The sequence below is a fragment of the Punica granatum genome, chromosome 8 (genome assembly GCF_007655135.1).
Source record: "Punica granatum isolate Tunisia-2019 chromosome 8, ASM765513v2, whole genome shotgun sequence".
Taxonomy (NCBI): domain Eukaryota; kingdom Viridiplantae; phylum Streptophyta; class Magnoliopsida; order Myrtales; family Lythraceae; genus Punica; species Punica granatum.
The window spans coordinates 18,074,252-18,146,340 of record NC_045134.1 but is presented as its reverse complement, the minus strand read 5'-3'; the positions used below and the strand labels follow the sequence as shown (position 1 = coordinate 18,146,340).

Below are 72,089 nucleotides of genomic sequence, written 5' to 3'. Positions count from 1 at the left end.
TGAATGTATATGTTGCATATGTATATAGTAGCAGGTGTAATATATTTCTTCCTTTGGATTCATAAATTGGCTATGTGTAATTTCAAATATATATATATATATATATATATATATACCTTCTTTTTGGTGGAATTAATACAGGACACACTTTTACATGCTTACATGCGATTTTTAGAAAATTAAGTACTGAAATTATTCTCAATGTTTTCGTGTATTTTGTATCATCAAGTATTAACTATAATATATAAAAACTAAAGAACAACGTCGTGAAATCGCTACTTATTCAAAAATATAGGACCGTCATCTCCTCATTCAAATAACTTTTGATCACTGTTGTTATATAAATTATACTACATTTTTCTTTATGTTCAATTTATCATATATTTATTCAAGTTCCACGTTGTTTGTATTGTATTGAAGAAATCAAGGACCAATTTACTTCGAGAAAATTTTCATTAAAATATGGAAAACTATAAATTATGTGTTTACTTACCTAAATGAAAGAGCACTTTTTAAGGAAAAGTTGAATTTTGTGATTTCTCAAATTCAAAGCAATTTGAGAACTACTTTTAGTGATTTTTAATTCTCTTCTCTCTTTAATTGGATATAGAAAAGTTTGCCATAACTATTTTTCCTTTTTAATTAAATAAATTATCTTTCCTTTAACCGGAAAGTTTATAATAACCGTGCTCTTTTTATTAACTATTTAGGGTTTTTATTTCATTATATTAAGTGCACGTGCCTCCCTTGTAATAAAAAAAGTTTATAATAACTATTATACAATTATTCAAGTCTCAAAACTCAATTTTAAGTTTGTAAAGATGATTTCTTAATTCCTATTTCAAACCTACAATAAAAAGTGTGGGGTTAATCCCATATCATAATTTCATAAATGCCCCTACCCTCAATGAAAACATTGTCGTTTGCTTGCTGCCGTTCGCTTCTCTCGCCTGCATTCCTCCATCTTCTTCTCCTTCTACTTACGACTCCTTGTCTTGCCCGATTTCATGCCTCGTCTCTCACTATCCCACTCCCCCCACCCACCCCCCCCCCCCCCCCCCCCCCCAATGTGGCTTCCACCCATTGTGTCTCTTGCCGCCCCTTTAGGCTCGCTTCTCCTCTGACAACCGCCTACTGCGGCATCTCCCCAGTGGATGGGCTTTCAACGAGTCTCCAATCCTTGCTTGGCCCATGGCAGTAATTACATCCTTCCTCCGTTTCCATGGCCCTCTTCCCTTGGACTTCCCTTGTACGTTCATTCACTTCCCATTTTGGCCTAGTGGATGCCTACAAAGTGTTCTGCGAACATCTCTGACGGTTTGGTTACTACCACTCACACTTGCAAACAACAGATCGTCTCGTCTCACCCAGCCAACCACCCATGTTAGCCCCTCATTTATGGTAGCTCCCGTTTTCTACTCGAAATCATATCGCTTCATGCAAGACATCCGATTTCTTCAATATATGCTGAATATTATATCAAAGTCTTGGACTATTATGATGTTGATGACTATCCGGTTCATTTTCTTCGAAAGGGAAGACGGCTTACTATGGGTTCTTATTCGACCTAAGGTTAGTGTGCAATTGTGATTATGAAGTTATAAATTGTTCAGTTCTGATTGATTGATAAATTACAAGTGAAATTATGTCATACTTCTCACTGCTAAAGACACGAATCAAGATAATGACTTTGAGATTTCTTGGGGACCTATTGAATGGTTATAAGTCGCTAGCAAATTATTCTTTATTCACTTTGGGAGTTAGATTATTCGAGAACTACTATTCCTGAAGTGAGGTACAACAGTCTTTCAAATGTATGTAAAGATTTGCACCAGTCATAATGTTTCTATTACCAAATAATATTTGATGGTTTTCGCAAAACCCCATACTTTAGGAATGGGATCCATTGCATTTGCATCTCTAGTGCTTGTCGGTCCATATAAAAGTTATTGAGATTCTCAATTGTCATGTCAGGAATGCTCAGTCCCATTTTTTTGTAACTTTCTTTTTTAATCTTTTATAATCACCCTAAAAAGGATGATACCAATTGATAAGAAATTCCCTATTTATGTATGTTGAAAGAGGTGTTGACAGAAGCGAGGCATTTAGCAAGACTATTTGTGAGATGCACCTTGGGAATCACTTTGCTCTTGATGATGTCTCAAGCCTCAATTCATAGTATGCCGGTATAAGTTCCAAATGCATCATATATTGATCAATTGCTGCATGATCTTTTGAAAATGCTGAGATATCAATTGATGAACGCTAGAGATTTCATGCCAGTTCCTATCTTGGACAGTTTTAGCTGTTTCTTGTGCAACGAAAACTAAGTTTGAGATTCCTAAGCATAGAGAAAAACAAAGTTCAAGATTGCTAAGCATAACGGAAACTAAGTTTGAGATTACTAAGCATATTCACAAGCCATTTTCTGGTGTGAAGCTTTAGCCATTTTCATTAGCATTAGGATCCATTGCATTTTTATCCCTGGTGCTTGTAAGGCCATATAAAAGTTATTGACATTCAGAATCACTCAGTTGTCATGTCAGGAATGCTCAACCTCATGTTTTTGGAACCTTTTTTTATTATATTTTTCAGTTATCCTAAAAGGCTTATACTAATTGATAAGAATTCTCTAGTTATGTATGCTGAAAGAGGTCTTGATAGAAAGCAATGAAGGACCACGCTACTGAATGGATGCGAAGCATTTGGCAGGACTTTTCCATGAGATGAACTTCGGGATTTGCCCTTGATGATGTCTCAAGCATCAACTCAGAGTATGCACTGTATAAGTTAGGAGTGCAACTTATGTCGATCAATTATTCTATGATCTTTTCATATTACCAATATATCAATGAGTAAATAAGCAATTTCGTCCCTGACTTTCGAGGTTTACATCAATTTGGTTCTCGAGTTTTGAGCTGCTACATCAATTTGGTCATCGTTAAATCAATTTAGTCCCTTACTGGTGCATGGACATTGGGTAGTGCGACGATTGCATCAATTAGGCGGTTATGTGGTATAGGTGCATCGATCAGGTCCCAATCAACCATCAGTTTGGTTCCCTGTCACATCAATAAGGTCCTTAGGCATCATGCCATTAAGTATGAATGGTGACGGTGTTAAATGCTGAAAATTGTTACATCAATTTGGTCATCTTGCTACATCCATTTAGTCATTGTGTTATTTTTTAACAAATTGAACTCCCGCCTTCCTTCCTCATTTCCCCTACTGAACAAGGCCATCTTGGGCTACTAGAGGATAAATTTGTTACAGGTGGATTGAAGCATGAAGTTAATTGAATGAAAATACTAACCAAAATAAAATGGAATTATCAAAATGAATATATTAATAAATAGACAAATGTTTATAAGAGAGCGTACATGTTACTTTGCCTAAGTAGCTACACAAAGAGATAGATAGAGGCAATATCTTTGGCCATCTAACATGTATTCAACATGCAGTGTTTCCTAAAAGACATTAACCAACCCAAAATGATGTTACCAAACTAAGATCAACCAACCCAAAATGGTGCTAATATGCTCTCATGTTGGAACAAATATAACTAAACCAAATTTTGTTTCCAATGATTATTCCTAAAATGTGGTAGATCAGCTTATTTGATCTTCAGTTCACTTAAGAGGAGGTCCCATAGGGCGAAAATATGTTGTAAACCCAGCAGTAGTTCTCGAACTTGCAGCTTGCATGGTGTGTGTTATGACCGGAGTGTAAGGAGGCCTCACTAGAGGGGCTGTCATTGGTTGGAAAAAGGACCCGTCAGCAAATGTGCCCATTTGAAGAGCCTATACATGATATTAAAGAGAGTCCATTTAGTTAGCAACATTTAGAAAAATTCGAATGTACAAATGAAAGCAAAAGTAACTGTAATGGCAATGCTGCATATGGGTGATACTGAGATGGTTGGGGTGGAGCAGATTTTTGTGATATTTCATTTGTTCCAGTGTAACTTCCATACTCTCATTCCTTCCCACTCGAACATTCACATTATCTATTTCACTTGACCCAAAACCACTGGAAGCACCACTTAAAGTAAAAGAACCATGCATTATGTCTTTTTTCCCCTTAGATGCTGGTTTTCCACTGCATCTTCTCTTGATGTGCCCCATTTCTTCTCACCTGCCACACCTTGGATCATTCAACTTTCTCTTTAACTTGTAAGGGTTAGCCTTATCCTCTAAAGCCTTTTTTCGCTGCTTCTTAGGTCTTCCATGTTGTTTCTTAATCTTTAGAGGAAGGATAGGATCGTGAGGAGTCCTCTCTCAGTAATCTTAGCCAGTGGTAGGATGTATGAAGGGATCATAAGCTTTTTGTATCGTGTATTTCCTCAAGAGAAGATTGACAAACTCTTATGCCCTCTGGCTGTTGTACAAAATGGCAGCAATGACATGCTTGCATGGTATGCCAGTCAAGTCCCACACTCGATAAGGACAAGTTTGCTCCATCATATCAATCACACACGTGGGCATATTACCTCAAACTGTGCCATGTCAGAATCCCCTGACCACAATCCCCTGACCACAATGGAACCCAACCATTAGATTTCTTCTTGTGTTTCTCCAACCTTGCCTGAATTTTGGGGCAAAGAAATCCATTGTATCTGGCCAATAAAGTCTGGCATCTTATCTTCTTCCTTGTCATATACTCCCTTAAACCAAATTGAGTATAGGTTTACCTCTGACTTTCAACAGTTCTTTTTTGAACTGCTCACACATATTGCTTGTTAGTACATCATTTTTACAGTCAGTATCAAAAGTTGCCTTGTCCATCTGTTTGCATCAATTTTTCTTAGATATTGTGCAGCTGTTGGATTGATCATTCCAACAGCATTCATGCACAGCTTGAACCTTTATGGAGTTATTGCTTTGACACAATTCCATAATGCTCTCCTCAATTCGCCACCATTAAACTTATAGTTCTTGCTCAGGTTTGTCTGGATATTTCTTCTGCAAAATTTGTGGAGTGCACTATCACAGACTCCAACCCATACAATGTTCAAAAACATTTATTTCATGACTATTTTAAATGATCTAATCTTTGATACAATAATCTAATACACAACGACTACTTAATGTGTCACATAGTGTATCATTGAATTCACATTTTACATGTCAGAGATGAAAGTGTATTTCTTCTGTATTGGATCTCCCACATCTTCTATGAGGTTCTAAAGAAACTATTATTAGCTTTTTGTGCACTCCACTTCTACTACTGCATATGCAATGACAAAGAATGAATTGTTTCCATCCTGACATGTCTACATAGCAAGTGTTTGACTTCTTCATTCACACTTACCAAGTAAAGTTTGCATGATGCAATGGTTTTCAGGGCCACCAAGTTGGCTAAAAAAAAGTGTGATGGTGAAGAAAAGGAGTAGTATGCAAGGCGGAAAGATTATGCACATGAGCTATTCAGATCCAACTCCGGTTCAAATGTATTCTTGCAAGTCCAACCAGAGACACATGAGTTTCAAAGGATATACATTTGCTTAGAAGCATGTAAGAGAGGCTTCCTAAAAGGGTGTAGACCCATCATTGGGTTAGATGGATGTTTCCTAAAGGGTTATTATGGTCGGCAACTTCTTTTTATAGTAAGCCAGGATGGAAATAACTCCTTTTTTTTATCACTGCATATGCAGTAGTGGAAGTGAAAGTGTACAGAAAGCTGGAAATGGTTTCTTGAGAACCTCGTAGCAGATGTGAGAGATCCAATACAGAAAAAATACACTTTTATATCTGACATGCAAAAGGTGAGTTCAATGATACACTATATGACACATTAAGTAATCCCTGTGTATTAGATTGTTGCATCACTTACATCCTTTAAAATAGTCATGAAATAAGTGTTTTTTAATATTGCAGGGTTTGGATGTTGCCATGAGAGAAGTCTGTGATAGTGCACCCCACAGATTTTGCAACAGGCATATCTGGGCAAACTTGGGCAAGAACTATAAGTGTAATTGTGGTAAATTGAGGAGAGCATTCTAGAATTATGCCAAAGCAATAATCCCACAAATGTTCAAATTATGCATGGATGCTCTTGGAAGGATCAACTCAATAGCTGCACAATATTTAAGCAAAATTTATGCAAATAAATGGACAATGTCAGCTTTTAATACTGACTATAAGAACAATGTACTAACAAGCAATATGTGTGAGCAGTTCAACAAGAACTGTTGAAAGTCTGGGGTAAACTTATACTCAACTTGGTTGAAGGTGTGAGAGAATGTATCACAAGGAAGAAGATAAGATGCCAGACTCTATTAGCTAGATACAATGGATTTCTTTGCCACAAAGTTCAGGCAAGGTTGGAGGAACACAAGAAGAGATCTAATGGTTGGGTTCCATTGTGGTCAGGGGATCCTCACGTGGCACGGGTTGAGGTAACATGCCCACCATACTCTAAGTGTGTTGTTAATATGAGAGAACAGACTTGCTCTTGTCGAGTGTGGGACTTGATTGGCATACCATGCAAGCATGTCATTGCTGCCAAACTGTACAACAGCCAAAGGACAAAGGAGTTTCTCAATCCTCTCTTAAAGAAAGTGGTGACACAGAAAGCTTATAAACCCTTCATACATCCTACCACTGGCCAAGACTACTGGGAGGACTTCTCATGACCCTATCATTCCTCCAAGATTAAGAAATAACCAGAAAGGCCCAAGAAGCAAAGGAAGAAGGCTATAGAGGATAAGGCTAACCTTCACAAATTAAAGATAAAGTTGAATGATCTAAGGTGTGGCAAGTGTGGAGAAATGGGGCACATCAAGAGAAGATGCAGTGGACACCCAACACCTAAGAGGAAAAAGGACATAATGCATGGTGTTTCTACTTCAAGTGGTGCTCCTAGTTGTTTTGGGTCAGCTAAAGTAGACAATGTGAATGTACAAGTGGGAAGGAATGAGAGTATGAAAGCTACACCAGAACAAATGAATATATCACAAGAATTTGCTTCACCCCAACCATCATAGCCAACTCAGTATCACCCATTTGTAGCATAGCCATTATAGGTACTTTTGCTTTCACTTGTACATTTGCATTTTTCTAAATGCTGCCAACTGACAGGTCATTTTTCCAACCAATGAGACCCCTTACACTCACATCACAACACACAGCATGGAAGCAATAAGTTTTGGAACGCTACTAGGTTGACATCATATTTCCACCCAATGGGACCTCATCCTATGTGAAGTGAAGATCGAAGAAGCTGATACACCATATTTTGGGAACAATCAATGGAAATAAAACTTAATTTAGTTATGTTTGTTCCAACATGATAGCATATTAATTTTGGGTTGATTGATCTTAGTTTGGCAGCATCATTTTGCGTTGGTTAATGTCTTTTAGAAAACGCTGCGCATGTTGGATACATGTTAGATTACCAAAGATATTGCCTTTGTCTATCTCTTTGTGTAGCTACTTTGGAAAAGTAATGTATATACTCTCTTGGAAACACTTGTCTCTATTTATTAATATATTCATTTTGGTAATTTCATTTTATTTTGGCAAGTATTTCATTAAGTTAACTTCATGATTCAATTCATATGCAACGAATTTATCATCCAGTAGCCCAATATGGCTTTGTTCAGTAGGTGAAAGGAAGAAGAAAGGTGGGAGTTCAATTTGATAAAAAAAAAATAGTGCTAGGACTAAATTGATGCAGCAAGAGTACCAAATTGATGTAAGAATTTCTAGCATTTAACACCATCAGCATTCATACTTAACAGCAGGATGCCTAAGGACCTTATTAATGTGGCAGGAGTCCAAACTAATGGTTCATTGGGACCTAATCGATGCACCTATACCACACTAATTGATGCAACCATCGCATTACCTGATGTTCATGCATCGGTGAGGGTCTAAATTGTGTAATAAGGACCAAATTGATATAGCATATCAAAACTCGAGGGCCAAATTGATGTAACGTGAGGGACTAAATTGATGGAAACCTCGAAAGTTAGGAACGAAATTGCATATTTACTCTTTGATACATGTAAAACCACTATATACACCAGGATATGAAAATTTAAGCACTTTATATCATGATCGATCCATCAAAAGATCATCTTTATCAATTGCACATACCCAACAGTGTCAAAACATGAACGTAAATCCTAACAGAGCAACAACACCCTAAGCATGTGTGGTGATGATCAAAATCCCTAAAAAATCAAATCATTTTTAAACCCACATATCATCGAAATACTAAGAGAAAAGACAGCGAAATTTACATAGGTATGAAGGCAAACTTTTACTTAGCAAAATCTTCATCTTCCACGGTGCTCATTGGAGGCTTCTCTTGCTGATCACCTCACTGAAACCTGGAGCGGATGAGCTTTGCACTTGAACAAAGAGAATGCAGAGAGAGAGAGAGAGAGAGAGAGAGAGAGAGAGAGAGAGAGAGAGAGAGAGAGAGAGAGAGAGAGAGAGAGAGAGAAGGCAGAGGAAGAAGATGAAAGGTCACTGAAAACGGGAAAAGGGAGGGAGAAAGGATGATATAAGCAACCATAGGATCTAACTGATGTAACGAACATCATTTAATTTGGGGATTATATGAATTTGCTCAGCCATTACATCAGTTCAGTCCCTCATCAACTTAACGAGAAACTAACGTCGTCTGCTCTTTTGCTACAAATGACACATCTGCTATTCAAGGGATCAAATTGATGTCACTGGGGATCACTTTGATGTTACACAAAAACACAGGGACTTGTGGTCGACCAGTAAGGGACTAATAAATTGATGTAATAGGACCAAATTGATGTAGCAGCTCAAAACTCGATGACTAAATTGATGTAACCAAAACATGAAGGACTAAATTGATGTAAAATATCAATTGATGAATGCTAGAGCTTTAGTGCCAGTTCCTACCATGAGCAGTTGGATAGTTTTAGCTGTGTCTATGCCGCAAAAACTAATTTTGAGATTCCCAAGCATAACGGAAAGTAAGTTCGGGATTGCTACGCATAACATTTTTCTGCTGGGAAGCTATACTCCTCTTTCAAGTTATTGAGATGCTTGGCAGCAGAAGGTAAAGCTAATGTTGATAAGTTATGATCCTTTTTGATGTGCTTAATCCTTGTTATTAATAAATCAATAATTTTTTGCGTTTATATGTTTTCAGATAGGTCTTTAACTTGCCGACAAGCTCACTTTTTTCTCAGTATTGTCACTGAAGGTGGCGTGATATCAAAATTCAAGCATTTGACTCATATGGATCTAAAGGTAAGAAGATTAATTACAGAGTTTTCCACTCAATCAATAGTTTGGTAGTTATATAGGATAAATGAGACTCTTCCAATTTATTACATCTCTCTACCGAAGCAAATTTTTTGGATTATTCTCGACCGCTCACTGCCCTCCCGATCAGCACTGAACGGCCGCCCTTCAAGGCAAATCTTGCTGTCCATCCCCCCTAAGAATGGCCACATATCCGACTGGATCTCGTGCCCTTTCGCCCATTTCTGCTTTGTCTCTCTTTTAAGGTCACCGGTCTAATGCTACGTAACCAACTTGGAGCGGCCTCCCTCTCCCTTCCTCTCCTGAAGGGGTTCTCTTCCTTGCTGTCACTTAATTGCGAATGACGCCCAGTCTTGCGGCCCTAACCTGCTCGTATGCATTTTGCTGCCCACGCTCATTTTTCTACATTTCGTCCTTGTCAGATACTCGATGCAGTGCATTCTCTAAGTTGTGCTTCTCCAATAATTACTCATAGCTTCAGCCTAGGGACTCTCTCAGATTTCTCTCCACTTGTTTTGGGTGCCATTTTTGTTAATGCTTTGGATTTGGAATAGAAAGTGTCTTTTTTCTCAAGCATCTGCTTTGTGATTTTCATGTATAGATATGTGATATGTATAGGTTCATTATCATTTTCACTAATTGCGTAGTGGCCTTTTTTTTTCCTTTCAATTATGAAGCAGTATTATTCTGTGGGAACAAAAAAAAAAGAAGAATTTGGACTGCTTTATTCTAACTTATGATAGAGATATGGCACAAAATACATTTACATTCAGTACGAAATCGCTTTTAAACTAAAGTTTCCACTTCTTCAGACTCAAATGTAAACTTTGTTCTGTTTCTAACCAAACCCCATCGAAATTGACCATGAGGAGTTACTTGCCTTTTTTTTTTGGGTTTATTCTGCCTATATTTAGGATTGATAATGCCAACCTTTGCCATTGGTAGTATTAAACGTGCTTTTAGAATTTAATTAATTGAATTCTACTATCTGATTTGCAACCCTATGTTCTTATTCTGTTATCCTTTTCAATTGGAAACAAATACATTTGTTCTGAGTAGAATTGCTCTGTGATGATAGTAATTTAGACAGAGTGCTTGCACTGATCTCGGTCCTTACGAAGAGGTGGACGAAATGAAAGTTATCTTTATAAACCCATATCACAAAAATATGGGATTAGCCTCGCACTTTTTATTGTAAGGTAAATAATAGATGTGTGAAAAAGTTAAAGTACATGATGTGGATGCATTACGATTCATTTTTTTTTAAATTCTCAGCTCGTGGTTGATTGTTTCGACTAAACGGAGAATTTAAATCTTCATGGAAATCAAGTAAACATTTAAAGATTTCTTGGGAAACGAAAAACTCATTGATTTATGAATGAACATTAATGGAAAACAAAATGTTTTCATAATAAATCAAATGAGATGTGTGTAATAATGGGAGCTTGCATCTAATTATATGACAAATTATTTTTATATAATAATTTAACACAAACATTAAAATATTCATGAAAATAAAAAATAAAAACTTTGAATTCACAAGTAAATCTTGATTTTTTGAAAATTTAAATTTCTTCATAAATTAGATAATTTATTAATTATCTTCCACAACCGCGTAAAGTGTGCCCTTTATATTTATTGTTAGCGTCTCTAAACTACTCTTTTTAGGGATTAAATTATTGAAAGAAAATGTCAATAAATAGCACACAGCAATTAATATGAATAAACTAGCTAGTTAAAAAGCAATCTTGTTTTGTGAGTGTTGTTGCTGAAAAAGAAGTGCTGAAATATAATCGCCGAAAAATAATTGTTGATTCTCAAAAACTGCTATTTTCTAAATCTATTGAAATCGAAAAACTTATTTTTGCAATTTCTGAAAATCATTAAAATGATTCATAAGTGCTTTATATATTAGAAAATAACTTGAATATGCCTATAGAGAAATATATTAAAAATCGGGAAAGTTCAAATCCCAATCCACATTGGCCTATACGCATTCAATAATATATATAAAAGTTCTTTTTTGGAGGATGATGATGATGATGATATTGGAAAATATGTTTGTAGTGTTTGATGAAAAAACTATATCACAATATATATAATAATATTTTAATAATGGCCAAAAAATATTATTATAATAGCGAAATATCAGTTGTGATGTGCAGTTAAAGCAATAAATTTCTCAAGTTTTTTTTTTGAGTAAATTAATAACTGGCCCCTTTTGAGATTGATGTTACATTAAATCGGATCTTAAGAAATTTTTTACATCAAATTGGATCTTGACAGATTAAGTGTACATCAGATTACCCCTGCCTGTCGTCCAATAGTGGACAGAAACATCTGATGTGGCATTATTTCTTACTCTCTTTTTTTTATATTCATTTTGACCTTGAACTATTAAATGTACATCATATTGCCCTTTCTGTCAAAAGGTTCCGTCGAGTTTTTAAGGGCAGATAGACGGAAAGGGTAACGTGATGTACATTTATTAAGTCAAGGTCAAAATTGATATAAAAATTTTCTTGAGATCAGATTTGATATAATATCGATCTCTTGATATAAATTGTTAGTTTAATCTTTTTTTTCTTTTTTTCTTTATTTGCTGAGTAAGCAAATTTCTCAAACTGGTCCTTTCTTGCTTATGACATGAGCTTCCACGTTTTCACCGCAAAATAAGAGAAGCAAGTTTACCAACGTTAGCTCCCAAACGCTGCTAATTGCAAAATGGCGGCTGAAAAAATGATTATTCAACCCCAAACGCAGCCTTAATTACAAAATAAACTGATAATGCTTTTTCGAGAATATCTCAAGGGACATGAGAAGTCCATCCTTATCAATCTACCCATGAAGGATAAGTGCATTGCGCTGCAGTGTTCGCTGGAGACCGCCTTGATCATCGAAACATCTTGGTCCCACAAGGAGATACCTGCAGAGAGCGGTTGAAGAGCGTCAAGACCACATGTTCACGACTAGTTAAGGATTATGCGGCGAAGCATTACCAGCTTGCATCGCCTTCGCAATATGATCCGAACAATATGACCCTTGCCCCACTCCACCTGTGACCTATTTGTCCTGTAGAGGCAACGAGAAAATTCATCCTTATAATCCAAGAGGCAGCCAAATGATTCATTGCTCTAATGTGGAGGTACATTTCTTTAGATCCACCTCAAATTCCCGACGCATTCACTTCCATCGAGATGAAAAGTAAGTTGGTCTCACGCTTCCTAAAGATGCCATATTAGGTACCTTAGCCTTCAATTTGGCATCCTTCCTCCCCTAAGGCCTTTTGCTTCAGAGCAATCTTAGATTAACAGACAGATGATTATATGGAAATGGCAAAATGAAACCCGGAGTCAGTTGTTCATCAGAATCCGAGCTCAACGCATATTCAGTAGTACCAGCCCAATTGTAGTATTTTATACGACAATGTCCAGGACCTGATTCAGGCCAAGGTAATCCGCCGACCAAATTCAGACCTAAAGTATTAACAATTACAGAATATGTCGAATTGCAGCTAGAGGAAGTTTTCGTGGTGAGTCGCGAAAACATACAATAGCACAATACATATTGTTTGTCTCATAAATTTCCAGATTAGATAAAACGAAGGAACACATAAAAAGGTTAGAAACTTCTCCAAAAATAAACTACCAATTGCTACTTCCTAAACGAAAAATACATCAAATACACTCCATTGCATCCCATCTCACCGTCAGCACCCGAGGGACATCGGACATGCATCTTATAGTCTTTCCTTCCTTGGAATAAAATTCTCGATACTAAGTTACTGATAGTAAGAAAGAAGATCATTTGTAAACTAAACAATCTTCGACGACCTCAGGTACCAATTATCTCTCCAATCTAAGAATGTTCTACGTCGCTTTTCCCAGATACTTTGCCAGGGAAATCTCTGAGTATCAACAGATTACAACGGCTGCAAGGAACCCCATGGGCCTAAACTCCTATGACTACGAGAACTTCCAAGCCGAAGCCATACCTTTCAACTCACGTGTATATGCTAAAGCCCGAAACTTATGGAGGCCCCAGCTAAGTTAAAAGTCATAACCACACAAGTCTATCACACCTTCCACAGATTACAACCCCGAAGTACGAACAGTGCTGCTCTTACAAAATGGAGGTCACGAACTCTTTAGTCGATAACTGTGAGCAAATTGAAGCATCTGGATTAAGTGGCGGCAGGCCCAAGTCAGCTTCTTTTTCAGAAAACTTCTCGCCTTCCATTAACGAGAAGCCGAATAGCCGACACCCTCTTTTGAAAGGAGCTACATCCTGATTCCCTTTATGATGAGAAGGGGGCAGAGGCCGTGAATGATTGCAATCATCAGGAATCCCAAGCTTTCTATCCCAAAGTAAAGAATCGCCTTTCAGACCTTCATTCCCGACTCTAAGTCCCTTACTCACTTCATGAAGACAAGGGAGCATTTTGAAGTTTGTCATTGCATTGGGGAATGTTAACACTGAAGATAGCGAAGAAGCCTGGGCAGGTATTGCTTGTGGGCCGACATGAGAGTTAGGGCCAATCATGAAGCTTGACCCAGACCACACGTTCCACGAACTCACTGCTTGAACAGTATCAAAGGACCCAAACCTTCTGTCCGCACGGACCTCATTATCATAGATGGATTTCCCGTACGACTGTCTTGGGAATGTTTCTTGACCTTGCAAGACCTTATGGAATCGGAAAGATTCACCAAAGCCTATGCAGTTATAAGCTGTGCCTATGGCTTGAGAACCATTCGAACCCAATAAGTTCCTTCTCAGTTCAGAGAGAGGACGGTTCTGAGATTCCATACCATTACAAGCGGCAGCATCAAAACCAGAGTTTTCTTGACCTTGCAAGACCTTTTGGAACCTATAAGATTCCCCAAAGTCTGGTGCTCCAAATCCATCTGCAGGGAAAAATTGGCCCATCATGAAAAACCACAGCAGAATGAGGAAGTTCTAGCCTAGAATTAAAGATTATGGAGATCCTCTACTTGGAACTGGATATTCTGGACCGACTGGAGGTATCCCGAACCAGGTCCACTTAGAGCCAGGCAACTTAAAGCCATTTGCAGCAGGTACTGAACTGCATGACTCAATTTCCCATGGACAAATCCTGTTGCATTGAATGGCATCCATATTGTCCCACCTAACCTGCAAATATGATATAAAAATTTTCCAGTTTCCTTTTCTTGGAAAGAGAAACACAAATCAAGATTATGAATATAAATTCAAAAGATGATGAAATTTGGTTTTGCTATAAAAATCAAAGAAGATTAGGCGATGAAGACAATATCTTTTCACAAGAAAATGGAAAAGAAAAGAATGTTCTCCAAAACCAAGAAAGAATGTTCTCTATATCAAAAACCATGTGCAGTGACAGACGCAATGCTAAAAGGGGAAGAAAAAGAACACCATTCCAAACTCAATAACGTACCGTTAAACACCTCCATTTTGAACCGGGCCATCTAATGGGATCAATATCGCTGACGCCAGAAATAAATCCCGAGTACCTGGCCCAAATACGACCATATATCAGCTCATAGTTACACGATTACATTTATCCCTGATACCAAAAAATCCAAAAGGTTTGCATATATTAGATTATATTAGTTGGGACAGAATGGTTTCGGAACGAAAGGAAATCCCTCCACAAACCTGCCCACTATTCGGCAATTCCCTATAAATTCCACTACTTTGTACTACATTCCCTTTATATTGATCAGATAAAGGAAGCAAATGAATATTGATCTCAAAAATCTACCTCTGCTCGGATGCATCCTCTCCTTCAAAACGCATTTTGAACCTCATCCCAGGGGTAAAAGAGCAATCAAGGCTCTTGAAGAACTTGCGGTAAGGTATTATAAAGTGAGAAGTGGTTGATCTGCACAATATGTTCCACATGTTTATCTAGAAAGAAGATAGAATTATCTAGGAAAGAACGAAAGTTCCATCATATGGACGCTGTAAAAGTACAGTATAAGCTGCAGCATTGGAGTTGAAGATCGAAGATATCCAATTATAACAGTAATCAGCTCAAATGGTATGGTCACAGGAGCAGCATAAAACATCTTCACTTAGTATTCAAGAATTCTTGTAATATTTAAATTAGAAAAAAAAGAGCCTAAAGTGACTTTCGATATTCTTCCCAGGTTTGTGTAAATAATAATTAGTGCACCATTAGTCATTCCAGTAAAAACAGTAGACACGAATTGAAAGATATATTTTAACAGTCAGGTTTCTTAACAATGACATACTCTAGTTTTCCAATATTTCTAGAAAAAGCGGTTCGGTAGGACCAAGTCATGAATCAAGAACCTTGGATCATAGTAGACATTGAAGACGCCTCCAACTGAAAGAGCCTTTGGGATTTCCATAAGAGCACTCTGATTCAGGTGTTGGATTCGTAGAGATGGGTGAGTAGCAGAACCTTTAACTTGAGCGGCTCTCCTGATTCCCAGTCTTAATTCGCCATCTTCACCCCTGCAAGAATCAAGACACAGTTTAGAAGAATATAAGGGTAAAAAACAAGGTCAACAAAATTTTCAAATCACGATTTTGGTCTTAGTGTAACACCTGAGGAAAAGCACGGCATCTCCAGATACAAGCTTCTTCTTGTTCACGAATGCACTCCATCCTGTAGTGAGCAAATGCCTTCGTGGCTGACCTGTTGAAAAGAGAAAAGAATGCAAATGACTGATAAGGAAAAACAATTATTCCAAATGAGGCATAGCAGATTTAGTGTCTGTAGTACCCCAATATATATGTCTAAACTTCCATTCCAAGCTATGTAGATCTTTTGCTATGAGCTCTTGTGATGGCCGCTGTTGGCTGTAGTCCTGCAGGTTCCAAGTATCGAAACTTCCAATCATGGAAGAATATTTCACAGGGAAAATATGCTATGCATACCAAAATGCTTCACGACATACTAAATTTAGAAAAGGAAAAGGAAAATCTAATTGGTTTGTATTTGTGCCAAAAAAAAAAGGTAGAGCAATCAATTGTCAAATTGTAGTTCAGAAGATATGACTCTTGACTAAAGCATAAAAAAATTGCCTCTGTTTTTCTCAAAAATATTGAAAGAGAAGGAATGTAGATTCATATTTTCAAGTTAGATTATAAAATAAGAACTGTCCTCCAGAAGAGAAAAACAGAGATTGATTTCTAAGAAGTTTGGGCAGTACATTATCCAAATGGAGATGTAACTGCCATCTCTGTCCTTCAATTATCTTTATAAAATCTCTGATCTAGGCATAATATCTTTCCACCATATGGTCCTAATATAATATATTAAAAAATGTCAATATGTACCTCGGCTATTCTCCAGATATATTTAAAAAGTGTCAAAAATCACCATTTATGCCAAAGAAAAAATAAACTACCAAAAAATGAGAAGCGATAACGGCTGCAAAATATGGATTTTAACTACCAGGGGAGGGAAGCAGTCCTCAGCAGCCCGCCGAGGGACAGAGAATCCACCATGAGTGCTCGTGTCGGAAGCAGTGAGGGTCTTGCAGAACATGTGGGGAGTGGTAGACTTCCCAGCAGGTTCAGTCTCATCCTCCTCAGCTTCTGCTTCCAAGTCCCTTTCTCGTAGTTTCTGCTCATTTTGCTATCCCAAAAGAAAACAAAATCATACTAAATCAATACCTTCCACTCAAAATGGAAAAACTAAAGAGCAACTGCATTAATGGTTAGAATAGTCAAAGAGACCATCATGTATCTTTACTCATTTTCAACTGCTTCATATGACTTCAGCAAATGCCGCCCATTTTTTTTTAAGTTTTTTATTTTTATTTTTATTTTTAAGGAGAAACATCACCAGAAAATTGTACCCTCGAAGATGATCTGCAGCCCACTGATAAAAAAAATATTTAAATCGTAAAATTTATTTTGCCTAACCAGAAGTGCCCAATTCAACTTTCAAGATACGAGGTCTTGATTCTCAAACTAGTATCAGATTAGAGAACACCGTAACGAACATAAGCATAGAATTCAAGTAAAACAGAGGCTTCCCAACAGCACAGAATATACCAAACAGCCCATGTGGTGAAAAAGAAGAAAAACATAATCATCAATTTCAAGAATGCATATGTAGTTCCCAACAGCACATCATATGTTGTTCCCTCATTTATTCAGAACATTATCACAAGGACAACAAAAAATAGACAGTATTTTTTTTTGGGGGGGGGGGGGAGTCATGATTCTTAAGACTCCCATCTACTGATTAATGACTTGTTCCATGAAAAGAAGACATGATTCTTTATTCAATTAGGCAAAGTGCATTGGGAAAATTGGGGTGGGAACAATAATTAAATTACATACTAGACATTTTCTTGAGAGCAGTGTCCGTTGCCAAGAGATTATGAAATTTTCTATAGGGGGCACCGGCTCAAGCAATAGACTTATGAAATGCGCTCGGACGTACCATTGGTCATTTTGATACCACGAGGGATTTTTAGAGTCCCATATTGGATATCTTCTGACGCTCCGGCGATCCGTCGATGAATAGTGCCACAGTGAAGGTCTCTGCTGTTTTCGGGGTTCCTTGTTCGCCCATTTTTCTGATTGCCCCCCTTGTGCTTTTCTAGTAGACCCTGCTTCTCTCCTGTAGTCCGTGCCTCTATGTTCGTGCGTTCGCCTCCGATTGCCAGGTCATGAATAGTAACCTGAGCTTCGGTCAGGAGTCCTTATGTCGGGAGCCGGTGGGCCAAAATGGGGTGCTGACATCCATGTAAACTGAATGAGGCATTGAGTTCATCGAAACGAACCTCATACACTACGAATGATGGACTTCATGACATAGATCATGAAAGCCAGGGTTCAGATCAAGAGATTGAACTTAGACGCAGTAAAAGAGCTAGAATTGAAAAATCATTCGGGAATGATTTTCTGACATATTTGTTAGAAAAGGAACCACAAAGCTATGCTGAAGCAGTGAATTCCTCTGAAGGACCTCTCTGGAAGGAGGCAATCAAAAGTAAAATTGATTCGATTTTGCAGAATCACACTTGGGAATTAGTGGATCTCCCCATTGGTTGTAAACCCTTAGGATCTAAATGGATCTTTGAAAGGAAAATGAAAGCTGTTGGATCCATTGATAAGTACAAGGCTAGGCTTGTAATTAAGGGATACAGGCAAAAGGAAGGCTTGGACTATTTTGATACTTATTCTCCTACGACGAGAATAAATTTCATTAGGATGATACTTGCAATTGCGGCACTGCGTAATTTGGAAGTTCATCAAATGGATGTGAAAACAGCTTTCCTAAATAGAGATTTAGATGAAGAAATCTATATGGAACAACCCGATGGGGTCATGGCTCCAGGAAAAGAAATGAAAGTCTGTAAATTGGTCAAATCATTGTATGGGTTGAAACAAGCGCCAAAGCAGTGGCACGAAAAATTCGATAATGCAATGATTTTCAAAGGATTTAAGATCAATGAGTGTGATAAATGTGTATACATTAAGCAGATCGAAAATGGTTACGTCATTTTATGTCTCTACGTGGATGACATACTCATTGTTGGTAGTGATGACAGAATGATCAAATCTACGAAGAATATGCTGAATTCGAGATTTGACATGAAAGATATGGGACTCGCTGATGTGATTTTAGGAATTAAAATCATGAGAACATCAGATGGACTAATTTTGAGTCAGTCACATTACATAGATAAAATTCTGGAAAAATTTACCGAAAATGATTCTGGAATTTCAAAGACTCCAATAGACAATAATCTTCATCTATCAAAAAATAGAGGAGAGAGCATTTCTCAGTTAGAATACTCGCGGGTCATTGGAAGTCTAATGTATCTGATGAGTTGTACTAGGCCGGATATTGCATACTCGGTTAGTAGACTTAGCAGATATACGAGTAATCCGAGTAGGGACCATTGGAAGGCAATTATGAGGATACTCAAATACCTTAGATACACTCGAGATTACAGGCTGCACTATACTAGATATCCAACTATCCTAGAGGGGTACAGTGATGCAAACTGGATATCTGATATAACGAATTCGAAATCCACTAGTGGATATGTGTTCACACTAGCAGGTACAGCAGTGTCATGAAAGTCCTCAAAACAAACTGTTATCGCTAGGTCAACAATGTAATCTGAGTTTATTGCTCTAGATAAATGTGGAGAAGAAACTAAATGGCTGCGCCATTTTCTAGAGGACATTCCTAAATGGAAAAAACCTATGCCACCAATTTGTATCCACTGTGATAGTCAAACGGCAATTGGAAGGGCACATAATAATATGTATAATGGTAAGTCTAGACATATACGTCGTAGACATAATACCATTAGACAACTGATCTCAACTGGAATTATCTCTATTGACTACGTGCAGTCAAAGGATAATATAGCAGATCCGCTAATCAAAGGGTTAAGTAAAGAGCAGTTTGAGAAGTTGTCAAAGGGAATGGGTCTGAAGTCCATTAGAGAAAATGTTTTATAGCGGACACCCAACCTAGCTGACTAGAGATCCCAAATTCTAGGTTCAATGGGACAACAAAGTTATAGAACCGAATTAAATCACTATGGGAGAGAAACTCCCTGGACCATTCCTTGACGAAACAGTGATAAATAGATAAGGCTAGCAATCTGAATTGCTTTAATGATATATGAAATCACCTATGTGAGAGAGAAGTGGGGCCGCTTCAGAGGAGAATTTTTATGGACTTAATTCTTCAGAAACTCTCGCAGAACTAGGACGGTGTTCCATGGCAAAAATGGACACAACTATGAGAACCAAAAGAAGTTAGTTGACTCCTGTGTGAGGTGTGTGATACCTTTACACAAAACAGCGGAACAATTCAAGGACATCGCGTCTATTGGACTGCTAGTAAAGTACATGGATTTCACAAGAGAAGGTTCAATGGTGGTAACACCTACCTATCCTATGCAAGTTCAATTGGTGAACACTATCAGCGAGTCAAAACAAAACAATTTCCATTCATGTGGGGGATTGTTGGAAATTATGGCTAAATGGGTGAATGAGGAAATTGTTCACTCTTGATTTTCTTATGTTAACCACACTTAAAATTCCTCTGAATGATAGAGGAATATATTACATTCAAGTGGGAATGAATTATATTTAAGTGGTGGTTACAAGAGATGAATGGATTTCATTCATGAATAATTATATGGATTGCATTCATGAAAAATCATTGGATCTCATTCATGAATAATCATATGGATTGCAATCATGAATAATCATTGGATTTCATTCATGAATAATCATATGGATTGCATTCATGAATAATCATAGAAGCATTGAACCCCTAACCTATAAAATCCAACGATTCTCTCATCTTCAAAAACACACAAACATTTTTCTTCTCTTAGATTTCTGAACTTGCATCCGGATTTAGAGATAGTGTTCACGTTTCACTTCGAGTTCGCTGGAGCGTTGCTGTTTGTGTTGCTGCTTCGCTTATTGCCGTTTTACCTTGGAAAACGATTGTCCACGTGACCTCAAGCACCTAGGAAGGGACAATTCTGTTTCAAGGGGTTTGTGTCTAACACAGGACTGGGCTCTCTCGTGTCTTCAGATCTTCCGGTTTCGTTTTTGTATCGATTTGAATTTCCAAATTCTTATACTAGTGAAATTCATTTAATTTTATAGCATTCTATTTGTTTGAATTGTTATTCGAATTATCGTTCAATTTTGTAACTTATTGCGGCTAATTATAATCTTACAATAAGTTATATATATATATATATATATACATATACACACACAGCCTCCAAAAGAGAATCCTAGGCTCCAATTTTTTCTTGATTTGGAGACAAAGTTGACTTTAGGGGCAATTCTTTTTTGTTTTTATTTGGGGTTGGCATTCTTTATATATTTTTCTTGATGTGGCAAGGAAAAGAACCATGGTGGTTTTGGCCTCATTATTTTCATTCCTCAAAATGCAAAAGAGCCCCAACATGGAACCCATCCCATTTCCAAATCCTAAAAAGGTCAATTCCTAATATGGGATCAGTGGTCACTGCAAGGAGGAAATTATTGCACCAATTGAAAAAAAAAATTAATTTCTCTTTATGCATGGAAAAAATTAATTAGAAAAAGTATTTTCTTTTTAAAATTTTTCTAGAGTTAGGGAATAGCTAGGGAGTAATGTAAAAGGAGAAAACCAGAGTTCTGACCCAATGAAGGTACAGTCCTCAGAAGCTTCAAATGATGGTCAAATTCAACATTACGTGACTCTCTCTCTCTCCCTATGTCCTGCATATATAGACATCTGCTTTCTTTAGGAATTGGTCATGTCTTTTGTCGTTTGATCCAAAGAGAGAGTGTCGTTTGCCATCACCTCACTCACGAGCTCGACAATCAAATTGGGAGTTCCATTCCTTTTCTAGAATGCCCAGTTCATCTTGTTGGGATGGGTGCATGGCAAATATAAAACGAAATATTGTGTATATATATTGTGCTTGGAGGAATCTTGTGTTTTTACCAAAATTCATTCACACACACACATATATAGACCATGCACTTGACGTAAACCATGGCAAAGATGATTTTGAATATAAGCCGGGGCCTGCCTGGTACATGCCAAAAGTGAGTAGTACTACTACTACGGTTCAATTTGGCTATTTTGGAGAAATAAGGGTGCGGATGTATCAACATGAACGCCCCAATCGATCTTAACCCGATTGAACACATATTTACCATTGTTATTCAAGTTAGAATATCCATTTGCAAATATACAATGTGCTAAAGAAACTAAATGTGCGTCATGGGTGCGCACTCGAATTTTAATCTCGTCGGGGCATGCGTGCGCGCGCCTATGCAACGCGGCTTGGGAGTGTCCACCTTCCCGGGGACGAGCGATGGACGCACGTGAGAAAGAGTTGCCACTTACTATTTACGACCCGTAGGTCGAGGGCCGTTGAGTCGCCCGGATCTAGGGGTACGGGGTACACCTAAATACTAAGGCAATGGTCATACGGAACCGGAAATTCCGAATTCAGGGGTTCTATTACGTGCGGGCCTATATCCCGCACGCCCTTTCGGTACTCTAATTTGCTAGGCTTGCCGTTTTGTTTATTTACCGCGTGATTTAGGGTTGCACTTGACTCGCCCATTTTGACACCGTAAAGTCGATGAATTGATTAAGTTGGGCCAAGAATCCGAAAGATGAGTAGGCTTGTGCGTCGAGGAATCGGTTCACTATCTTAGCGTTACAGTTCATCGAACCGTGATGGTCGATTCCCTGCGCGAACCGAGACCACGAGTATTCGAGCTTACTCATCTCTTGGTAACAATAGACCAACTTGACTGGTTTGACACTCGGACCTCTCGCTCGCCGATCGGGAATCCTTACAAATGAATGAGTAAATGTACAAACAAAATCCTCGCAATATTCTCTCGAATAATTACAAAGTACAACTGAATAAGTAAATGGATCCCGATCGGTTTGCATTGGGCCAATATTTCACTCCGGCTCACCGTATGTTTTGAATGACCGATAAATAAATTAAGGCAATGCGGGCTCAAAGAGTCGGGGGTCGGGTCCGATCGAGCCATCGGTCGGCAAGAGAACCGATTGATTTCCGCTGTTACCGTTGGACCGATCGAGCTCCCGGGTGATATCTAAACACGTTTCACACATCCAATCCAAATCGCCTTCCACATAGGCCATACTCGGAGTGTGATGGTGACTCGAGGCTAGATCCCATTCCGCACTCGGGTTGCATGCGCTCACTGAGTTAGGAGGCGCTGGATCTCGTGTTCGGTGATTTGGGGCGTTGTACCCCGTATATAACGTAACTTATTGGTTCGGACCTGAGCCGTGACAAATCAGCAGAAGCAAATGGAAAATAGAAGAAAACTGATAAAACTGATAAAAACAGACAAACAGATAAATACAGACAACTACAGACAAGTTCTGTATTAGGCCGAATGTTCGTGATTTAATCAGTTATTAACCGGGGTTGATTATCAAACAATGTATCTAACTTAGGCAAGCAAAGAGGTGGGCTAGGATATGGTTCTAGGCCAATTACATATGTGAGTTTGTTTTAGAACTCTATTCTGTGAGGTGTCACTGCGGTTTCACCGAATTTGCCAAACTCGTATTTTGACTCTAGATTGAAATCTAGCATTCCGCCTATCCATTATCTAATGTTTGATTAAGTCAAATGCATGATTAATTCGGTTTTTCGCGTTTTGCAACAGAAATAAAAATGCTCGCCATCGAATCTACAATAGGGAGATAGAAACACCGAAAGTGGACGGAATGGGCCGTACGATTAGAACTCACACCCGAACGGGCGGCCCTTTTTCGTCCATAGATCGAGGTGTTTCGGTCTCCCTAACGCCTAGAATATCGGCGAATCACGAAATGATGGTCATGCCCTTTGAAAGGTAAAACGTGTAGGGCGTGTATGTGAAAGTTGGGATCGCATGACACGAAGAGGTCCAAAGAGGACGAGCGCACTTCGACATGAGCCGCCCCAAATCGGGCCTTGACTCGAGTCATAGCGCACGAGTGCTCCCTAGACACTAATTCTATTCGTGTTATGCGTCTCGATGTTTTGAAATTGTGAATCTTAAAACGGCATTCCCACCGTTTAGTGATTCGTCGACGCGCTTACGAGTTGATATTCGATTTATCCAATTACTTAGGCCGAGTGGTTCATTTAGCCGAATGGTACGTCCCGTTTCCCGTTTGTGAACTGGTTTAATGATTGAGACCTCGAACCTCAATTGTTATGGATCAATGAAATGATTGTTCGATATTAACGTACCTAGCATACGAATTAACATGAAACCAACGATTAAATGAAAATTGTGATTACGATCAATTCCAAGAATCGGTTTTGACCGTTTCTTGCATGCATAAAACATCAAACACAATGACAACGTACATTTTTACATAGCCGGTGCCGCCATGATCTTAGGAACGCAATCAAACATACAAACAAACACAAACACGATATTAAGAGGAATCGATAAAACGGCACCAACTCATGGGAAGCGAAAAATGTAAAAACTCGGGAAACGACTTGAGTCGGGGAAAGGAGGCAATCCATGGCCCGAGGAAGCCAAGAGGGGCTCTCAGCCACCTCCCTTGGGGTGAGGCCGAGAGGCTCCTTTGGCTTGCCCGAGCCAACAAGGTCTCCTCGACTCCGATTCAAGCTATTTCCCCGACATGCTAGCACCGTATACGATGAAAACATGCATAATACGATGTAAAAACACATAAAATCATAAACTTGCATGCGAATCAGTCATGGACCGTCTTATCGCCCCACAAACGCAAAGAAAACGTAAAAGTCTTAACTTTTCTAAGTCGGGAATGATTATACCTAGCCCCGGGATGCAGGAAAAGTCGAGAAAAGTCGAAAAACGGCTTCGGGATGTCGATTCTGCCCCCTGGAACGAACAGACCCGAATAAGTGAAGTCGGGTCGGCGGCAGACCCGACTGGCAGTCTGACTTGTCGGGGCTGTACCAGTTGATCGGGATGGAATTTTCGCGTGGGGCCAGTTGAGTTGGATTCCCAAGAGACTAAGGATCGCGTCTGCGGTGGTTTCGGGAGGAGAGAACGTGTAGAATTTCCGGAAATCAAAAACAATGTCGGGGTCAGTAAAAAGAGACGGACCCAGTCAGGGCAAAACAGACCCGACTGACACTCGATAAAGAAAAGGCTCTATAGGAGGCTCCCGGTGGTCTTTTGGCATAAGATCGGTGGCATTCGACTCCTAGCTGAGTGAGGATCACGGTAATATGTGGCTCGTAGCGAGATTCAACCCGAGCTAACCTGTATGTTCCTGCAAAGTTTGGGTCAGAATAGAAAACCAGAGGAACAGACCCGACTGGCACCCGATGAAGAAATGACTCTACGGGAGGCTTCCGGTAGTCTTTTGATGCAAGGTCGGTGGCATTGAACTCCTAACTGAGTGAGGCTCACGGTGATATGTGGCTCGTAGAGAGATTCAACCCGAGCTGACCTGTATGTTCCTGCAAAGTTTGGGTCCGAATAGAAAACCAGAGGCACAGACCCGACTTGCACCCGATGAAGAAACGACTCTACGGGAGGCTTCCGGTGGTCTTTTGATGCAAGATTGGTGGCATTGGACTCCGAACTGACTGAGGATCATGTTTGCAGTGGTTTCGTGAGGATTGGACATGTCGATTTTCCTGAGAGATGCAAAGAAAACCGGTAAAGACTGGAAAAAATCTGTGAAGGGAGAAAAGAGAGAAATGGCGGTGGTGCACTGTTGAGCGGTTCTCGGCACGCGACCACCTTGTTACGGGGGAGAGTGAGGGTCATGAGGAACCCCTAGGAAGTGATGGCACGACTCGCCATAGTCGTGAGGTAGTGAAAATGTCCAGGAAGCCCGGGAAGCCGTGAAAACGCCTACGGAACCCGGTTCTGGAAAGAGCTAGTTTGAGCTGATGAGAGCTTCAAATCGCAAAACTAACACTGGAAATGGACTCGGGAGGTCGAATACATGTGGGATATGTAGTTTGTTTGAGGCTCGGATAAGTCGGGAAGGAAGAACTCGCCTAGAAACCGGGAAACTCCCGAGGGTCCCGAATCTGGATTGGGCTGAAACGGGACCTAGATGACTTCAAATGGCAAAACTAACACCGTAAATGGACTCGGGAGGTCGAATACGTGTGGGATATGAAGTTTGGTCAAGTTTGGATAGGGTTGGATGGTGGTCTCCGGAAAATGGTTGAGTTTTCGGGCAAACCAGCCTTGTATACGGGCTGTTATGGGGCTGAGCGAAATCTAGAAAATGAGGGGAGTTTGGAGAGTGTTCTTGAGTTAGAAAGCTGGAGAGAGGTTGCAAGAAGAGTTGTGATTAAGTTACTGACCCAATGCACTTATAAAAGCAAGCTTAATGACAAGATTAAGTGGAGTTAAGTGCAATTAAGTGGTGCTTAGGGGATCCGAATTTTTGGAGGGAAGATTAGGGTAGGGAAGTTGTCTTGAAAGGTGATGGGAGGTGATGGATGGGAGAAGGGAAGTGATGGGTGTAAGAAGATATTTTGAAAATGTGTGGTGGAGGCTCATTTGGCTTGCTTCTAGAGAAGAGCCATGGCTTGCGGCTCGGCTCGGCTTGGCTTGGCTTGTTCAAGGGTTCCACTTGACTAGGAGAAAAGCCGGAAGAAGCTCGAGGCTCGGTTGGTCGAGCGTTCGATTTTCGTGGTTCACTTGAACGACGAATTATCGATGTGCTCGCGAATATGGTTTTAATGAGCCTAATATTGACATGTTTCTTGAAAGCGATTGCTCGGAGGACTCGGGGACTCGAAAGCCGGTTTTGCTCCGTTTGGATGATCGGAGCAAAGTTGTCTGCTTATGATGCCTATTTGCACTTTTGCGTGTTGTAAGCCTTGCACCGGTGTATTTTTCGCATTGAGCGGAACGGTTTACTCGCCGGCCTTGAGCGAAGATCGGTAACCGGAGACGTCCTAAGAATCCACGAACGGATCTTTCTCAGTGCTTCCCAAATGTTTTAACGTGTTCAGAGACCACTGCGATCTCTGTTTGTCAAAAACGAGTCCCAAAGGCTTGCCGGGAGGCATTTATGATCATTAAAACGTCACTCGGGAGCTCGGTATGATTTGCCTGGTCCGAGCCGAAATGATTTCCTAGCCCCTGGGGGTTGTTGGGGGTGGGTGGTGTAAAGCTCGGACGTCAACATTTCCTCGAATGAGCTCTAAGCGCAAGATTCCGCTTAAAAGGGGCCCTTTTGTTGCCGGAATGGTACTCGGGAAACCTAAATGGATTATGCAATGCGATCAGGGTTCGTTTTCCTAGGCCTTGAGGTCCACGGGATTGGTTGGCGCCGATTTCGTGCACTGGCGGTTCATTAAAAGGGTCTCTGGCCACGTTTCTATGCAAAAAGAGGCCCTTTATCTGGGTCGGGATCTACTCGGGAGACCAAGACGAACTTCGAAAGGCAGTCTGAAAGTTGTTCCTTGGTCCTGGTGGTCCTTGGGTGTGTGTAGGCCTATTTCCGGGTGCCGTTTATCTGTTCGTGATCGGGCCTCTTGGGGGCCCCGTCAAGAAGGCGTCTGTGAATGTTCGGGAGTGCCCCGGCTTAAGCAGGGTGCTTCTGAAGTGTGCCCGGATGTGCCATTGGTCATTTTAGCACCAAGAGGGATTTTTAGAGTCCCATATTGCATACCTTCTGACGCTCCGGTAATCCGGTGATGAATGGTGCCACAGTGTCGGCCTCTACTGTTTTCGGGGTTCGCTTTCGTTCGTTCTCCTGATTGCCCTTCTGTGCTTCTCTAGCGATTCCTGCTTCTCTTCCGTAGTCCGTGCCCTCATGTCCGTTCGTTCGCCTCCGATTGCCGGGTCACGAATAATAACTTGAGTTTCGGTAGGGAGTCCTTGTGTCTGGAGCCGATGGGCCAAAATAGGGTGCTGACAGCTTGCCCCTCTTTGGTTGCATGCTCGATTAGAGGATGTAACCAAAGATCATGAGAAGCACCCCTTTTGGTCCGGGCGACCGCCCTGGTATCACTCCCTGTAGTTGCTCGCTCATCTGCGTTGGATGTATGGGGAGAAAACGTGCAAGTGCACGAGCCTGCCACAAGATAGCAACATGGTTGAGAGGTGAAGATTATGAAACAGTGGATGAGGGGCCAAAACCCGCAAAGCAGTATTTGCAATGTCGAAGCCCATGGAAAGCAATAAGATACTAGGCCGAGGCCCGTGGAAAGCAGTAAAATACTAGGCCGAAACCCGTGAAAAGTAGTAGAATACTAGGCCGAAGCCCATGGAAAGCAGAAAATTACTAGGCCGAAGCCCGTGGAAAGCAGTAAATTACTAGGCCGAAACCCATGGAAAACAGTAAAATACTAGGCCGAAGCCCGTGGAAAGCAGTAAATTACTGGGCCGAAACCCGTGGAAAGTAGTAAAATACTAGGCCGAAACCCGTGGAAAGCAGTAAATTACTAGGCCGAAACCTGTGGAAAGAAGTAGAATACTAGGCCGAAGCCCGTGGAAAGTAGTAAGTTACTAGGCCGAACCCCGTGGAAAGCAGTAGAATACTAGGCCGAAACCCGTGGAAAGCAGTAAATTACTAGGCTGAAACCCGTGGAAAGCAATAGAATACTAGGCCGAAGCCCGTGGAAAGTTGTAAATTACTAGGCTGAAGCCCGTGGAAAGCAATAAAATACTAGGCCAAAGTTGGTGGAAAGTAGTAAATTACTAGGTCGAAACTCGTGGAAAGCAGTAAATGTAGACGCGGAGTCCGTAAAGCAGTAAATGTGGACGCAAATTCCGGAAAGTAGTAAATGTGGACGCGCAGTCCGGAAAGCAGTAAATGTGGACGCGAAGTCCGAAAAGCAGTAAATGTGGACGCGAAGTCCGGAAAGCTATAAAGATGGACTCGAAGTCCGGAAAGCTGTAAAGATGGACTCGAAGTACTGGACACGAAGTCCGGAAAGCAGTAAATATCGCAGGTGTTATGCCGTGGGGACACGGTGGTTGGCGTCGATCGCCATTTGTCGTACGATTAAGAATTTGTTGGACAATGGCATTAGGTATGCGGCCGTGAAGGCATTGATTTGTCGAAGACTAGTCCCGCTGTTGGGGCGGTTGCCTGTTTGTTGGGGATGCCCCAGTCTTGTGATGTGGGACTCGAGCTCTAGGGTGGAGCGCCTACTTGCCCCGAGGGATCGGGAATCAGAGTCTGCCGTAGTTCCCATGTTTGTTGTACCTGTGATCCTGACATCATTAGTAAGTCATGGGATTACTAGCGATTTGTAAGCACAAGTAATAGGAAGTGTTTGTGACGCATGCTCTTTAGTTTCGGGTCGCCTGGGCCACCCGTGGAGAGTGTTTGCTTTGGTGATGCGAATGGGAGTCCCGCTTTCAGAGGCCCCGATGTGAGGCCTCCGGGGCTCCTGTTGGCCTTGCATGGGCATATCGAGACGTTCTCAAAGGTGCCCAAGCGGCTCTATCGGTTGTTCGACGCACCCGTGAGCTTAGGACCTTTCTCATTAGGGTGCCGTAGGGCGGCTGCATTTGTAACCCGCATGGGGAATTTTTTGTTCAAATTTGGTTAGACCTCGGTCTAGTCATTTTTATAGTGTTATGACTAGACTCCCGGAAAGAAATGTCTAGGATTTTGGCTTTGTGGTAGTTGATTGAAGGGTGGCTGTGACCCATTTTGGAGTTGTGCAATGACAAAGAGAAAAGAGAAAGCTTGGGGAGCACGTTGCCCAAGGCTGAAAGGATACACTGGTTCACGCCTGCCGTGAGATGTACCCCCCTTCTCTTTCGTCCTTCGGTTAGTGTTGGCTGTCTTGAACTGTTTGGATTGCGTGCTTGGTCACCCGCTGTGCTTGAAGAAGAATCCGCCTTGGACAGTTGAGTTCAGTAGGAGAGCCGATCGGGAATCGTGTTGGAGTAGATAACCTGGCCATTTCCCTTAGGGATCCCTGGTCCGCGCAATGTGCGAGAGCCTAGGATGACTGTTTTGTTTATCTCTCATTTTACTCTCCTTTTGCTACGGTCAACCACCTCGGGGCCGTACCTCTTAACCTAAAGGGGATGAACTCTCCTTTTGCCATGACCGTCCGCCTTGGGATTTTCAATCGTGCCTCCCTCTTGCCCTAGCTTTTGCCTAGGTCGCTCCGAGGGGTTTTCGACCTAGCAGGCTCGATTCTTTTGTCTCTCAAGTTTGCAAGGGCGAAGGGTTCGAATAATTCGACCCCGAGTACGTTACGTTCTATCTCCGTCGAGGAGTTGTGTTTGCTGCTCCCCCTTTTTTGTCGGGGTTTGTTGATTTCTTCTTCGAATTGGCAGTGCCGGAGTTTTATATCTCGGCGGTGCCTTATTTTGTTCATTGGCGGGTTTTTCCCGCTTCTTTTCTCTCTCTCTTCATTGGCGGGTTTTTCCCGCTTCTTTTCTCTCTGTTTTTTTCTTGCAGCTGGGGTTTGTATCGTGTCCCCATGTATTTGTTTTACTTTTCCCGAATTTTTCGTTGTTGCGGGTGCTTTGGTGCGCTTTGCCTCGCGGAGACTTGGTGTTTGTTCTTCATGCATTCGGAGGCCGAACTACGTGTTCTTCGTCCTTGCAATCTTTACAAGTGATTTTCCCTGTTGTCTAGAGAAAGAAAATGCAAAATTGCCCTAGGGAGTGTGTGACCGAGGTTGTCTTGATGCTTGTTGTGGAAGATGTCCATTCTTGATGCGGATGACTAGGAGCGTTCCAGTGTCGTTTGTTGGGGTGACCCACTATGGCGACCTCAGGGCGAACTATAACCAGGGATGCCCCAGTGTACGTCGCTTGCCGAGGTCGTCTTGTCGCGAGCTTCAACCGGGGATGCCCCAGCGTATGTCGCTTGGAAATTCTCATCGTGGCCGGATGATGTTCGAGGTGGTCTCGGTCTGAATGATGAACGTGAATGCCCTGATCTTCATTGTTAATGTGACCTGTGGTGGGCGCCTTGTACAATCATCGTCCCCGATCGTGCTTGTGGCTCTAGCATCAGTTGTACGCTGGAGAGGTGTGCTCTCGAAGCCGATGGGCATGCTTGTTTGTCGATTGAGACGGTTGCGCTGAAGGCATGCGGCTCGTTCGAACACTTCCGTCATCGCCTTCATAGGGGGTACCTCCTTGTCGGGCCCTTACCTGCTGAAGTATAAGAAGAAAGACTCGATAGGAGTTCTCGAGGAGGTGTGAACCCGAGCATCGCTCTTCGCCCGCGACTGGCGTCTCCCTGTGAAGGATGACAAAGAAGATGATACATTAGGCGATTATGCGGTGGAATATGTGGTAAGAAATGTAAGGTGGATTCATGGGAAATTCCTTCATCCAGCACGCGACCCATGGGGTACCGCGCGTGAGGGACACTCAATTCCGGAAGTCTAGTCATCACCACCCTGGAGTGGTCAGACCGTGACTAGGGGCCGCATAGGTGTGCTTTCCTCGATTGCGGATTGGCATGTGCAGCCGTCCTATGGAAGGCTCGGGGAGCCGGGTCCCATGAGGATAGACGAGTCGAACAGGCCCAAAAGAACTAATAGGGGATCTTTGGGATTGTTCTAATGCTCACTTGAGTGGTTTGTTCTAGTCGGGAGCTTGTTTGGGAATGCATATAAATAAATGTAAAAGAGAGTTTAGGGAAGAGTGCATGTTGCCCCAGTGGCTGGTTGATGGCCACAGTGGAGGGTGGGCAGGGATTATTCTCCGGTCGGACATGTGACCGTGCTAGTGACTTTCGCAGCGGGTGGGTAGGGCCATGCTCTGTTCGTCGGAGCTGTTGCCTGTGATCTCTTGCCGAGGGAGGGTTGGGATTCGGTGTCGAAGTTCCAAGGTGCTAGACGGGAAGTGTTTATTGTCCTGATTGTGGTCGTTCAACGTTCAAGTTGCCTTCTTGTCAGTCATTTCCTGCAATGGGAAGAGGAAAAGCAATGAATGAACAAGAACTATTCGTAATTTGAATGCAACTGCGTAGGGAAGCGAACTAGCCTGGTAGGCGTCATGCAAGCACACTGAGAGACATGCACAAGGTGTGTCGAGGATGCGTGCATGGGCAAGGTAGGGGTGTGCTCGCACGATGCGAAAAGGGCACGCTCAGTTGTGCTGATGGAAGCACTTGTAGCATGGAGGGACGTGTGCTCAACCATGCAATGACGTAATCGATTGCGTGGGATTAATGGGGAGTTAGTGTTGCTTGGATGGTTGGCCCTTGAGCTACTGATCGTCTCGCCGTGGAGGAAGGGTGAGGACCAAGAGAGGTCCACATGCAAAGGCGGTCACAACTTTGTCTACCGTGTGGTAGTGTTAATTTTCGTGTAAAACAGTAAATGGATAGGATGCACGCAATGCGTGAGTTTTCAAAAGCTAATGTTGTCGTTCACGTCGACTCGAAAGGTTCAAAGTTCAATGCAAATTTTGTAAAATAGAGCCTTAAGCTGATTTGCCATCACACTCGGGGTTTGAGTGAGCGCGGCCTTGGAAAGCACTGGGTCTAGGCGAGGGCCTTGCGGAGACATCTATCCTAGAGTGCATGTGTGGGCCTTCATGAGGCCTTTTCCTAGACTTCTCCAAGGCGACGTTCGCTCAAACGAGCTCCTGATCGTATCTCTGTAACTTGTCGCGGGTTTGGGAGAGTTCCCTCCAAGTTGCGGTTTGCCGGCGAGTTCCTCATCTCTCAGCAACCTCTCGGTAATCGAACCTAGTGTTGGTGAGGTCGATCATGCTGTCCCAAAGTATATGCCATCTGCATTTTGAGGCGGGTTGGTGAGGTCCTTGTGTGCTGGTGGACTTTGTCGAGGCGCGGGCAGGAGGCCGAGCGAGGCGTCCCTTACCAACACGATAAGAAAATCTACTTGGGACTTATCAACGCGAACGACATCTTAGTGTGTTTTGAAAACTGCATGATGCATATGTGCAGAGAAAAGTAAATGCCCACGGCTTAGTACAAATTACAAGGTACATCGCTCTTGAAATAGAAAAGACTGAAGTGGCACGCAGGCCGACTCAATGGACTATTGTCGACGTCGGGTTGAAGGCTTGCATGGAGGCATAGCACGATGCATGGTTCGGTGCTACGAGGACCGTGCTATCTATGGATGGGGGCTTCCAACTCAAGGGTGTGAATTCCTTGAAATCGAGCGAGGATCTTTGGGGGCCGGATCGGTGGCATAGCCGACTCGATCCGTTCCCTTACTCGGAACCTCTAACTAACCTAGCTTCCTATTTTGGCACCCGTGGGATTTCGGACGAGACACCAAAAGCTAGCATGGTATGAAATAAATGTGCGTAAGTAGATAAGCGGTAAACGACGGAAAGCAGTAAATAAACAAGCAAGCAAGCAAACGGGATTGAGCTCGAACCCTCTAGATGTCCCCAGTGGAGTCGCCAAGCTGTGCGCACCCGAATTTTAATCTCGTCGGGGCACGCGTGCGCGCGCCTATGCAACGCGGCTTGGGAGTGTCCACCTTCCCGGGGACGCGCAACGGACGCACGTGAGAAGGAGTCGCCACTTACTGTTTACGACCCGTAGGTCGAGGGCCGTTGAGTCGCCCGAGTCTAGGGGTACGGGGTACACCTAAATACTAAGGCAATGGTCATACGAAGCCGAAAATTCTGAATTTGGGGGTTCTATTACGTGTGGGCCTATATCCCGCACGCCCTTTCGGTACTCTAATTTGCTAGGCTTGCCGTTTTGTTTATTTACCACGTAATTTAGGATTGCACTTGACTCGCCCATTTTGACACCGTAAAGTCGATGAATTGATCAAGTTAGGCCAAGAATCCGAAAGATGAGTAGGCTTGTGCGTCGAGGAATCAGTTCACTATCTTAGCGTTACAGTTCATCGAACCGTGGTGGTCGATTCCCTGCGCGAACCGAGACCACGAGTATTCGAGCTTACTCATCTCTTAGTAACAATAGACCAACTTGACCGGTTTGACACTCGGACCTCTCGCTTGCCGATCGGGGATCCTTACAAATGAATGAGTGAATGTACAAACAAAATCCTCGCAATGTTCTCTCGAATAATTACAAAGTACAACTGAATAAGTAAATGGATCCCGATCGGTTTGCATTGGGCCAATATTCCACTCCGGCTCACCGTGTGTTTTGAATGACCGATAAATAAATTAAGGCAACGCGGGCTCAAAGAGCTGGGGGTCGGGTCCAATCAAGCCATCGGTCGACAAGAGAACCGATTGATTTCCGCTGTCACCATTGGACCGATCGAGCTCCCAGGTGATATCTAAACACGTTTCACACATCCAATCCAAATCGCCTTCCACATAGGCCATACTCAGAGCTTGATGGTGACTCGAGGCTAGATCTCATTCTGCACTCGGGTTGCACGCGCTCAGTGAGTTAGGAGGCGTTGGACCTCGTGTTCGGTGATTTGGGGCGTTGTACCCCGTGTATTACGTAACCTATGGGTTCGGACCCGAGCCGTGACAAATCAGCAGAAGCAAATGGAAAATAGAAGAAAACTGATAAAACAGACAAAAACAGATAAATACAGACAACTACAGACAAGTTCTGTATTAGGCCGAATGTACGTGATTTAATCAGTTATTAACCGGGTTTGATTATCAAACAATGTATCTAACTTAGGCAAGCAAAGAAGTGGGCTAGGATATGGTTCTAGGCCAATTACATATGTGAGTTTGTTTTAGAACTCTATTATGTGAGGTGTCACTGCGGTTTCACCGAATTTGCCAAACTCGTATTTTGACTCTAGATTGGAATCTAGCATTCCGCCTATCCATTATCTAATGTTTGATTAAGTCAAATGCATGGTTAATCCGGTTTTTCGCGTTTTGCAACAGAAATAAAAATGCTCGCCATCGAATCTACAATTGGGAGATAGAAACACCGAAAGTGGACGGAATGGGCCGTATGATTGAAACTCGCACCCGAACGGGCAGCCCTTTTTCGTCCATAGATCGAGGTGTTTCGGTCTCCCTAACGCCTAGAATGTCGGCGAATCACGAAATGATGGTCATGCCCTTTGAATGGTAAAACATGAAAGTTGGGATCGCATGACACGAAGAGGTGCAAAGAAGACTCGCGCACTTCGACATAAGCCGCCTCAAATCGGGCCTTGACTCGAGTCATAGCGCACGAGTGCTCCCTGAACACTAATTCTATTCGTGTTATGCGTCTCGATGTTTTGAAATTGTGAATCTTAAAAGGGCACTCTCACCGTTTAGTGATTCATCGACTCGTTTACGAGTTGATATTCGATTTATCCAATTACTTAGGCCGAGTGGTTCATTTAGCCGAATGGTACGTCCCGTTTCCTGTTTGTGAAGTGGTTTAATGATTGAGACCTCGAACCTCAATTGTTATGGATCAATGAAATGATTGTTCGATATTAACGTACCTGGCATACGAATTAACATGAAACCAACGATTAAATGAAAATTGTGATTACGATCAATTCCAAGAATCGGTTTTAACCGTTTCTTGCATGCGTAAAACATCAAACACAATGACAACATACATTTTTACATAGCTGGAGCCGCCATGATCTTAGGAACGCAATCAAACATACAAACAAACACAAACACGATATTTAGAGGAATCGATAAAACGGCACCGACTCATGGGAAGCGAAAAATGTAAAAACTCAGGAAACGACTTGAGTAGGGCAAAGGAGGTCATCCATGGCCCGAGGAAGCCAAGAGGGGCTCTCAGCCACCTCCCTTGGGGTGAGGCCAAGAGGCTCCTTTGGCTTGCCCGAGCCAACAAGGTCTCCTCGACTCCGATTCAAGCTATTTCCTGACATGCTAGCACCGTATACGATGAAGACATGCATAATACGATGTAAAAACACATAAAAATATAAACTTGCATGCGAATCAATCATGGACCGCCTTATCGCCCCACAAACGCAAAGAAAACGTAAAAGTCTTAACTTCTCTAAGTCGGGAATGATTATACCTAGCCCCGGGATGCGGAAAAAGTCGAGAAAAGTCGGAAAACAGCTTCGGGAAGTCGATTCTGCCCACTGGAACGAACAGACCCGAATCAGTGAAGTCGGGTCGGCGACAGACCCGACTGGCAGTCCGACTTGTCGGGGCTGTACCGGTTGATCGGGATGGAATTTTCGCGCGGGGTCAGTTGCGTTGGATTCCCAAGAGACTAAGGATCGCGTCTACGGTGGTTTCGGGAGGAGAGAACGCGTAGATTTTCCGAAAATCAAAAACGAAATCGGGGTCTGTAAAAAGAGACGGACCCAGTCGAGGCAAAACATATCTAGATCCGTTTCACACGCCCGATCCAAATTGCCTTCCACATAGGCCGTATTTGGAGTGTAACGGTGAATCGAGGCTAGATCCCATTCCGCACTCGGGTTGCACGCGCTCGGTGAGTTAAGAGGTGTTGGACCTCGTGTTCGATGATTTGGGGCGTTGGACCCCGTGCAACGCTCAACCTATGGGCTCGGGCCCGAACCGCAATAAATCGTCATAGGCAAGGATAAAACAAAAGAAAACTGATAAATCTGACATAATACAGACAATAACTGACAACTATCGGTGAATACAGACAAGTGGTGTATTAAGTCGAATGTACGTGATTTAATCAGTTATTAACCGGGGTTGATTAGCAAACAATGTATCTAACCTAGGCAAACATAGAGGGTGGGCTAGGATATGGTTCTAAGCCAATTATATGTGTGAATTTGTTTTAGGACTCTTATTCAGTTAAGTGTCGCTACTGTTTCACCGAATTAGCCAAACTCGTGTTTTGACTCTAGATTGGAATCTATCATTCCGCTTATCCATTATCTAGCGTTCGATTAGGCCAAATGTATGATTAATCCGATTTTTCATATTTTGTAACTAAAATAAAATGATCCCCACCGAATCTACAATAAGAAGAAAGAAACACCGAAGACGAACGAAATGGGCCGCGCGAATGAAACTCGCACCCGAACGGGTTGTCCTTTCTCGTTCATAGTTCTAGGTGTTTCCAACTCCCTAAAGCCTAGGGTATCGATAAATCACGGAATGACGATTATGCCCTTGGATGATAAAATTGCGATGTTCATGTATAAATTGGAGATCGCGTCACACGAAGGAGTCTAAGAAGGACTCTCGTGCCCCGACTCGGGCCGCCTCAAATTGGGCCCGAACCCGAGTCATGGCATGTGAGTATTCCCTAGACATCAATTCTATTCGTGTTACGCGACTCGGTATTTTGAAATTGTGAATTTTTAATGGAAAATGGCATTCTCGCCGTTCCGTAAATCATCGATGCGTTTACAAATTAATAACCAATTTACCTAATTATTTAGTCCAAGTGATTTAATTAACCGAGTAGCACGTCCCGCTTATCCCGTTTGTGAAATTATTCGATGTTTATTGCTCTTTGTCACGGTCATCATCGGTTTAATGGGTGACGGTCCGAAATCCATTCACCTTTCATGAGATTAACACACGTCTAGCGACGGGACACAGATACGAATACACTCAATTCCAAGGATCGAACGCGAAACGACGGGGGAGACCGCCCTAGACTCGGGAGGGGTCAAGGAGCACTCGGCCCTTTTCCGAAGGATTAGGCCGAGAGGCCTCCTTGACCCGCCTTGGGTCACGGATGGTATCCCACATCGATTCGGGCCATTCCTTGCATGCCTAATACGTCAAGCACGTTAATAACACATGTTTTACTCATCTCGATATCACCGTGACCATAATCACATAAAGTCATACAAATACGTACGAACGAGATATTTAAATGGAAAACAACAAAGACGGCATTGACTCAAATGATAACGAAATGAATAAAGCACCGGAATCGATCCGTTTCGAGGCGGAAGAAGACTCCCCGGACCAGTATGGTCCAAGGAAGCTCTCGGCCACATTCCTCCAAGGAGGGCCGTGAGCTTCCATGGCTCGTGCGAGTCGGGAAAATTTCTTTGGCCCCGATTCGGATCTTTTCCCGTCATGCCATCATATTACACACGATTAACGATAAAAAAAACATAGGAACCGACCCTTTCAGGAAAGGGGGAGGCCGCCCTAGCCTCGGGTGGGCCAAAGGGACTCACGGGTCTCTCCCTAGAGACTTGGCCGTGAGTTCCATGGCTCAATCCGTGGCCAAGGGAGCCTCTCCCGTCCGGATCTAAGTCGTTTCCCATCATGGCACATGAGCTCGAACATCATACATACATGGCATGGACATACAAACGGAAATAACGAGCGTACGTTGTATGGGAGTGCATGGCATCACGGATCCGAAAGGAAAAGAACAAACTTTCATGCATTCGGTTGCTCAAACCATATAAACGCCTCGTGCAAACAAGAATCGAAGATCCTAGCTTCTCTAGGTTGCAAAGAGACGTTACCTAGCCTCGATGTGCGAGGAAAAGAGTCGGGGAAGCGGCCTTGAGAGTCGCAAGACTTGGTTTGAAAGCTACGGGTGGGTAACCCAGGTGGAAGCATAGCCGCGGCAGTCTCGGGAAAATGGGTCGGCACACGAGCTCCGGGCATGGCACGGTGCAAGATCGGGCTCGTTGGACTCCTAAGAGACGGATATAGGCGTTCATGGACAGTCCCGAACGTGCCAAACCCTGAACAAGTCCGAAACAGTGAGAAAAGACTCGGTAAAAATCAAGTGGACTCGGTAAAGAAGAAACGGGTGGAACGATGGTTGTGCACGGTGAATCGGCCCTCGGACCATGACCACCTCTTCACGGGGGAGGGTGAGGGTTGTGAGGAACCCTTTGAACGTGATGGCACGACTCGCCGAAGTCGTGGGGAGAAATGGCACGTCGGAAGGCTCGGTGTGCGCGGATAGGGGGTCTCGGGACCCGATTACACTTTCGGCTGGAACGTGATGTTGGGGACCTCAAATGGAAAATCTAAGCCCGGAAATGGACTTAGGCGGTGGAAAATATGTAGGCTAGGGAGTTTGGTGATTTTTGGCTTAAGTCGGGTCGGGTGGTCACCGGAATACCGGGTGGTTTTCCGGTGGTTTCGGCCGGTTTTGACCTTGGCAAGGGCTGGACGAGCTGGAGGAGGGGGCTGGAGTTTGAGAGAATTCTTGAGAGAGATTGGCTTGAGAGAGAGTGAGCATGAAGAAGTGATTAGAGTTAATGATGGATGGGAACTTATAGGAATGGCTAACGGCTCGATTAGGGAGATTTAATCACGGCTTAGAGGCTTAAGCTAGGGCTGCCGAAAATATCAAGGGATTAGTGTGGGGAAAATGTCAAATGGAGTGTAGGGGAAGCAAGAGGTTGAGTGATGGGGAGTGATGGGAGGTGATGGATGTAAGTGTGTAAGAAGAATTTGAATTATGTGGTGGAGGGAAGAGAAGAAAGGGTGGAGCCGCCGGCCATGGGGAGAAGCCACGGTTGATTGCGGGCGAGCCGAGCTTGGAGGGGTTGAGCCGTGGCTTGGGATTGAGCCGTGGCTTGACGGCTTGGCTTGGCTGAGCTGTGGGTCCCATTCGATCAAGAGAAAAGCCGGAAAACCCTTGAGACTTGATTGGACTCGCATCCGATCTCCGATGTCCAATTAATTTATTGTTTTGGAATGTTTGAACGACGAGGATTCGAATGAGCCTAATATCGCCTTACGTCGTGTGAACGAACGTTCGGGCGACTCAGCGCCTCGAGAGTCGGTTTTGCCCCGTTTGGACATTCGGAGTGGAGTTCAGTGCCCTTCGGTCCCCGATTGCTCTTTGTGCATCTTGACATTTGTTTTGGGGACCCTTCTGCCCCGTGAGGGATCGTTGGCTCGTTGTCCCCGACTGAAGACCGTTGGCCCGGGGAGGCCTAGGGACTTGTGACCGGGGTTTTCTCAGTGTTCCCCGAATGTCCTGGGGTGTTCAGAGATCGCTGTGATCTCTGTCTTCCGTGAATGTGCCCCGAAGATTTATCGGGAGGCGTTTGCTACCACCGAAGCGTCCCTTGGGGAGCCCTGTAGGGTTCCGAATGGTCGTCTGAAGCTTGTCCCATGGCCTCGTTAGTCCTTGGGTGCCTGTAGGCCCATTTTAGGGGGCCGTCTGCTTGTCAGTGGAGCGGGCCCCGAGAGCCCTATCAGAAAAGGCGTCCGTGAGAGATCGGGGTGTCCCGGCCTATGTGGTATGCCCCGGAAATGCGCCCGGACGTGACGTTGGTCACTTTAGCACTAAGAGGGATTCTTAGAGTCCCATATTGGGCACCTTTCGGTGCTTCAGTGATCCGATGATGAATAGTGCCGCAGTGCTAGCTCCGCTGTTTTCGGGGTTCTTTGCTTGTAAGTTCTTCCGACTGCTCTCTTCGGCTTTTCTAATGGACCCAGCTCTTCCCCTATTACTCGTGATTCTGTGACCGCACGTTCGCCTCTGATTGCCGGGTGATGAATAGTAACCCGGGCTTTGATTAAGGATTCTCATGTGGGAAGCCGGTGGGCCAAAATGGGGTGCTGACAACGGAAAATGCCAATCTCGGACTCATTAAATCCGTTTCCTCGCATATATCGATAATTCAACATTCAGTTCGAACCACGAGCTTTTTCCCGGTTTCTTCTCTTCGGTCGTGGGACCTACGGGCTGCCCAAGATGAGTCACCCTTTGCTCTAGAAGCTTCTTCTTCTTCTTCAATGCAAGAAGCCAACTTACCCTCTCTTAGCCAAAATATCTTAGAGAGGTTGAAGACAACACTCAATGCTCATCAATGCTCTTGGATCATCTTCATCAAGAACACTTGGTCTACATTCATCCTCATCCTCATTAGGCGAACCGAAATTTGCTAATGGGAGGCTTAAGTGTGCTTAGCTTTGCTTAATTGCCCATTAGCTTTGCGTATAAATAGCCCCAAAGTGATTAACCTAATCACTTCTCTTCTTGCACACTCTCTCCAAGCTTTCTCCTTCAAGAAAAGCGCTCAACTCCATAGCCAAAACCAGCAAGCTTCAACACTTCAAAACCAAGAGAGAAAAACCGAAGAAAACCCGAAGAAAGCTTTTGAGTTCTTAAGTCGAAAGCCGATGTTCATCATCCCGACTTAAGTTCAAAATTTCTCAAACTCCATGCACCACATGTTTTGGACCTAAGGAGTTCATTTATGAACTTAGATTTTTGGTTTGAAGTCATTTGCTCATCATTTCAGGTCATTTAGGTGATTTTGGGTGAAGGACGTGCTCTCGGGTGAACAGTACACCTGTAGCCGCACAGCCGCGCGCCTGCCCGCATGCTCCCGTGCGCTCCGCGGGCCCATCCTTGCCCGAACATGCATCCTTTGCACCTGAGCACCCTTCCAAGCGTTCAACCTAGTCACCCGACTCTCAAACACTTCCCCGACTCTTTCCTCGTATCCCGAGACTAGGTAAATCACTCTTGACTTAGAGGAGTTAGGGCTTTTTACATTTTATTGCATGTTCATGGAGTTATATGGTGCACAAAGCGTGTTCACTTGCAAGACTTCATTTTTATGCACTTTTACATTATATCATGCATGTTTATCCTTGATTAACATGTCAACATGTCGGGAAACGTTTGGATCGTCACTCAGAAGACCATCCCGACCCGAAACAAGCAAGAGAGCTCTCGAGTTTGCCTCAAGAAGAGGCGACCAAGGCTTGCCTTGCTTTCCTCGGGTTAAGATCGGCTTTCTCAGCTCGATCCAAGCTTGATTCCCGAGTTTTCTCGTGTTTTCTTACGTGCATGAAGTCGGTATTGTTTTATCGATTCCATAAATAACATGTTTGTGCATGCTTCCATGTTTGAATGTGTTAAACAAATCATGGCAATGCCGGCTTTTGTCAAAAACGTGTCATTTATCGTGTTTGTTGTTTGAGCATGCGAGAAATGATTCAAAACAAGACGTGGAAACCTCGTGGAACCTAATACGGGCCATGAGATCACTCGGCTTTCTCCAAGGGGAATTGGCCGAGAGTTTCATGGAGTTATTCAGGTTCCATGAGGCTTCCTCCTCTCGTTTTAAGTCCGTTCTTGGATCCCGTATGTGCGCACCCGAATTTAATCTCGTCGAGGCACGCATGCGCGATGCCTATGCAACGCGGCTTGGGAGTGTCCACCTTCCTGGGGACGCGCGACGGACACGCGTGAGAAGGAGTCGTCACTTACTGTTTACGACCCGTAGGTCGAGGGCCGTTGAGTCGCCCGGGTCTAGGGGTACGGGGTACACCTAAATGCTAAGGCAATGGTCATGCGGAACCGAAAATTCCGAATTCGGGGGTTCTATTACGTGCGGGCCTATATCCCGCACGCCCTGTCGGTACTCTAGCTTCCTAGGCTTGCTGTTTTGTTTATTTACCGCGTGATTTAGGGTTGCACTTGACTCGGCCGTTTTGACACCGTAAAGTTGATGAATTGATCAAGTTGGGCCAAGAATCCGAAAGATAAGTGGGCTTGTGGGTCGAGGAATCGGTTCACTATCTTAGCGTTACAGTTCATCGAATCGTGATGGTCGATTCCCTGCGCAAACGGAAACCACGAGTATTCGAGCTTACTCACCTCTTGATAACAATAGACCGACTTGGCCGGTTCGACACTCGGACCTCTCGCTCGCCGATCGGGGATCCTTACAAATGAATGAGTGAGTGTACAGATAAAATCCTCGCAATGTTCTCTCGAATAATTACAAAGTGTAACCGAATAAGTAAATGGATCCCGATCGGTTTGCATTGGGCCAATATTCCGCTCCGGCTCACCGCGTATTTTGAATGACCGACAAACAAATTAAGGCAACGCGGGCTCAAAGAGCCGGGGATCGGGTCCAATCGAACCGACGGTTTGCAGGAGAACCGATTAGTTCCCACTGCAACCGTTGGACCGATTGAGCTTCCGGGTGATATCTAAACACGTTTCACGCATCCAATCCAAATTGCCTTCCACATAGGCCATGTTTGGAGCGCAATGGTGACTCGAGGCTAGATCCCATTCCGCACTCGGGTTGCACGCGCTCAGTGAATTAGGAGGCGTTGGACCTCGTGTTCGGTGATTTGGGGCGTTGGACCCCGTGCAACAAGTAACTTATGGGATCGGACCCGAATCGCAACAAATCAGTAAAAGACAATGGAAAACAGAAGAAAACTGATAAAACTGATGAAAGACAGATAACAACTGACAAATGTAGGTGAATACAGACAAGTTGTGTGCTAAGTCGAATGCACGTGATCTAATCAGTTGTTAGCCGGGGTTGATTAACAAACAATGTGTCTAGCCTAGGCAAACATGGATGGTGGGCTAGAATATGGTTCTAAGCCAATTACATGAGTGGATTTGTTTTAGAGCTTTTATTCGGTTAAGTGTCACTATGGTTTCACCGAATTAACCAAACTTGTGTTTTGACTCTAGATTGGAACCTAGCATTCCACCTATCAATTATCTAATGTTCGTTTAAGTCAAGTGCATGATTAATCCGGTTTTTGGTATTTTGTAACTGAAATAAAATGTTCACCACCGAATCTACGATAGGAAGATAGAAACATCGAAAGTGAACGGAATGGGCCGTACGAATGAAATTCGCACCCGAACGGGTTGCCCTTTTTCGTCCATAGATCGAGGTGTTTTGGTCTCCCTAATGCCTAGAATGTCGGCGAATCACGAAATGATGGTCATGCCCTTTGAACGGCAAAACGTGTAGGGCGTGTATGTGGAAGTTGGGATCGCATGACACGAAGAGGTCCAAAGAGGACTCTCGCACTTAGACATGAGCCTCCTCAAATCGGGCCTTGACTCGAGTCATAGCACACGAGTGCTCCCTAGACACTAATTCTATTCGTGTTATGTGTCTCGATGTTTTGAAATTGTGAATTTTAAAAGGGCACTCTCACCGTTTAGTGATTCGTCGACGCGTTTACGAGTTGATATTCGATTTATCCAATTACTTAGGCCGAGTGGTTCATTTAGCCGAATGGTACGTCCCGTTTCCCGTTTGTGAAGTGGTTTAATGATTGAGACCGCAAACCTCAATTGTTATGGATCAATGAAATGATTGTTCGATATTAACGTACCTAACATATGAATTAACATGAAACCAATGATTAAATGAAAATTGTGATTACATTTAATTCCAAGAATTGGTTTTGACCGTTTCTTGCATGCATAAAACATCAAACACGATGACAACGTACATATTTTTACATAGCCGGTGCCGCCATGATCTTAGGAACGCAATTAAACATACAAACAAGCACAAACACGATATTTGGAGGAATCGATAAAACGGCACCGACTCATGGGAAGTGAAAAATGTAAAAACTCGGGAAACGACTTGAGTCGGGGAAAGGAGGCCATCCATGGCCCGAGGAAGCCAAGAGGGGCTCTCGGCCACCTCCCTTGGGGTGAGGCCGAGAGGCTCCTTTGGCTTGCCCGATCCAACGATATCTCCTCGACTTTGATTCATGCTATTTCCCGACATGCTAGCACTATATACGATGAAGACATGCATAATACGATGTGAAAAACACATAAAAACAAAAAATTGCATGCGAATCGGTCATGGACCGCCTTATCGCCCCACAAATGCAAAGAAAACGTAAAAGTCCTAACTTCTCTGAGTTGGGAATGATTATACCTAGCCCCGGGATGCGGGAAAAGTCGAGGAAAGCCGAAAAAAGGGCTTGGGAAATTGGTTCTGCCCCCTGGAATGAACAGACCCGAATCAGTGAAGTCGGGTCGGCGGCAGACCCGACTGGCAGTCCGGCTTGTCGGGGCTGTACCGGTTGATCGAGATGAAATTTTCGTGCGGGGCCAGTTGCATTGGATTCCCAAGAGACCAAGGATCGCGTCTGCGGTGGTTTCGGGAGGAGAACATGCGTAGATTTTCTGGAAATCGAAAACAAAGTCGGGTTAGCTAGCAGAAAACAGAACCGACTGGGCGGAACTGACCCGACTGGGCAGGTCAGAAAGAAATGGCTGTCCCGGAGGCTCCCGGTGGTATTTTGCTGCAAGGTCGGTGGCATTGAACTCCTAACTCACTGAATATCATGCCTGCAGTGGTTTCGGAAGGAGAGCATGCGTAGATTTTCCGGAAATCAAAAACAAAGTCGGGTTAGTAAAAAATGACAGACCCAGTCGGGACGAAACAGACCCGACCGGCACCCGATGAAGAAACGGGTCTACAGGAGGTTCCCGGTGGTCTTTTGGTGTAAGATCAGTGGCATTAGACTCCTAACTGACTTAGGATCACGGTGATAGGTGGTTCGTAGCGAGATTCAACCCGAGCTGACCTGTACGTTCCTGCAAAGTTCGGGTTAGAAAAGAAAACCAGAGGAACAGACCCGACTGGCACCCGATGAAGAAACGACTCTACGGGAGGCTCCCGGTGGTCTTGTGATGCAAGGTCGGTGGCATTGGACTCCTAACTGAGTGAGGATCATGCCTGCAGTGGTTTCAGGAGGATTGGATATGTCGATTGTCCTGAAAGATGCAAAGAAAACCGGTAAAAAGCTGCAAAAATCTGTGAAGGGAGAAAAGAGGGAAATGGCGGTGGTGCACGGTTGGACGGCTCTCGGCACGCCACCACCTCGTCACGGGGGAGAGTGAGGGTTGTAAGGAACCCCTAGAAAGTGATGGCATGACTCGCCATAGTCGTGGGGTGGTGGAAATGTCGAGGAAGCCCGGGAAACCGTGAAAATGCCTATGGAACTCGGTTCTGGACAGAGCTGGTTCGGCAAGCTGGAAGCTTCAAATCGCAAAACTAACACCGGAAATGGACTCAGGAGGTCGAATACATGTGGGATATGAAGTTTGGTTGAGCTTGCTTCAGTCGAGAAGGAGGAACTCGCTTAGAAACCGGGAAAACGCCCTAGGGACCCGAATCTGGACAGAGCTAGAACGAATTTCTGGGAGCTTCAAATGAAAAATCTAAGGTCGGAAATGGACTTAGGAGGTCGAAAACATGTGGGATATGAAGTTTGGTCAAGTTTGGATCGGGTTGGATGGCGGTCGCCGGAAAACGGTTGAGTTTTTCGGCATTTTCGGCCTTGGACGGGGCTGTGCTTGGGCTGAACGACCAGGGCTGATTGCTGGAGTTTGAGAGGGTTTTGGAGGTTCTCCTAGAGTGAGAAAGCTTGAGAGAGAATGAAAATTGAGTTGTGATTAAAGTGTCTTGCAATTAGGCACTTATAGGATGCCTTAATGAGCCAAATTAGTGAGTTTAAGTGCAATTAGAGGGGGGAGCTTAGGGGTTCCGAATTTTGGAGGGAAGATTAGGGTAGGGAAGTTGTCTTGTTGAGTGTGGGGAAAGGAAGAGAAGGGAAAGTTGATGGGAGGTGATGGGGAAGTGATTGGAAGTGATGGGTGTAAGAAGGATTTGAAATGTGTGGAGGGGGGAGCTTCTTGAAGCTTGGAGCCACCGAATTTTGGGTTTTAGCCGCGGCTTGGAGATTGAGCCGTGGCTTGGGGTTGAGCCGCGGCTTGGTGGCTTGGCTTGGCTGAGCTGTGGGTCCCATTCGAATAAGAGAAAAGCCGGAAAAAGCGTGAGACTTGATTGAACGCGCGTCCAGTCTCCGATATCCGATTAATTTATAGATTTGGAATGCTTGAACGAAGAGGATTTGAATGAGCCCAATATCGCCATACGTCGTGTGAACGGACGTTCGGGGCGACTCGGCGCCTCGAGAATCGGTTTTGCCCTGTTCGGACATTCGGAGTGGAGTTGAGCGTCCCCGGTCCCCGATTGCTCTTTGTGTATCTTAATGTTCGTTTCGGTGACCCTTTTGCCTCGTGGGGGATCGTTGGCTCGTCGTCTCCGATCGAAGATCGTTGCCCCGGGAAGACCTAGGGACTTGTGACCGGAACTTTCTCAGTGTTCCCCGAATGTCTTGAGGCGTTCGGGGATTTCTGTGATCTCTATTTTCTATGGATGTGCCCCGAAGATTCGCCGGGAGGCATTTGCTACCACCGAAACGTCCCTCGGGAAACCCTGTAGAGTTCCGAAAGGTCGTCTGAAGCTTGTTCCATGACCCCGGTAGTCCCTGGGTGCCTGTAGGCCCGTTTTGGGGTGTCGTTCACTTGTTAGTGGATCGGGCCCCGAGAGCCCTGTCAGAAAAGGCGTCCGTGAGATATTGGGGGACACCCTGGCCTAAGCAGGACACCTCCGAAGCGCGCCCGGATGCGTCATTAGTCACTTTGGCACTGAGAGGGATTTTTAGAGTCCCATATTGGGCACCTTTCGGTGCTTCAGTGATTCGGTGATAAATAGTGCCACAGCGCAGGCTCCGCTGTTTTCGGGGTTCTTTGCCTGTATGTTCTTCTGACTGCTCTCTTCTGCTTTTCTAATGGACCCAGCTCTTCTCTTGTCGTTCATGACTCTGTGACCGCACGTTCGCCTTCGATTGCCAGGTGATGAATAGTAACCCGGGCTTGATCGAGGATTCTCGTGTAGGAAGCCGGTGGGCCAAAATGAAGTGCTGACACCGTGCAATTTACAAGTTTCTTTACATCAAGAACCTCACATGAAATGTCTTTCAAGCAAAACATGCATGGATTCGAATATCGATAACTTATTTGGGTTCATTCGGTTATGAGGGTATTTTTGGTTATTTGACCAAATTATCCTCGATCCTTGTGAAACCATCTCGGTTATCGAATCACGAATCGTTTTCATAATTAATGCATTCGGCAACAACCTTAAGCATTAATTCCACGAACGGGTTAATCGGGACGCTCACACGATTAATTCATTTAATTTAAATAACTCTGCACGAACTGGACATTAATTTGTAACTCGTGTCGATGAATTACAAAACGATGTTAATGCCATTTTCAAAACCCTCATACTTTCAAATCCGTATTGTGTTGTACTCCTTTTCTGAAAACAAATTTTCAAATCAAGGGCAAGAACATCATTTTGTGATTTGCCGTCATCTTAGCATCGTTTAAGATGTCAGTTGGGTATTCTGTATCAAAATTACAATTACCTGACTAATCATTTCACTCGACTTAACCAAATGCTAGAAAATGGTTAGGTGGAACTCTAGGTTCCAAATCTAGAGTCAAAACACGAGTTGGGTTAATTCAGTGGTAATTCAGTGTCACAACACCGAATCACTGTAAAAGCAATCCACACACACGAGAGTTGACTCTCTTTGTCAAGTTTTCAAAACCAAGCCGAATGCAAAATGTTTTGCATGATTCCTTGCTTAGCATATGGCATTTGCTTGCAAAAACACCCCTGGGTCAATAAACTTGCTAAGGCACGTACATTTGACAGTAACAAACGCTTTGTCTGTTATTAACATGTTGCGTGTTACCTTTTTGCACCCGTTTACCATGCGGGTCGAGCCTGATCCCTAGGCCGAATAATATTAGGGTTCAATGCCCTAATCATCGATCACGGGGTCCAACGCCCTAATCATCACTCACGAGGTTCAACCCCCACTCACTAAGAGCCCACTGAATTGCATTTTCGGTTATTTCCTAAACTCACGGTGAGTCGAGAGGAATATTAACCGAAAGCGAACTGAATGGGTTCAATCATTTGTAATTTGTAATTTATTGTATTTATTCTGAGAGCATATTGTAAGGAGTTATTTGTACATTTGTTATTGCAAGAATTCCATTCAGTGAGCGAACGGTTTGAGAGTAGAATTAATCGAAACCGATTCAATGTTTGCTCATAGGAAAGTAAACCTCAAAGTTCGTGGTTTCGGTTCACGCAGGGAGTCAACCGTTATGGTCCGATGAACTGTAACGAAAGATAGTGAACCTATTCCTCGACATACAGGCTTACTTTTCTCTCAGCTTCTCAATCGACATCGTTTAATTCACCAAAGTTACAGTGTCAAAACGTGTGAGTCGAGTGTACCCTAATTCATGCGGTAAATAAAACATGCAAGCCTAGCAAACCAAAGTACCGAAAGGGCGTGCGAGATATAGGCCCGCACGTAACATAAACCCCTGAACACGGATTTTCCAGTTTTGCACAGATCAATGCCTTAATGACAAACTAGGTGTTCCATACCCCTAGACCCGGGTAACTTATCCGCCCTCAACCTACGGGTTGTAAAATGATAAGTGGCGACTCCTTCTCTCACGCGTCTCCGTCACGCGTCCTCACGGGAAGGTGGATACTCCCAAGCCGCGCAATCCAAAAGCACGCATCCGGGCCTCGACGAGAGTCTACATTCGAGTCCGTACAGCTTGGCGACTCCACTGGGGACACACTTAGTGGGTTCAGGCTTGATTCGTTTGCTTGCTTGCATGTTTATTTATCGCTTTCCGTACATTTATTTTGCGCACATTTACTTTTCTGCACTCGCATTGCATCATTCTAGTGGATTTAGGTACCAAATGCCTGAAATCCCACGGGCACCGATCTAGGAAGCTAGGTTAGTCAGAGGTTCCGAGTAAGGGAACGGATCGAGTAGGCTCTGCCACCCAACCGACCCCCAAAGATCCTCGCTCGATTTCAAGGAATTGATCCCCTTGAATCGGGAGCCCCCATCCCTAGTTAGTGGTTTTCCCAGTAGAACACTGAAACCATGCATAAATGGGGACCGTCATGCCTGACCAAAATTGCCTTCATGCCGTCAACCGACTCAAAAGTTGAGTCTTTAAGTCGGCCTGTAGTTTTTCTTTTAGGTGGGCCTTTTGCTGTTTTTCACAAAGAGCGATGTACATTGTAACAGATACAGTTATACTTTACTTTTCTGCATTGCATGCATGTTTTCAAACAAACTAGGACATTGCATTGGTTTATTACTTAAGTTTCCTTTTTCAAATGAACCATCTTCGTAAATCTGGGAACTTGAATCAAATCAATGCAACGGTATTAGCTTTTGAAAACTCATACATTGCCTGCATCCGATGTTGGCACATCAACTACCATGTCCCGCACGACAGGCGAGTTGTGCCAACCTTCGCGAGTAGACCACCCACGGTCTTCACCTCTCCATGGTGAGACGTGCTATGACCAGAGGCCGTCCATCCCGGCCACCCACCCCGCACGACACGAGTTGTGCCAACCTTCGTGGGTAGATCACCCACGGTCTTCACCTCTCCATGGCAAGACGTGCTATGACCAGAAGCCGTCCATCCCGGCCACCCACCCTGCATGACCGGCGAGTCGTGCCAACCTTCGCGAGTAGACCACCTGCGGCCTTCACCCTTCCTCCATGACAAGGCGAGCTGTGGACCGAGGGCCGACCCACCTTCCCAGGTGAGACTAACCGACACTAACTTCTTGCTAACAGAGAGCATCACCGCGTGATCAGATGCACATCTCTCCGCAAGACCCTGCGCATCTACTAGCGACTAAGCGCGCCTCATACATGTCCAAGAATGTTCACACCAACTCATACACGCATGCTCAATGTATCAATGCATGTCTCTCGGTGTGCTAGCACGACACCTACCAGGCCGGTTCGCTTCCTTACACTCTTGCATTGAAATCCTGAACAGTTAATGCTCCTTCATTGTTTTCTTTTCCCATTGCAGGAAATTCTCAACAAGAAGACAGCTTGAATACTGAGCGACCACAATTGAGACAACAAACGTCTATCATCCAGCTCCTTGGGATTTCAACACTAAGTCCCCATCCTTGCTCCACAGAGCAAGACCACAAGCAAATCAGCGTCACCGCTTTGCAACGCCTTGCGCTATTCCTCAGCATTGACCTTTGCTTTCACATTTCTTGTACTTTCCTATCAAGCCCGCATTTACTGCATCGGGCTTCGGTCCCGCATTGGGCTTCGGCCCTACTTTCGAGCTTTAGCCTTCCATCGAGCTCCAACCCCGCATTTACTGCATTGGGCTCCGGCCCTACATCGGGCTCCGGCCCCGCATTTACTGCATCGGGCTTCGGGCTCGCTTTTGGGTTTTGGCCCCGCATCAGGCTTCGACTCCACTTTTGGGCTTTGGCCCCTCATCGGGCTTCGGACCCACTTTTGAGCTTCGGCCCCGCATCAGGCCTCGGTCAAGCATTTACTGCTTTCGGGCCCCGGCCCAGCATTTATTGCTTTTGGCCTCCGGCCCAGCATTTACTACATTCAGGTTTTGACACCTCGCATTTACTTCTTTCAGGCTCATCTGAAATCCAAAATCGACTTGGATTCAAATTCATCCAAGTGATACGGGTTGTAAAATAATAAGTGGCGACTACTTCTCTCAAGCGTGTCCGTCACACGTCTCCACGGGAAGGTGGACACTCCCAAGCCGCGCAATCTAAAAGCGAGTATGCGGGCCCCGATGAGAGTCCACAATCAGGTCCGTACAAGCTCAAAATTGACGGAATGTAGTTGATTGTTACATTTTTAGAAGGGTTAATCATGAACTTTCATTTAATTTTCAAATCTAGCATAACCTCTCAAAATTTACAAATCTAGCACCACGTTAACCACGTTAGACCAAATATGTCATCCGTCTCCAATTCAGTCACAGTTTTCTAACATGGTAATTAAAGGCTGCCGACATGGTTCAATGACTTTTAACTTCAATAAAACAACGACACTTGTATTTGTGGTCACATTCATTCTCTTAAGAAGACCCTAATATTTTCCATTTTTCAAATTTGACATCATATTTTTGTCTCATGTCTCCCTCCCTTAGCACATAACTGATGGAGTTGTAGCCGAATCATGGAATGAGGATTCATATAACTAACTAACAGGGCTAGAACAAAACAAAATCAGAACAAAGCAAGATTCATATAACTAACTAGCAGAATAGATCACAAACAAGTCAACCAAATTGCATCAACTCTATTACCATTCACGTATATGCATCTACTCATTAACTGAAAGTGGAGTGGGGATATATTTTCTTCTCAAAATCAGGTGGCTCTATAGTTAGAAGCAGAAGACGGCAAGAAACAAGAAAAATATGCAAAAAGAATCATCATTTCGACAAGAATAATAACAGGAGCTGAACGATAATCCATTCAGACGGCTGCTATTCGGTAGGGCTAGAGCTAAAGGAAACACGAAATGCTTACATTGCTCATCGAGGTCAGGGCCACGAGATGAGAGGAAAGTGTGTGCGTCTTACCGTATAGTAGGAAAGGGACTCATGATGGCTAGGATCTTCAATTGGAGGTCGTTAACAGCGATCGAGAAGGTGTGAGGGGCATACCTCCGAACTGAGCTAAAAGGCAGCAAAGCTGGGGAGCCCCCATCCGAGAAAAGGGGAAGAGGGGAGGGGGCCTTTACCGGGCTTGGGGCAGCTGGGTCAGCCCCCCTCCCCTCTTTTATTCTAAAATAGTTTGGGCCAAATTTTCAAAAAAAATAATAATATGGGTCTTTTTGAAAAATTGACTAGGACAAGAGGGCCAATTTTTATTGTCCAATTGGAACTAAAAAATTGTTAGTCTATAACGGTAGTCATTAGTTGCCACGTCGGAAACAACGACAGAATTGAAGATGGATGATATATTTGGTTTAACGTGGATAATGTGCTGCTAGATTTGAGATATTTGAGAGTTTTATGTAAGATTTGAGAATTTCAGTAAAAGTTTATGATTTTTGACGCGATCAATCCTTTTTAAACAATTTTATGTATGATTATTATAGTTTTTAAAGTTTGCACCAAAATATTAGATTGGTAATAAAATTTGTACCAATCGCGTAATTTAACCCAGCGAGATGCCCTTCTAAGTTTTATGTAAGTAAAGTTACCCGTCGCCATTGCCCCTTCATCAATCTCTGCTGTTGCCGCCGCTACCTCGCCGGCGGAGATTCGCCCTACTCAAACTCTCTTTCTCCTCGTGGACCCTTTTGATCAAGAAGAACGAACACCGACTGAGCCGGAGGTTAGAATCACTTATTCCCGGTGAAATTTCGTCTGTTAAATTTCACATGGGTCGGTGCCCGTGCCCTGTTCTTTTGGCTTCTGGGTTGATTGTATCTTGTTTCTGGTCTGACGAATAACTGCAGTCATCTCACAAATGGCGGGTCCAAAAACAGCTAAGAAGAAGAAGAAACAGCAGCAGAAGCATGTCGTCGACTTCAAAGTTAGCTCTTTTACCTCACTCCATTGGTTGGTTGCTTTTTATATGTTGTTGTATCTCTAAACCTTTTGTACAATGATGCATGAATTGCAGAAAATAAAGAGGAAAGTCGGGAGGAAATCCCTGCCCCCGAAGAATGCCACCAACATTCAAATCAAATCTAAAGGTGACAATTTTGTGATCCTTCAGCTTCATTCAGTAACTGCAGCCCTTGACATGTCTTCGAATTCGAGTGCTTTTTGTCGGAAGCTACGCATCTCATGCTATAATGCTTTTCTGCTGCCTTTGGTGGAGTTGCCCTCTAGTTGTTTGGCAGATTGTTTGGTTTTACATCTATTTTCATGTATTATATGAGAAACAAAGCTGCATTTGATGAAATCTTTAAATTTTTTCTCTCACTCTTTCCCATTTCCTCATCTTCCCGTTCTTCTTTAAATTTTAAGTAAGTTTTATTTTTATTTTTAAATGTTTTTTATTATAAAAATACTAGTTGACACGTGTACAGTCATGCAAGAGCCACATCATCGGGATTAACAGGTCGACATTCACCTATGATCCACGTCATCAAAATCTAACATCATGAGCTCAAAATTGATGGAATGTAGTTGATTGTTACATTTTTAGATGGGTTGATCATGAACTTTCACTTAATTTTCAAATCTAGCATAACCTCTCAAAATTTTCAAATCTAGCACTACGTTAACCACGTCAGACCAAATATATCATTCGTCTCCAATTCAGTCACAGTTTTCTAACATGGTAAGTAAAGGCTGCCGACATGGTCCAATGATTTTTAAACTTCAATAAAACAACGACACTTGTATTTGTGGTCACATTCATTCTCTTAAGAAGACCCAAATATTTTCCATTTTTCAAATTTGACATCATATTTTTGTCTCTTGCCTGCCTCCCTTAGCACATAACTGGTGGAGCTGTAGCCGAATCGTGGAAGGAGGTTTCATATAACTAACTACCCGAGCTAGAACAACACAAAACCGGAACAAAGCAAGATTCTTATAACTAACTAGCAGAAGTTGTATATCACACACAAGTCAACCAAATTGCATCAGCTCTATTAGCATTCACGTATATGCATCTACTCATTAACTGAAAGTGGAGTGAGGATATATTTTCTAATCAAAACCAGGTGGCTCTATAGTTAGAAGCAGAAGACAGCAAGAAACGAGAAAAATATGCAAAAAGATTCATCATTTCGACAAGAATAATAACAGGAGCTGAACGGTAATACATTCAGACGGTCGCTATTCGGTAGTGCTAGAGCTAAAGGAAACACGAAATGCTTACATTACTCATCGAGGTCAGGGCCACGAGATGAGAGGAAAGTGTGTGCATCTTACCGTATAGTAGGAAAGGGACTCATGATGGCTAGGATATTCAATTAGAGGTCGCTAGCAGCGATCGAAAAGGTGTGAAGGGCGTACCTCCGAACTGAGTTAAAAGGCAGCAAGGCTGGGGATCCCCCATCCGGGAAGAGGAAAAGGGGGGAGGAGGCCTTTACCGGGTTAGGGGCAGCCGGGTCAGTTCCCCTCCCCTCTTATTTTCTAAAATAGTTTGCGCCAAATTTTCAAAAAAAATAATCATGCGGGTCTTTTTGAAAAATTGACTAGGACAAGAGGGCCAATTTTTATTGTCCAATTGGAACTCAAAAATTGTTAGTCTATCTCGGCAGTCATTAGTTGCCACGTCGGAAACATTGACGGAATTGAAGACGGATGATATATTTGGTTTAACGTGGATAATGTGCTGCTAGATTTGAGAAATTTGAGAGTTTCATGTTAGATTTGAGAATTTCACTAGAAGTTTATGATTTTTAAAGTGATCAATCCTTTTTAAAAAATTATGTGTTCGATTATTATAGTTTTTAAAGTTTGTACCAAAATATTAGATTGGTAATAAAATTTGTACCAATCGCATAATTTAACCCAGCAAGAAGCCCTTCTAAGTTTAATGTAAGCAAAGCTACCCATCATCATTGCCTCTTCATCAATCTTTGCTGCTGCCGCCACTACCTCGTCGGCGGAGATTCGCCCCGCTCAAACTATCTTTCTCCTCGTGGACGAATCACTCGTTCCCGGTGAAATTTCGTCTGTTAAATTTCACATGGGTCGGTGCCCGTGCCATGTTCTTTTGGCTTCTGGGTTGATTGTGTCTTGTTTCTGGTCAGATGAATAACTGCAATATGCTCACAAATGGCGAGTCCAAAAGCAGCTAAGAAGAAGAAGCAGCAGCAGAAGCATGTCGTCGACTTCAAAGGTAGCTCCTTTACCTCACTCTGTTGGTTGGTTGCTTTTTATACGTTGCTGTATCTCTAAACCTTTTGTACAATGATGCGTGAATTGCAGAAAATAAAGAGGAAAGTCGGGAGGAAATTGTCGCCCCCGAAGAATGCCACCGACATTCAAATCAAATCTAAAGGTGATAAATTTGTGTTCCTTCTGCTTCATTCAGTAACTGTAGCCTTTGGCATGTCTTCGAATTCGAGTGCTTTCTGTCGGAAGCTACGTATCTCATGCTATAACGCTTTTTTGTTGCCTTTGGTGGAGTTGTCCACTAGCTGTTTGGCAGATTGTTTGGTTTTGCGTCTATTTTCATGTATTATATGAGAAACAAAGCTGCAGTTGATCAAATCTTTAAATTTTTTTCTCCCTCTCTCTTTCCCTTTTCCTCATCTTCCCGTTCTTCTTTAAATTTTAAGTTAGTTTTATTTCTATTTTTAAATGATTTTTATTATAAAAATACTATTTGACACGTGTACAGTCTTGCAAGAACCACATCATCGAGATTAACAGGTCGACATTCACCTAAGATCCACGTCATCAAAATCTAACATCATGAGCTCAAAACTGATGGAATGTGGTTGATTGTTACATTTTTAGAAGGGTTAATCACTTCAAAAATCATGAACTTTCACTTAATTTTCAAATCTGGCATAACCTCTCAAATTTTTCAAATCTAGCACCACGTTATCCACGTTAGACCAAATATATCATCCGTCTCTAATTCATTCACAGTTTTCTAACGTGGTAATTAAATGATGCCGACATGGCCCAATGGTTTTTAAACTTCAATAAAACAACGACACTTGGATTTGTGGTCACATTCACTCTCTTAAGAAGACCCTAATATTTTCCATTTTTCAAATTTGACATCATATTTTTGTCTCTTGCCTGCCTCCCGTAGCACATAACTGGTGGAGCTGTAGCCGAATCGTGGAAGGAGGCTTCATATAACCAACTACTTGAGCTAGAACAACACAAAACCAGAACAAAGCAAGATTCATATAACTAACTAGCAGAAGTTGTATATCACACACAAGTCAACCAAATTGCATCAACTCCATTAGCATTCACGTATATGCATCTACTCATTAACTGAAAGTGGAGTGGGGATACATTTTCTTTTCAAAATCAGGTGGCTTTATAGTTAGAAGCAGAAGACGGCAAGAAACCAGAAAAATATGCAAAAAGAATCATCATTTCGACAAGAATAATAACAGGAGTTGAACGGTAATCCATTCAGATAGTCGCTAATCGGTAGGGCTTGAGCTAAAGGAAACACGAAATGCTTACATTGCTCATCGAGGTCAGGGCCACGAGATGAGAGGAAAGTGTGTGCGTCTTACCGTATAGTAGGAAAGGGACTCATGATGGCTAGGATATTCAATTAGAGGTCGCTAGCAGCGATCGAGAAGGTGTGAAGGGCGTACCTCCGAACTGAGTTAAAAGGCAGCAAGGCTGGGGAGCCCCCATTCGGGAAGAGGGGAAGGGGGGAGGAGGCCTTTACCGGGTTAGGGGCAGCTGGGTCAGCTCCCCTCCCCTCTTATTTTCTAAAATAGTTTGGGCCAAATTTTCAAAAAAAACAATCATATGGGTCTTTTTGAAAAATTGACTAGGACAAGAGGGCCAATTTTTATTGTCCAATTGGAACTCAAAAATTGTTAGTCTATAACGGTAGTCATTAGTTGCCACGTCGGAAACAACGACAGAATTGAAGACGGATGATATATTTGGTTTAACGTGGATAATGTGCTGCTAGATTTGAGAAATTTGAGAGTTTTATGTTAGATTTGAGAATTTCAGTAAAAGTATATGATTTTTGACGTGATCAATCCTTTTTAAAAAATTTTGTGTTCGATTATTATAGTTTTTAAAGTTTGTACCAAAATATTAGATTGGTAATAAAATTTGTACCAATCGCAAAATCTAACCCAACGAGAAGCCCTTCTAAGTTTTATATAAGCAAAGCTTCCAGTTATCATTGCCTCTTCATCAATCTCTGTTGTTGCCGCCACTACCTCGTCGGCGGAGATTCGCCCCGCTCAAACTCTCTTTCTCCTCGTGGACGAATCACTCATTCTCGGTGAAATTTCGTCTGTTAAATTTCACATGGGTCGGTGCCCGTGCCCTATTCTTTTGGCTTCTAGGTTGATTGTGTCTTGTTTCTGGTCAGATGAATAACTGCAATATGCTCACAAATGGCGGGTCCAAAAGCAGCTAAGAAGAAGAAGCAGCAGCAGAAGCATGTCGTCGCCTTCAAAGGTAGCTCCTTTACCTCACTCTGTTGGTTGGTTGCTTTTTATACGTTGCTGTATCTCTAAACCTTTTGTACAATGATGCGTGAATTGCAGAAAATAAAGAGGAAAGTCGGGAGGAAATTGTCGCCCCCGAAGAATGCCACCGACATTCAAATCAAATCTAAAGGTGATAAATTTGTGTTCCTTCTGCTTCATTCAGTAACTGTAGCCTTTGGCGTGTCTTCGAATTCGAGTGCTTTCTGTCGGAAGCTACGTATCTCATGCTATAACGCTTTTTTGTTGCCTTTGGTGGAGTTGTCCACTAGCTGTTTGGCAGATTGTTTGGTTTTGCGTCTATTTTCATGTATTATATGAGAAACAAAGCTGCAGTTGATCAAATCTTTAAATTTTTTTCTCCCTCTCTCTTTCCCTTTTCCTCATCTTCCCGTTCTTCTTTAAATTTTAAGTTAGTTTTATTTCTATTTTTAAATGATTTTTATTATAAAAATACTATTTGACACGTGTACAGTCTTGCAAGAACCACATCATCGAGATTAACAGGTCGACATTCACCTAAGATCCACGTCATCAAAATCTAACATCATGAGCTCAAAACTGATGGAATGTGGTTGATTGTTACATTTTTAGAAGGGTTAATCACTTCAAAAATCAAGAACTTTCACCTAATTTTCAAATCTGGCATAACCTCTCAAATTTTTCAAATCTAGCACCACGTTATCCACGTTAGACCAAATATATCATTCGTCTCTAATTCATTCACAGTTTTCTAACGTGGTAATTAAATGATGCCGACATGGCCCAATGGTTTTTAAACTTCAATAAAACAACGACACTTGGATTTGTGGTCACATTCACTCTCTTAAGAATACTCTAATATTTTCCATTTTTCAAATTTGACATCATATTTTTGTCTCTTGCCCGCCTCCCTTAGCACATAACTGGTGGAGCTGTAGCCGAATCGTGGAAGGAGGCTTCATATAACTAACTACCCGAGCTAGAACAACACAAAACTGGAACAAAGCAAGATTCTTATAACTAACTAGCAGAAGTTGTATATCACACACAAGTCAACCAAATTGCATCAACTCTATTAGCATTCACGTATATGCATCTACTCATTAACTGAAAGTGGAGTGGGGATATATTTTCTTTTCAAAATCAGGTGGCTCTATAGTTAGAAGCAGAAGACAGCAAGAAACGAGAAAAATATGCAAAAAGATTCATCATTTCGACAAGAATAATAACAGGAGCTGAACGGTAATCCATTCAGATAGTCGCTAATCGGTAGGGCTTGAGCTAAAGGAAACACGAAATGCTTACATTGCTCATCGAGGTCAGGGCCACGAGATGAGAGGAAAGTGTGTGCGTCTTACCGTATAGTAGGAAAGGGACTCATGATGGCTAGGATATTCAATTAGAGGTCGCTAGCAGCGATCGAGAAGGTGTGAAGGGCGTACCTCCGAACTGAGTTAAAAGGCAGCAAGGCTGGGGAGCCCCCATTCGGGAAGAGGGGAAGGGGGGAGGAGGCCTTTACTGGGTTAGGGGCAGCTGGGTCAGCTCCCCTCCCCTCTTATTTTCTAAAATAGTTTGGGCCAAATTTTCAAAAAAAATAATCATATGGGTCTTTTTGAAAAATTGACTAGGACAAGAGGGCCAATTTTTATTGTCCAATTGGAACTCAAAAATTGTTAGTCTATAACGGTAGTCATTAGTTGCCACGTCGGAAACAACAATAGAATTGAAGACGGATGATATATTTGGTTTAACGTGGATAATGCGCTGCTAGATTTGAGAAATTTGAGAGTTTTATGTTAGATTTGAGAATTTCAGTAAACGTATATGATTTTTGACGTGATCAATCCTTTTTAAAAAATTTTGTGTTCGATTATTATAGTTTTTAAAGTTTGTACCAAAATATTAGATTGGTAATAAAATTTGTACCAATCGCAAAATCTAACCCAACGAGAAGCCCTTCTAAGTTTTATATAAGCAAAGCTTCCAGTTATCATTGCCTCTTCATCAATCTCTGTTGTTGCCGCCACTACCTCGTCGGCGGAGATTCGCCCCGCTCAAACTCTCTTTCTCCTCGTGGACGAATCACTCATTCTCGGTGAAATTTCGTCTGTTAAATTTCACATGGGTCGGTGCCCGTGCCCTATTCTTTTGGCTTCTAGGTTGATTGTGTCTTGTTTCTGGTCAGATGAATAACTGCAATATGCTCACAAATGGCGGGTCCAAAAGCAGCTAAGAAGAAGAAGCAGCAGCAGAAGCATGTCGTCGACTTCAAAGGTAGCTCCTTTACCTCACTCTGTTGGTTGGTTGCTTTTTATACGTTGCTGTATCTCTAAACCTTTTGTACAATGATGCGTGAATTGCAGAAAATAAAGAGGAAAGTCGGGAGGAAATTGTCGCCCCCGAAGAATGCCACCGACATTCAAATCAAATCTAAAGGTGATAAATTTGTGTTCCTTCTGCTTCATTCAGTAACTGTAGCCTTTGGCATGTCTTCGAATTCGAGTGCTTTCTGTCGGAAGCTACGTATCTCATGCTATAACGCTTTTTTGTTGCCTTTGGTGGAGTTGTCCACTAGCTGTTTGGCAGATTGTTTGGTTTTGCGTCTATTTTCATGTATTATATGAGAAACAAAGCTGCAGTTGATCAAATCTTTAAATTTTTTTCTCCCTCTCTCTTTCCCTTTTCCTCATCTTCCCGTTCTTCTTTAAATTTTAAGTTAGTTTTATTTCTATTTTTAAATGATTTTTATTATAAAAATACTATTTGACACGTGTACAGTCTTGCAAGAACCACATCATCGAGATTAACAGGTCGACATTCACCTAAGATCCACGTCATCAAAATCTAACATCATGAGCTCAAAACTGATGGAATGTGGTTGATTGTTACATTTTTAGAAGGGTTAATCACTTCAAAAATCAAGAACTTTCACCTAATTTTCAAATCTGGCATAACCTCTCAAATTTTTTAAATCTAGCACCACGTTATCCACGTTAGACCAAATATATCATCCGTCTCTAATTCATTCACAGTTTTCTAACGTGGTAATTAAATGATGCCGACATGGCCCAATGGTTTTTAAACTTCAATAAAACAACGACACTTGGATTTGTGGTCACATTCACTCTCTTAAGAAGACCCTAATATTTTCCATTTTTCAAATTTGACATCATATTTTTGTCTCTTGCCTGCCTCCCGTAGCACATAACTGGTGGAGCTGTAGCCGAATCGTGGAAGGAGGCTTCATATAACCAACTACTTGAGCTAGAACAACACAAAACCAGAACAAAGCAAGATTCATATAACTAACTAGCAGAAGTTGTATATCACACACAAGTCAACCAAATTGCATCAACTCCATTAGCATTCACGTATATGCATCTACTCATTAACTGAAAGTGGAGTGGGGATACATTTTCTTTTCAAAATCAGGTGGCTTTATAGTTAGAAGCAGAAGACGGCAAGAAACCAGAAAAATATGCAAAAAGAATCATCATTTCGACAAGAATAATAACAGGAGTTGAACGGTAATCCATTCAGACAGTCGCTATTCGGTAGGGCTTGAGCTAAAGGAAACACGAAATGCTTTCATTGCTCATCGAGGTCAGGGCCATGAGATGAGAGGAAAGTGTGTGCGTCTTACCGTAGAGTAGGAAAGGGACTCATGATGGCTAGGATCTTCAATTAGAGGTCGCTAGCAGCGATCAAGAAGGTGTGAGGGGCGTACCTCCGAACTGAGCTAAAAGGCAGCAAAGCTGGGGAGCCCCCATTCGGGAAGAGGGGAGGGGGGGAGGAGGCCTTTACCGGGCTAGGGCAGCCGGGTCAGCTCCCCTCCCCTCTTATTTTCTAAAATGGTTTGGGCCAAATTTTCAAAAAAAATAATCATATGGGTCTTTTTGAAAAATTGACTAGGACAAGAGGGCCAATTTTTATTGTCCAATTGGAACTCAAAAATTGTTAGTCTATATCGGCAGTCATTAGTTGCCACGTCGGAAACAATGACGGAATTGAAGACGAATGATATATTTGGTTTAACGTGGATAATGTGCTGCTAGATTTGAGAAATTTGAGAGTTTTATGTTAGATTTGAGAATTTCAGTAAAAGTATATGATTTTTGACGTGATCAATCCTTTTTAAAAAAATTTGTGTTCCGTGCGCACTCGAATTTCATCTCGTCGGGGCACGCATGCGCGAAGCCTATGCAACGCGGCTTGGGAGTATCCACCTTCCCGGGGATGCGCGACGGGCACGCGTGAGAAGGAGTCGTCACTTACTGTTTACGACCCGTAGGTCGGGGGCCGTTTAGTCGCCCGGGTCTGAGGGTACGGGATGCACCTACATGCTAAGGCAATGGTCATACGAAACCGAAAATTCCGAATTCGGGGGTTCTATTACGTGCGGGCCTATATCCCGCACGCCCTTTCGGTACTCTAGCTTGCTAGGCTTGCCGTTTTGTTTATTTACCGCGTGATTTAGAGTTGCACTTGACTCGCCCGTTTTGACACCGTAAAGTCGATGAATTGATCAAGTTGGGCCAATAATTCGAAAGATGAGTAGGCTTGTGCGTCGAGGGATCGGTTCACTGTCTTATCGTTACAGTTCATCGGACCATGGCGGTCGATTCCCTGCGCGAACCGAGACCACAATTATTCAAGCTTACTCATCCTTCGGTGATGATAGACCAACTTAAACAATTCGACACTCGGACATCTCGCTTGCTGATCGGGGATCCTTACAAACGAATGAACATACAAATAAAAATCTCACAATGTTTTCTCGAATAATTGCAAAGTATAACTGAATAAGGAAATGGATCCCGATTGGTTTACGTTGGGCCAATATTCCACTCCGGCTCACCGTGTATTTTGAATAGCCGATAAATAAATTAAGGCAACGTGGGCTCAAAGAGCCGGGGGTCGGGTCCAATCGAACCGACGGTTTGCAGGAGAACCGATTAGTTCCCACTGTAACCGTTGGACCGATCGAGCTCCCGGGCGATATCTAAACACGTTTCACACATCCAGTCCAAATTACCTTCCACATAGGCCATATTTGAAGTGTGATGGTGACTCGAGGCTAGATCCCATTCTGCACTCGGGTTGCACGCGCTCAGTGAGTTGGGAGGCGTTGGACCTCGTGTTCGGTGATTTGAGGTGTTGGACCCCGTGCAACACGTAACCTATGGGTTCGGACTCGAGCCGCAACAGATCAGCAAAAGCAAATGGAAAACAGAAGAAAACTGATAAAACTGATGAAAAACAGACAAAGACTGATAAATGCAGATAAATACAGACAAGTTGTATATTAGGCCGAATGTACGTGATTTAATCAGTTATTAACCGGGGTTGATTAGCAAACAATGTATCTAACCTAGGCAAACAAAGAGGTAGGTTGGAATATGGTTCTAGGCCAATTACATGTGTGAGTTTGTTTTAGAATTCTTATTCGGTGAGGTGACACTGCGGTTTCACCAAATTAGCCAAACTCGTGTTTTGACTCTAGATTGGAATCTAGCATTCCACCTATCCATTATCTAATGCTTGTTTAAGCCAAATATATGATTAATCCGGTTCTTCGTGTTTCGTAACTGAAATAAAAAGTTCACCACCAAATCTACGATAGGAAGATAGAAACACCGAAAGTGAACGTAATGGGCCGTGTGAATGAGACTCGCACCCGAACGGGTTGCCCTTTCTCGTCCATAGATCGAGGTGTTTCCCACTCCCTAACACCTAGGGTATTGGTGAATCATGGAATGACGATTATGCCCTTGGATAATAAAACGTGTGATGTTTGTGTACAAATCGGAGATCGTGTGACAAGAAGGAGTCTAAGAAGGTCTCGCGCATCTCGACTCGAGCCGCCTCAAATTGAGCCCGGACTCGAGTCGTAGCACGCGAGTACTCGCTAGACATCAATTCTATTCGTGTTACATGTCTCGGTGCTTTGAAATTGTGGACTTTTTAAGGAAAAGGTCATTCTCGCCGTTCCGTGAACCATCGATTCGTTTACGAATTAGTAATCAATTCATCCAATTATATAGTCCGAGTGAGTTAATTAACCGAATGATACATTCCGTTTCCCCGTTCGTGAGACTTTTCGATAATTATCGTTCCACATCATGGTTACGACTCCGATGGGTAATTATCCGGATCTAACATGCCTAATACATAATTTAGATTCATTCATCAACTAAAAAAAAGGAATATAACCAACAATTCCAAAGGCCGGTTTTAAAGTGGCAATAGAAACCTATCCACACTCAAAGGGGGTCTCAAAGCTTTCGGCCATCCCCTAAGGATAATCGGCCGAATGCTCTACGACTCACTACGAGTGTCGATGGGTTTCCGTATCAATTTTAACCGACTCTTGCATACATCATGTAACATGCACACGGGGGTAACACACATACCGTTAAGCCAATGTCGACATGATCTCGATTACACAAATGAATGTGTAAGACAAGCACGAACATCATATTTAAAGAATTGACAAAGTGACATTGACTCATTTAATGATAAATTCGGAAGTAAATTACGAGAAACGCACGACATCACGGGACAAGAGGCCCAAGGTTTCGGATGGATCAAGGGACCTGTCGGCCCCCTTGGAAGGGAGGTGGCCGTGGGCATTCCTTGGTGCAACCGACCCCTAGAGTCTCTCCCACCTAGATTCCGAACATTTCTCGTCGTGCTCACATTCTATACAACATCCGGGACAACAAGGTGCGGGGAATAACGAGCTTCGGGGCGGGAGAACTTCCCCGTGAGTCCGTAAGGGACAAGGGGACTCTCAGCCACCCCTATGGGAGGCATGGCCGTGAGTCTCCATGGCCCCTAAGGACAACAAGGGCCTCTCCAACCTCGAAACGAGTTGTTCCCCGCCATGGCATGTAGATTCGTACGATGTATGGACGTAACGAAAAAATAAAACACGTGATATTGCATGGGATTGCATGGGAAACCCGGATCTAGAAGAAAAATATCAACTTTCATGCATTCGAGTTCTTTAAATCACATTAACACTTCATACAAGCAAACATCGAGGATCCTAGCTTCTCTAAGTCGTAGAGGGATGTTACCTAGCCTCGATGCACGAGGAAAAGAGTCGGGGAAGTGGCTTTGAGAGTCGCAAGACTCGGTTGGAAGCTACGGGTAGAAGGACCCGAGAGGTGGCAGCCGCGGCAGCTTGGGGAAAACGGGGTCGGCACGCTAGCTCCGACCACGGCACGGTGCAAGATCGGGCTTGTTGAACTCATAAAGGATGGATCTAGACGTTTGTGGGTAGTCTCGAACATGCCAAGCCCTAAACAAACCCGAAATAGTGAGAGAAAGTTCGGTAAAAACCCAAAGAACCCGGTAAAGATGGAATGGGTAGAACGGTGGTTGTGCACGGTGGATCGGCTCTCGGACCATGACCACCTCTCCACGGGGAAGAGTGAGGGTTATGAGGGACCCTTTGAACGTGATGGCACGATTCGCCAAGGTCGTGGAGTGAAATGGCACACGTAGAGGTCCGGTGTGCACTCGGTAACGGTCTCGGGACCCGATTCCCTTCACGGCTGGAACGTGATGTTGGAGGCTTCAAATGGAAAATCTAAGCCCGAAAATGGACTTAGGAGGTGGGAAATATGTAGGCTAGGAAGTTTAGTGATTTTTGGCTTAAGTCGGGTCGGATGGTTACCGGAATACAGGGTCGTTTTCCGGTGGTTTCGGCCAGTTCCGGCCTTGGGATGGGCTGTGTGAGGATGAGGGAGAGGGCTGGAAGTTGAGAGCTTTTTAGAGAGAAGTTGGCTTGAGAGAGAGTGAGAATGAAGAAGTGATTAGAGTTAATGGTGTAAGAGTTTATAAAGGGAGGCTTAATGTGACAATTAGGACAAGCCAATCGAGATTAGGGCGTGCTTAGGGGCTGCCGAATTGGCTTAGTGGGGCTGCCGAATTTCCCAAAGGGATTAGGGAGGGGAAAGTGTCACTTAGAGTGTGAGGGAAGCAAGATGAAGAGTGATGGGAGGTGATGGGAGGTGATAGATGTGAGTGTGTGTAAGAAGATATTTGAAATAGGTGGTGGAGGGAAGAGGAGAGCCCCTTGGAGCCGCCGGCCATGGGGAATAGCCGCGGCTTGGGCGGTTGAAGCCGTGGCTTGGGTTCGAGCCGTGGCTGTGGGTTTGAGCCGTGGCTTAGTGGCTTGGCTTGGCTGAGCTGTGGGTCCCATTTGACTAAGAGAAAAGCCGGGAAAAGCTCGAGACTTGATTGAGCAAACGTCCGATCTCCGATGTCCGATTAATTAATGGATTTGGAATGCTTGAACGAAGAGAATTTGAATGAGCCTAATATCGCCATATGTCATGTGAACGAATGTTCGGACGACTCGGCCCCTCGAGAGCCGGTTTTGTCCCATTTGGGCATTCAGAGTGGAATTAACCGTCCCTGTTCTCCGATTGCTCCTTTGTGCATTGTAGTGCTTGTCTTGGTGAGCTTTTTGTCTTGTGCGGGATCGTTGGCTCGCCGTCCTTGACCGTAAACCGTTAGCCGGGGGAGACCTAGGGACTTGGGACCGGGGCTTTCTCAGTGTTTCCCGAGTGTCTCAAGGTGTTCGGGGATTGCTGTGATCTCAGTTCTCCATGAATGTGCCCCGAAGATTTGTCGGGAGGCGTTTGTGACCACTGAAACGTCCCTCGGGAAACCCTGCAGAGTTCCGAAAGGTTATCTGAAGCTTGTTCCATGATTCCGGTGGTCCCTGGGTGCCTGTAGGCCCGTTTCCGGGTGCCGTTTACTCGTCAATGGATCGGGCCCCGGGAGCCCCGTCAGAAAAGCCGTTTGTGAGAGTTTGGGAGACGCCCCGGCCTAAGCAGGACACCTCCGAAACGCGCCCGGATGCGTCATTGGTCACTTTGGCACTGAGAGGGATTTTTAGAGTCCCATATTGGGCACCTTTCGGTGTTTCAGTGATTCGGTGATGAATAGTGCCGCAGTGCCAGCTCCTGTTGCTTCGGGACTTGTCGTCTGCTTACTCTTCCGATCGCCCTCTCGTGCTCACCTAGTGGACCCTGCTTTCTTTTGTCATTCATGTCTCCATGCCCGCATGTTCGCCTCCGATTGTCAGGTGATGAATAGTAACCCGGGCTTTGGTCGGGGATTCTCATGTAGGAAGCCGGTGGGCCAAAATGGGGTGCTGACAGCTTGCCTCTCTTTGGTTGCATGCTCGGTTAGAGGATGTAGCCAAAGATTATGAGAAGCACCCTCTTTTGGGTCCGGCGACTGCTCTGATATCTCTTCCCATGGCTGCTTGGACACATCGGGATATTGTGTAGGAATTTAGAACCGGGATGGACCCAAAATGGGAATTTAAACAGGGATAGACCCGAAAGAGACCGGGATGGACCCGAATGACCAGAATTTAGACCGAATGGACCCGAATGATCGGAATTTAGACCGGATGGACCCGAATGACTGGAATTTAGACCGAATGGACTCAAATGACCGGCATTTAGACCGAATGGACCCGAATGACCGGAATATAGACCGGATGGACCCGAATGACCGGAATTTAGACCGGATGGACCCGAACGACTGGAAGGACCCGAATGACCGGAATTTAGACCGGATGGACCCGAATGACCGGGATGGACCCGAAACAGGAATTTGGAATTTGCGGAAAGCGTTGTGTGATATGGCTCGCTTGGGGCTTGGGTCTGGACCGCCTCATGCGCGGCGACTGATGATGATCTCCTATCGTTTGTCTTTCTTTGAACATCGTTGGCGTGGACGGTGTGGCTCATCCCTCGACGGCTCCCGGCGTATCGAGAGCACGACCTGTCGCGTGAGGCAGACATGAATCCGTCGGCGGGGAGCATCCTTTGGGGTTCACGATCGCGCCTGCACTTAGAAAAGAAAAAGCCTACAAGGGATGTCAGCCGCGCAAAATCGTTGAGACTACGATGCGTAAAAGGAATCTATGTAAAGATGTATCGGGGACGTGATATTGGTGGTCATTTGGAGGGCGACCGCGTCCCTGTCGGAGAATGGCTTTTTCTGAGACGGGTATCCCGCAGAATATGTGCATAGAGGTAAAGGAAGAGATCTTATGGGATCCTCCAAATCAAGGATACGTCGATTTGACCCCATTCCGGGGCGAGTCTCGAGCCTGGAGAGTTGAAGAGAGTTTGCTTGCATTGGAGAATGCCGAACCACTACTCGGTGTAGCTTCACGGAGAAGTGTTGCCTTTCTTTCGTGGTCGAGCTAACATTGTCCCCTAACTTTTGCCTAGGCCGCGAGATGCGTGATAACCTAGCGGGGTATTTTATTTGATTTTTCTCACATGAATGCTCACCTTTTCCTACGATCACCCATGTTTGGGTGGGATCGCACCCCTCGGATCCTCTGACTTTTGCCTAGGCCGCCCTTTGAGGGTTTTTGACCTAGCGAGGAAATGATTTATGCTCTCCTTTTGCCGCGACTCCCCTTTGCGGGATTTTAAGCCGTGCCACTCGTTCCCTAACTTTTGCCTAGGCCGCCTCGAGGAGGTTTTCGACCTAGCGGGAGAATTATTTTTTCTCTCAAGAAGGTTTTACATTGGACAAATGGCGGGAGTTGGTACCCGTGTATGTGAACGGAAATGTTTTACAATGAAACGGGTGCGAGGCCCCGGCGAATGAAAAGCAAACACGAGTCATCAGGGATAATATTTCTTGATGGCGTCAGCGTTGACGGGAAGTGCATTTTCAGTGCCGTCCATATCACTCAAAATGACTGCTCCCCCGGAGAAAGTCTCTTTAATGACGAAGGGACCGTCGTATTTGTACGAGAACTTCCCTCGAGAATCGGGTGCGACGTGTGAGACCTTTCTCAAGACAAGGTCACCGGGACTGAACTCTTGGTGACGGACCTTGGCGTTGAATGCTCGAGCCATCCTCTGTTGGTAGCACTGTCCGTGGCATAGTGCTTTCAACCTTTTCTCGTCAATGAGGTTTAATTGCTCGTATCGTTGTCTTGCCCATTCAGCTTCCTCCAGTTCGGCCTCGGCAAGGATCCTCATGGAAGGGATCTCGACCTCAATCGAGAGGACCGCCTCCATGCTGTAGACCAAGGAGTACGGGGTTGCCCCGGTTGAAGTCCGTATGGATGTTCGGTACGCCAGGAGTGCATAGGGGAGCATCTCATGCCAATCCTTGTAATTCACCGTCATTTTTTCGATGATCTTCTTGATGTTCTTATTTGCCGCCTCCACCGCACCGTTCATTTGGGGACGATATGGGGTGGAGTTGCGGTGTCGGATTTTGAATTGTGCACAGAGTTCGTCGATGACCTTGTTGTTCAGGTTCTTGGCATTGTCCGTGATGATCGTCACAGGGACCCCGTATCGGGCAATGACGTCGCGTCTGAGAAAATGGGCCACGGCTTTTGCGGTGACTGACGCGAGAGTGATAGCCTCGATCCACTTGGTGAAGTAATCAATTGCCACTAAGATAAACATGTGTTCGTTAGACGCCTTGGGGTTGATCGGGCCAATCACGTCCATCCCCCACATTGAGAAAGGCCACGGGGCTGTCATAGGGCGTAGCTCATTGGGCGGCGCTTTAATCTGATCGGCGTAAACTTGGCATCGGTGGCAATGCCTGACGTGCTTTACACAATCAGTCTCCATGGTGGACCAATAATAGCCTAAGCGCATAATCTTTTTAGCGAGCATGAGACCATTCATGTGGGGTCCACAATTTCCTCCGTGCACTTCCTCCATAAGACGTCGTGATTCGTGTTCGTCGATGCACCGGAGGAGCATGGAGTCAAAGGAACGGCGGTAAAGTATCTCGCCACTCAGAAAGTAGTGTATCGCGAGGCGTCTGAGCGTCTTTCGATCGCAGCGATCGGCGAACGAGGGGTATTGGCCCGTTTGTAAGAAGTTCTTGATGTCTTCGTACCATGGCTTCGCTTCTGACGCTTCGATCGCATTGCAATGGGCCGGGCCTTCGGCCACTTCGATTTCGAGAGGTTCGATGATGTTCCCCTCTGAGATGCTCACCATAGATGCGAGTGTCGCGAGCGCGTCCGCGAGCTGGTTCTTTGCACGTGGAGTATAGGTGAATGAGATATTCTCAAAATTCTTTGCCAACTCCTCGAGGTACTCATGGTACGAGACTAACTTCGCGTCCTTTGTCTTCCATTGCCCCAGTGTTTGGAAGATTGTGAGCATGGAGTCACCGAATACCTCTAACTCTTTCACCCTGAAGTCGATCGCCGCTTGCAAATCGAGAATGCATGCCTCGTACTCGGCCACATTATTGGTACAAGAGAAATCCACTTTTGCAGCGACCGGATAACGACGTCCGTCAGGGCATATCAACACTGCGCCAACTCCGGATCCCACGGAATTAGCAGCCCCGTCGAAGTACATCTTCCATGTTGGCCCCTCCTCCTCTTCATCCATCTAGAGGATTCCTTCATCCAGGAAGTCCGTACTGATCGGCGTGTCGTCGTTGATTGGGAATTCTGCTAGGTGGTCGGCAATCGCTTGCCCCTTGACAGACGTGCGGGGCACGTACTCTATGTCGTATTCCGTCAGTTGATTGCGCCATTTCGCGATGTTCCTCATGGAGGAGGGGCTGTCGAGCAAATATCGTAGGGGGTCCGCTTTTGACAACAAGCGGATTGTGTGATAGAGCGTGTACTGTCGGAGCCTCTGCTTGACCCACACTAATGCACAACACATTTTCTCAATCTCCGGGTAGTTGGATTCCCCTTCAGTGAATTTCTTGCTCAAGTAATATATCGCCCTTTCCGTGCACGTCGACTCATCTTCTTGCCCTAACATGCACCCTAAGGACTGTCGGCGTACCGTGAGGTATAAAATGAGAGTCTGATTCGGTATGGGCGAAACCAATATCGGCGGTTGAATTAGGTAGGCCTTGATGGTGTCGAAGGCCTTCTGACATTCGTGGTCCCACTCCATCGCTGCATTTTTTCGGAGCAAGCGGAAGAGTGGTTGACACTTGTCCGTCAGGTTTGCGATGAAGCGCGCAATGTAATTCAGCCGCCCCAAGAAGCCGCGCACATCTCGAATCGTTGACGGTGGGGGAAGCTCTTTGATCGCCTTGACTTTGTCCGGATCCACTTCGATACCGCGCTCGCTGACCACGAATCCTAGCTGTCAGCACTCCATTTTGGCTCATCGATTTAAATTACATCATCAGCAATGATCCAAGCCATGACTTGAGTAGAATACAGAAAAACGGCTCAACAGAGCAGGAAATCACTATTCATCCTCAAGTCGGCAAAATCGGGCAAATGACACTTGCATATGACAGAAGGACTCCAGAGGTCATCAAAAAGCAACACAGTGACTAAAGAGCTCAACAATGTCCAAAACCAGCATTTTCAGTATATCACCTAGACGATCCTATTTTGCGATAGTCCGCTCGATCATCGGAAGATAGCCAATATTGGACTCCAAAAATCCACTCCAATGCCAAACAGATGAAAAGTGTCTTCAAAAGCATTTCTGCAAATCATCTGCTCTATATAGAACACATTTCTGTATACAGACAACTTTTCAGTGGAAGTCCAAAAATGCCGGTTCCTGGAGAAGAGTTAATTCCAAATGTTAGATACGGCCATGCCCCACAAGCATACAAAACATGAGCAATGCTTTAGATTGTCTCTTGGAAGCCACACAGACACTTCAAATGACTTCCGAGTGACAAAAAGGGTATGCCCCTGTTCAGAAATGCATAACCGGAGACTGGTCTGACGGAATTACGGCAAACGAAGTTCATACTGCATTGCCTTGAAAACACCAGCGGACAGACGTAATTGGGCAAATCAGACAGCAAAACCACCCTTTTCAGTATCCCGAGTAACCTCCGAGGAGCAGAAATGGCAATTTCAGTGGAAATACATATCCGGAGATCCTTTTTACGGAAACTTGACGCCGGATGGTTGGCAAACCCAGTGCTCCTCATCTCAACGCTCAACGTGAAATCCACAGACGGAATCTCACAATCCATCTAGACCCACGGAATACCGTTTTAGAGTTTCAGATGCAATTTTTCAGTCCTTCGAGGCCTGTTCTCAACGAACGGAGATTACAGTGATCTCTGGCTCGCCCAAGCAACTCAGAATGCATTCTGAGAAATTCAGTTTCGGCCTCTTAGGACATCTCCGGCTCCGCATTTGCAATATCGGCTTAAGGGTCAACTATTCGGTCTGATTGACAATGCACATCAAAATGACAAATGCGGAACACAGATGCAAGATATGCCGTCAGAAATGGTTAACTTCACTCTGAGCGCTTAAAATGAGCAAAAACCAGCTTTCGAGCCTCATGACCACACGAGGCCGGGAACTCGATCGGTCCATCGGATGCAGTGAGAACCAACCGATTCCCCTGTAAACCGTTGGACCGATCGGACCCGATCCTCGGCTCCTTGAGCTCGCGTTGCCTTAATTCATTTATCGGTCATTCATAAAAAACGGCGAGCCGGAGCGGAGTATTGGCCCAATGCAAACCGATCGGGATCCATTTACTCATTCAGTTGTACTTTGTAATTGTTCGAGAGAACATTGTGAGAATTCTGTTTGTATGTTCATTCATCTACTTGTAAGGATCCCCGATCGGTGAGCGAGAAGTCCGAGTACCGGATCAGTTAAGTTGGTCTATTGCCGCCAAAGGGTGAGTAAGCTCGGATACTCGTGGTTCCGGTTCACGCAGGGATTCGACCATCACGGTTCGATGAACTGTAACGCTAAGATAGTGAACCGACTCCTCGATACACAAGTCTACTCATCTTTCGGACTCTCGGCCCAACTTGATCAATTCATCGAATTTACGGTGTCAAAACGGGCGAGTTGAGCGCAACTCTAAATCATGCGGTAAATAAACAAAACGG

The 72,089-nt window shown here is 43.9% G+C and overlaps 1 protein-coding gene across 1 annotated transcript; it reads right to left on the bottom strand.

The window, feature by feature from the left end:
* Nucleotides 1-13,057: 13,057 nt before the first annotated feature.
* Nucleotides 13,058-69,631, bottom strand: LOC116188793 (auxin response factor 3-like). The gene is made up of 9 exons (XM_031518264.1): nucleotides 69,413-69,631; nucleotides 16,684-16,866; nucleotides 16,009-16,093; nucleotides 15,831-15,921; nucleotides 15,573-15,737; nucleotides 15,019-15,138; nucleotides 14,692-14,767; nucleotides 14,249-14,408; nucleotides 13,058-14,161 (listed from the first exon to the last, which is right to left on the bottom strand). Exons 1-9 carry the CDS (start codon nucleotides 69,629-69,631, stop codon nucleotides 13,377-13,379), a joined length of 1,884 nt encoding a protein of 627 aa, XP_031374124.1. The 3' UTR covers nucleotides 13,058-13,376.
* Nucleotides 69,632-72,089: the final 2,458 nt, after the last annotated feature.

What these genes read in the sequence shown, in the direction of transcription:
- LOC116188793 (XM_031518264.1), bottom strand. Translation starts at nt 69,631, where the DNA reads ATGGATGAAGAGGAGGAGGGGCCAACATGGAAGATGTACTTCGACGGG. An exon ending in GATGCCGTGCTTTTCCTCAG is followed by an intron (nt 15,738 to 15,830) that starts GTGTTACACTAA and finishes TGATTCTTGCAG; the next exon opens with GGGTGAAGATGGCGAATTAA. An exon ending in CAAAATGGAGGTGTTTAACG is followed by an intron (nt 14,409 to 14,691) that starts GTACGTTATTGA and finishes TCATATTTGCAG; the next exon opens with GTTAGGTGGGACAATATGGA.